The sequence below is a fragment of the Macaca mulatta genome, chromosome 13 (assembly GCF_049350105.2).
Source record: "Macaca mulatta isolate MMU2019108-1 chromosome 13, T2T-MMU8v2.0, whole genome shotgun sequence".
In the NCBI taxonomy this organism is placed as follows: Eukaryota; Metazoa; Chordata; class Mammalia; order Primates; family Cercopithecidae; genus Macaca; species Macaca mulatta.
Window position 1 is genome coordinate 106,412,020 of NC_133418.1, and position 72,089 is coordinate 106,484,108.

Sequence of the window (72,089 nt, forward strand, 5' to 3'; positions counted from 1 at the left end):
ATCACTCTGTGCTCTAAGAGGGCAGCAACTGAACTAAGACGGTGCTATCAAGCTACTTTCTCTTCAGAGAAATCAAAGGAACTGCGCTTGAGACAGGTAGTCCTTTTAGGATGCATATGGTTTTGCACCTACAAGGACTACTTGCCTCTTAAGCACAGTACTGGGGAAGGATGTGGTCAAGAGTCAGAAATTCCACTTGAGTCCCAGGGCTGCTACTTGCTAGAATTACTCAAAAGAACCTTGGGCAAGGGCAGCGTGAATGACAGCTTCCTCATCTATAAAATTAAACCCCACCTACCTCTTAGGGGTATTGTAGGAGGATATAAATGAGATAATGTGAGTGAAATATTGCACAAACCATGGTGACCCCAATAAAAGCAAGTGTTTACCATTATGAGCTCTAGCTACAGCACGTCAATCTCAGGGGATCTTTCTCAAAGCATGGGCAAAAAATGATGATTTAAAAGTAATGCTTTTTCATATAAACATCTTTAGTGATATATATTTGCACCAAACAGATATGTGACTCTGAAAAAAAAATAGGAGCTGGTATATTCAGTTTGTTTATTTTATACCACTCATAAAGAATAGCAGAGTTCCTCTCTCCATAAAAGCTCTTTCTAATCAATAATATGTTTAACTTCAACTTGAAAGAACGATTTAAATTAGCATGTGATTCTCAAGTTCCTTCTTCCAGGAGAAGCTCTACAGAGTAATTTCCTCAATATTGCTTTTGTCTGGGCCAAATCAAACTGTAATGCCAGAAAGACATTACTGCACAGCTGCATTAGATGACAGTGCCATCATAACAAAATGGTGAAAACCAGAGCCATTCTTATTAATAACAGCAGAACCTAATTTCATTGGTTTTAATTTACCATTTTCGTGTTTTACTATGATATTATCCAGATATAAATTGTTATGATGAGAAGCCATTCACTAGAGACCCCCCAAAAAAGTTATAACTCTGCTTTTTTTTAAAAAAAAAAAAAGACATTGCATATATCAGTGAAGGACACACTAATAAAGATTGGTCTGGAATATTTCTCTTTATGACGATTGACTTATCAGCAATAGTCACTGCAGCAGAGTTGGAAATTACATAATTGCCAGAAACTGTAGATATTTGACTTGGCAAGAACCCTAGGTTTATCTGATTTATTTTTGTAAGAATTGGGCCCCATGGATATTTAGAAATGTTTCATGAAAGAACAGTAGAATGTAAATGAAACAAGCAAAAATCCTCTTTTCAAAGGCTGCATTTAACTCCATCGTAACTGTTGTGATAACACAAATAAACCAAAGACAAACCTTTGGTGATGGTGTTGGGCGAAAGCACTACTCTAAATTAAAACATTATGAGCTACTAACATCTGGACATTTTCTCCCTCTTCATAGTCATTCTCATCCATTTTCTGTGTGTTGTTTACCAGGGGGCAATGCAGAATGTGACACTGAGCCTCAGTACATATGCACAGTAACAAGGCCCACAAAACACACAGGGCCATATTCATGGGCTGGCATCTCCTGACCTCTGTTTGCACTCTGGGAGGAGGCCGTCCATTGTTTACCAAGAGACAAGTGCTTTGCTAACCCCAAATTTTGTGCTCCTGCCTTTGTTTCTCCGGTGCCTGACATAATGATTGATACAAAGTTCTCAATGAGCATTCTGCTATTGAATTAAAGCAAATGAAAAAGGTAGGCAGACTATGAAAAAAATGAAATAACATAAAAGAAAGCAGTGAGGTACAGTAATAAGAGACAGAACACAAAGACCTTGTTTCGAGTCCTAGTTCCAACATCAACTTGCTGTTTGACTTTAGATAACTTTTTCTTTGTAGGTCTCAGTTTCCTCATCTCATTTTACATCAGTTCATTTTTTTTTTCTTTTTGAGACAGCATCTCACTCTGTCACCCAGGTGGAGTGCAATGGCACAATCTCGGCTCACTGCAACCTCCGCCTCCTGGGGTCAAGCAATTCTCCTGCCTCAGCCTCCCAAGTAGCTGGGATTACAGGTGCTGGCCACCATGCCCGGCTAATTTTTTTGTATTTTTAGTAGAGACAGGGTTTCATCATGTTGGCCAGGCTGGTCTTGAACTCCTGACCTCAGGTGATCTGCCTGCCTTGGCCTCCCAAAGTGCTGGGATTACAGGCACAAGTCACCCTGCCTGGCCAAGTTCATTTTTCTTGATAGTATCTGAAATACTATCTAGTCAATTAGCCTATATATTTTTTTAAAGTCTGTTGTTCCCCCAGAAATGTCACACTTCCTCCCCAATACAATAAACTACGTTTATATTCACCATTGCATTTATTTGATAAGTTCACTCATTTTGGTGATGTCCCTCTAGAGAATGTCATCTATTAGCTAACTTTTTGGCTCTGTTACCTCACAGCTCTGATGTCATCCAATTTCTGATGTCCACCATCACACAGCAAAATGAAATTTAAGTTTTAAAGTTAAACCAGCCAGAGTTTGGATTCTAGTTCCATAATATTCTCAGAAAGTTATTTAGCTTTTCTGAAATGTGCATCTGAAAATGAGATTACTATTTCCTTCATCACTGAGTTGTTGTAAGGCTTAAATAAGATAAATACATAACGTAGCCATCTAGCACCTAGCAGGTTCTCAATATATGCCATAGCTTATAATCTATCTGTTGCCATACAGATCTATTGCAGAAATGCATGTATATTCCCCTTTGTTCCTATCCCACAGCTTCCCAGCCTGAGATCAGGCTTTAAAATGAATGAGTTAAACAGACCCTGGAGAGACAGAGAAGGTCATTCATTTCATAAGTTAGTCACCCATCCTTCATTCCTTCAAAAACATTTATTAAGGCCTGTGATAAAGTACCAAACTAAAGAGTACAATCAAGGGGTTCATGATGTCACAGAAGAGGCAGACATATAAAATGACAACAAAAATGTGGTGGAATATGTTTGAAAACAGAGGAACACACATGATGTTATTGGAGGAGCATCCAAACCTGGTAACAGCTGCCATTATCTTGGCAGCTGTTTCAAAACTCTCTTGTCTGCATTAATGAAAGAGCTGGGGTAATACCCAGATCTCCCTCTTGAGGCTATCTTTTAAAGCAAGATAAAAATTTAATAAAACATTGACTTCCTTCATAGAAATATATGAGTGGCACTTTAATTGAATAATTATTTCAGACACCTGTGTATATAAAAGAACTACATAAAAAGTTCTTTTAATGAAAATATATAGAACTTGTAGGCTTTTCATTACCGTAAAAAATGTTCTTGAACACAAAGATTTCAGATAGCAACAAGATCTTTTTTTTTTTTTTTTTATTTATTATTATTATACTTTAAGTTCTAGGGTACATGTGCATAACGTGCAGGTTTGTTACATATGTATACTTGTGCCATGTTGCTGTGCTGCACCCATCAACTCGTCATTTACATCAGGTATAACTCCCAATGCAATCCCTCCCCCCTACCCCCTCCCCATGATAGGCCCCGGTGTGTGATGTTCACCTTCCTGAGTCCAAGTGATCTCATTGTTCAGTTCCCACCTATGAGTGAGAACATGCGGTGTTTGGTTTTCTGTTCTTGTGATAGTTTGCTAAGAATGATGGTTTCCAGCTGCATCCATGTCCCTACAAAGGACACAAACTCATCCTTTTTTATGGCTGCATAGTATTCCATGGTGTATATGTGCCACATTTTCTTAATCCAATCTGTCACTGATGGACATTTGGGTTGATTCCAAGTCTTTGCTATTGTGAATAGTGCTGCAATAAACATACGTGTGCATGTGTCTTTATAGCAGCATAATTTATAATCCTTTGGGTATATACCCAGTAATGGGATGGCTGGGTCATATGGTACATCTAGTTCTAGATCCTTGAGGAATCGCCATACTGTTTTCCATAATGGTTGAACTAGTTTACAATCCTACCAACAGTGTAAAAGCGTTCTTATTTCTCCACATCCTCTCCAGCACCTGTTGTTTCCTGACTTTTTAATGATCGCCATTCTAACTGGTGTGAGATGGTATCTCATTGTGGTTTTGATTTGCATTTCTCTGATGGCCAGTGATGATGAGCATTTTTTCATGTGTCTGTTGGCTGTATGAATGTCTTCTTTTGAGAAATGTGTGTTCATATCCTTTGCCCACTTTTTGATGGGGTGGTTTGTTTTTTTCTTGTAAATTTGTTTGAGTTCTTTGTAGGTTCTGGATATTAGCCCTTTGTCAGATGAGTAGATTGCAAAAATTTTCTCCCATTCTGTAGGTTGCCTGTTCACTCTGATGGTAGTTTCTTTTGCTGTGCAGAAGCTCTTTAGTTTAATTAGATCCCATTTGTCAATTTTGGCTTTTGCTGCTGTTGCTTTTGGTGTTTTAGACATGAAGTCTTTGCCCATGCCTATGTCCTGAATGGTACTACCTAGGTTTTCCTCTAGGATTTTTATGGTATTAGGTCTAACATTTAAGTCTCTAATCCATCTTGAATTAATTTTCGTATAAGGAGTAAGGAAAGGATCCAGTTTCAGCTTTCTACTTATGGCTAGCCAATTTTCCCAGCACCATTTATTAAATAGGGAATCCTTTCCCCATTTCTTGTTTCTCTCAGGTTTGTCAAAGATCAGATGGCTGTAGATGTGTGGTATTATTTCTGAGGACTCTGTTCTGTTCCATTGGTCTATATCTCTGTTTTGGTACCAGTACCATGCTGTTTTGGTTACTGTAGCCTTGTAGTATAGTTTGAAGTCAGGTAGCGTGATGCCTCCAGCTTTGTTCTTTTGACTTAGGATTGTCTTGGAGATGCGGGCTCTTTTTTGGTTCCATATGAACTTTAAAGCAGTTTTTTCCAATTCTGTGAAGAAACTCATTGGTAGCTTGATGGGGATGGCATTGAATCTATAAATTACCTTGGGCAGTATGGCCATTTTCACGATATTGATTCTTCCTATCCATGAGCATGGTATGTTCTTCCATTTGTTTGTGTCCTCTTTTATTTCACTGAGCAGTGGTTTGTAGTTCTCCTTGAAGAGGTCCTTTACATCCCTTGTAAGTTGGATTCCTAGGTATTTTATTCTCTTTGAAGCAATAGCAACAAGATCTTTACAATATATTCAAAGTAAATGTGAACACAGAAAAGTTGGGTTGGAATTGAAGGTACCAATATAAACCCACAGTTTTTAATACCATAGACAGGCAGGTAGATAAAGAGATATGGGAATAAACGTGTGTGTGTGTGTGCATGTGTGTGTGTGTGTGTGTGTGTGAAGGGGACTTCCATCCACTGACAGGGCCCAGAACAAAAAGAGCACTTAACGCCTACATATTGACTTCTAAATGCTATTGTTCACCAAAAAAATTACAGCTGTGAAGAAATGGCTAATTCAAGGATGTGACAGAAAAAGTACAAGATAAGTTTGGAGAATGTTGTTACTCTAGAAAGTAAGAAAGTGCTGAAAGAAACATGGGGACATTTCAAAAGCAAGGAAACCCACTTGACAGGGCTTCCAATGGCCAAATCTGAGACAATTTGAGCATCTGCATAAATCATGAACTATACCTATTGAATAAATAAGAATCCATGAGCCCATACTTACAGAAATGAGTAAATGTGAGAGAATAGGAAGTACTTTATTAAAATAGAATACCATCTAATTAACATAAAAGGAATAATGGAGCTAGGAAAACATCAATGGAAGCTAAAACCACTGATGAAAGTTTGGTCAGGATTCTATATTTACACATTTCATCACACTTGCATATTACTTACACAGGGACAATTAGTAACTGAGAAACCTGGAGGACACAAATTCAACCAAGTCACTGAATAATATTAGGACAACTTGACATTACCATTCAGAACGACACAACATCGCTTCAGTGGCATTCCTGCCCCAAATCTACAACCTGAATCCAATGATAAGGAATTGTCAGAAAACCCCAAAGGAGGGACATACTACATAATATTTTGCTTATAATTTTCAAAAAGTCAAGATCAGCTGGACATGGTGGCTCATACCTATAATCTCAGCACTTTGGGAGGCTGAGGTGGGCTGACTGCCTGAGCCCAGGAGTTCAAGAAAACATGGTGAAAATCCTCATCTTTACAAAAAGTACAAAAATTAGCTGTACATGGTGGCACATGCCTGTAGTCTCAGTTACTCGGGAGGCTGAGGTGGGAGGATCACCTGTGCCTGAAAGGTCAAGGCTGCAGTAAGCCATGATTGTGCCACTGCACTCCAGCATGGGCGACCAAGAGAGACTCTGTCTCAAAAAAAGAAAAAAAAAACAAGGTCAAAAACACAAAGAAAGGCTGAAGAAATATACCAGTGATAGAAGACTAAAGAGATGAAAACTAAAGGCAACATACGATCCTGGATTTGATCCTAAACAGGGAAAATAATAACTTTAAATTACCTTATGTTGAAGCAGTTGTGAAATGTGAATAGAGACCATAGATTAGATAATAATATTATATCAATGTTAAGTTTCAAGTTTGTGATAGCTACACTATGGTTATGTAAGAGAGCATCCTTGTTTAGTAAATGCACACTGAACTATTTATGAATAAAAGGGCACATTGAGTACAATTTGTTCACAAATTAGAAAAAAAAAGCATCTATGTAAGAGCAAGAAAGAAAAAAGAGACAGAGAAATTAAGTGGAATAAAATATAAACAATTGATGAATCTGAGTTTTAAAAATCTAAGAATTCCTTTTTATAATTTAATTTCAAATTATATTCAACCCTGTATTATTTATTTATTGAATGAACATAATCCTGTTCTCAGTTAATGGTCTAGTAGAGACAAACATATTTAAACAAATACATGAAACATCTTATCAATAGAGATTTTTACTCTCAGCGCAGTTGTGGCCTAAAATAAGAAGTGATTACCTCGGCTTGGGGAAGTCAGTGCACCTGGTGTAGAAGTTTGTATCAGAAGCGAGAAGGGCAGGAATTAGACAGTGAGCAGGAGGAGGGTGCAGAGTCAAGACACATTACAGAAGATGAATCAGTAGAACTCAGTGACCAAATGAACAGTTTCATGGTGGAGCCAGGAGAGGCTTTGCATGCCTCTCCAGTCCTGCTCAGGTAACAGAGCTCACTGGAATAAGAAACAGAGGACAAAGAAAAGATTTTGAAGGTAGACAGTAAGTCCAGTTTTGGACATGTGAAGTTGTAGGTATTCCTGGGTCATAAGGGCAGCACTCATACCTATATTTACTTAGAATATCCTCTGCCAAACTCTAAAGTTAGAGACTAATCAATTACTGATTGTGCTTTGGCTGAAAGTTGGAAAAATTCAAATAGGCATAGTCTCATTAGAGCCCAGGGTCCATGGAGATAGTATTGGGAGTCTCATTTTATTGTCCTAGAAAGTGCCTCCTCAAACCCTTGTCTACCCTACGGCACAGAAAGTCTTTCTAATTGGGAACACACGATTTTTTATTCATTCTTTTATTCATTCAGGAAACATTTTGTTCAAACACTGTATTAAACACTGGGGATGCAGAGATGAATAATGCATAGGCTCTGTCCTTGAAAGGCATTCACAGATTAGTGGAAAAGAAAAACATAAGAACAAGTAATTATAACTTGGCAGGCCTGGGGCTTAGGACAGAGAATGCACAGGTGCCACGGATGGGCCCACGGTAAGACACTGGACACGTGATGCGGCTGTGTGGCTGATTTTTACTGGTATTAAGGAAGTCAAGCCAAAAGATGCTAGAGAGAAACAGGATGTGACAGGGAGGAAAATGCAGCATCTGTGATTAATTTGGGATCTTTCCTGAACTATTGATTGGGAGGATGGTGGTCCTGGCCACAGGAACAGAAACACAGGGGCAAAAGCAAGCTTTTTAAAATGTTACTGGACAGGAAGAAGTGGGAAGCCAAAGGAACTAAGTGGAAAAGAAAATGAAGGTCATTGATGCCAAAGCCAAACGTTAAAAAACTGAAAAACATCACTAGAGTGAATTCTATCCATTTTCATCACCAAAAATACAGAATCCAAGCTGGTCCAGACTTGGGACTCTACTCTGAGCTGTGCTGCACTGAGGACACTGCTGACCTACATTTTGCAACAATATCGGGGGTTGGGGGACCTCTAGGAACAAGCTGCTCACTCCTCAAATATAACAGCAAACACATATTTTCTCACCACTGATGGGGCTTTTGCCAGGAAATCACACAGACCCAAAATAAAAAAACAGGCCAAAGGAAAACAAACAGACAAGACACACAGTCTGTCGTCCACGGGGCACTGCGGTTCAGGGCAGGGCCTTCCCTAGGTGGTCACAGGGTCCAGATAAAACCCTACCCAGAGTGCCTGAAATATGTTTATGCAGGTGAATCGGGAGGCAGGGAACCTGGGAAGACAATGGTTACTGACTGCCTGTCCTGTGCCAGGCATTGCGCTTGATCCTTTACATTCCTCATTTCCTTTCTCTCTATGAAGTCACTATTATTATCATTCCTATTTTACAAATGAGGAAATGGGCTGTGAGGCTAAGCAACTCTCAGAGACACATAGGAAGTGGCAGCACTAATATGAAAAGCCACATCTGCAGAGTATGAAGATGTTTCTTTTCTTGGCAACATGTTGCCTGTCTCAAGGAGGTGAACACGCCACCTGGGAGCTCCTGGTGCCTGAAAGCTCCTACAAGGACCACCCCCACACAAGAAATCCCTTGGTTTCAATGTAGGCAAGGTGTGATTAACCTGTCTTGAGCCTATTTGTTTGATTATTTTCCTTTCTTAAAAGTTACCTAATAAAGTCTCCTCATCCCCACAGTCCCTTTCGGATCATAGGTTCTCCTAGCAAACTGATCAACTCCTGAAGAACCTAGGCTAGAAGTTATTTTCCTGCATTGTTCTACTTAAGGCCTGACCCTGGACAGCAGAATCATGAGGACATCATACAGAACCGGTCAACACAAAGACAGCTTCTGTGAGATCCAAGACACGATCTCATAAATGCACCACGATTCCAGGTGCAGCAGCTTAAGTGCCTATGTAAGTCCTTCTTAGCACCTGTTCATCTGGCTGGCGTGAAGCAGGAAACTGGATTATTTTCCCTCCTTTGGATGAGGCATAGCACGTTGATTAATGATGTGAGGGAGAGTGAACCAAAGACAGGAGTTCTGTACACAAATGTCTTTCAGGAAAGCTATCACAGGCGTGGGGAAAGAAAGGTGAGCATTGTAAGGAGGGGGTGGCAGACAGCATTTGGTTGATTAGGGTTTGGTTAATGCTGGCGAGTGTCGAACATTCCAACTCATGGCTGTTACTAATGGGAGAAATGGGGTTATTTGTTAATTTTACTTATTAAAGTAAGTGTTGAAGGCAGGATGGAGGGAAAAGGTGAACATGTACCATTTTGGCTAAGCCTAATAAAACATGGAAAAAATTCCTCATGATTTTCTTAAAAAGAGCAAGACATCGATTTTGCACTGGCACCAAGCTCCCTTACCTTAAAGAGGAAGTGGTCATCAATTTCCACTTAGCCTGCCCAGTTTTCAAATCCTTTGGCCATCTTCCAAGTGACCTATTTCTTTGTTCATCATGCAGATTTTTGGTGGGATGTGTTATAAAGAACTTCCTGTGAACTTCTTTTGTGCTTTTCTTTGCATGACCACATTCATGTTTCACAAAAAAACTGCAAGATGTGCATAGGCATTTAATTCCTATTTTACAGATAAGATTGAACTCCAGAGCCCTAATCTATGCAAGTAAGTGGCACTTTTATTTTTCAAGACCTTATATTTTATAGAGCATCTTTACATTTGAGACTACCTTCCCCAGGATATTTTTAAAAATTCTTTTCTTAAAGTACAAGTGTTTTTCACTTTTTAAAAATTTTTTCCCAATCCATCAAAGGCATTCTATCTAGTGTCCATGGACAGAGTTCTCTGGTGCTCTGACTCCATAGTAACCCCTGAATCATGCGGATGGTCAAGATGGACTGATTCAAGAACTATGAACTTCAAAGAAAACTTTTTTCTTCGCTGATGACTTCTGAGAGACATGCTCGCCTCTCTGGATAACCTTCCCAGAACTTGTATTTTTCAACTTTGACCTACATGAGTGGAATGTTGATGTAACTGCCATCTGGGAAGCGGCTAGTAGATACACATTGACCTCTAGTCAATATTTTGGACAAGGAATTTTCACTTACCAGCGTTTGGCAAGAGTATTCTGCATATGCACCATGAGCAGGGCCAAGCTCATGAGAAGCTGCTCCTTTATCATGATCTGAGATCTGTAGAGACTTTTAGAGTGACAGGATTTGGCTCTGTCCCCATACAAATCTCATATTGAACTGTAGCTCCCATAATTCCCACGTCTTGTGGGAGGGATCTGGTGGGAGATAATTGAATCATGGGGGTGGTTTCCACATACTGTTCTCCTGGTAATGAATAAATCTCACAAGATGTGATGGTTTTATAAAGGGTTTCCCCTTTCACGTGGCTTTCTCTCTTGCCTGCCACCATGTAAGAAGTGTCTTTTGCCTTCTGCCATGATTGTGAGGCCTCCCTAGCCACATGGAACGGTGAGTCCATTAAGCCTCTTTTTCTTTGTAAATTACCCAATCTTGGGAATGTCTCATCAGCAGCGTGAAAATAGGCGAATACATAGAGATACAGTCTCATTGGATGAAGCTCATACTTAGAAACTATAATAACTTTATTTATCCAATTTTTTGACTATCCAATTAATTACATAGGATTCCAGACTGGCCTATTGTTAAGATATGTATAAAAGACCGGGCCACTGTAGAAGAGAAAGTGTGATTAAAGAACCATCACTTCGCAACTTCAGGCAAGTTGTTTCACTCTACACTGCTTGGTGATTAAAAAGTACTAAATAGTATAAAATGCAATGTGTCTAGCATGTGCTTAAAAATATTATTTCTTATTGTCCTTATTTTCTTAACATGAAGATTTCAAGCCACCCCATGGAAGCAGCATTCCAAGAAGATAGTCACCGCAAGCCTTGGGAGCCCTAGGCTCAAGCACTCCCATAATGTTATTTTCCCTGCATTATATTAGTTAAAGCATATCACAAGAGAGAGCCAGATTCAAAAGATGGGAAATAGAATACAGCTCCTGATGGGAACAGCTTCAAATTATTGTTCGTGACTCAACTCACCATAGACCCTAACCATGAACCAGTATTTTGGGCCAAGCACATTATATGTGCTACTCATTTATTTCTTCCTAAAAACCCTCCAACTAGGTATAATACCCATTTCATAGACATTAAAAAAAAAAGATTTATCGATGTTAAGTAACTTCCCTGATGTTAAGCAAGTGGTTAGTAACAGGGTTGGTTTTAAAATTCAAATTTATTTGACCCCAAAACTAATACTGTTACTTTAGTATATTTAGAGATCAACCATGAAATACACTTCCATTTCTACAGAAAGGAACTAAGAAGGATATACGACTTTATCCTTGTACTTAATTTTAGGACTATTCCAATGAAGACATCTTGAGTTTGTAAACTTTCTCTGAGGTGTCAATGTTCTCCTAGATCTGTTCCATGCCCACATCAACAATCACAGATCTCAGAAAGGTGCAGGAGAAAGTACACAACTCCTCCAAAAATATCCACACACGTACATCCTGGGGACTTAGTGACAGGCTCTAACACGTTCATACATGTTACATTTCCTAGTCGATACCTTTAAAAACAGAATATATCTTCAAATCAGGTGACCATACTAGCCCCAGATAGTCCATATGCACTGAAACAGATAATGGTGGACACCAATTTGCAAGTATGAGTTTTATTTATTTAATTCCCTATTTTGAGGATTCACTTAGGCAAAGTCAAATAAGTGTGGAGGACAAAATTCTAAGATGATCTCTCCAAAGACCTTCACCCTTGTGTAATTCCCTGCCCTGGGAATACAACGGGGCATCACTCCCATGATTATGTTATTATACATGGCAAGACAGACTTTGTAGATATAATTGAGCTTACTCATTAGATGATCTTGAGTTAATAAAAAAGAGATCATCCCAGTGAGCATAACCTAATTATCTGAGCCCTTTAAAAGGAGTTTTTTTCTGACTGATAGGATTCAGCACAAGGAAGGTTCTCCATTAATGAGATGGAGGCAGCCATAGAGCAAGGGCCTGCGAGTGGCCTCTAGGAGCTGAGGGTGATTCCCTGGTTGACATCCAGCAACTTGGACTTCCGTCCTACAACCAGAAGAAACTGAATTCTGCCAACAACCCATATGAGACTGGAAGTAGATTCTTCCCCAGAACCTCCAGGTAACAGCTCAACATGGCTGACACCTTGATTTTACCTTTAACAGATTCTAAGCAAAGAATCAAGGTGAACATCCCCAGACTTTTAACTTAACAGAACTGTGTGATAATAAATGCACATTATTTTAAGCCAGTAAGTTAGTGGTAATTTGTTACATGTCCATGCAAAATTAATACAGCAAGCTGATCTAAGTGACAGGTAGAGATCATAAGAAAATGTGACCCTTTCCCCTTCTCTACAGCCTTTCTGTGAGCCTCAGGAATCATGCACCTATGCTGACTAATCTTAGGCCTGATATTTCCAAAACTATCCACCCCATGACCTAGATTGAGTCCAGTGCTAATCATGTTAAATTTTCTAAGACAGTCTTGATTTGAAATATCACATTAGACCACATTCTTACTAAAATCTGAAAGTGTAGTTACTGCTGCAATGAGGTATCTAGTTATTGGTTATAGGATCACAGCAATGATTTTTTCAAATTTTTATATTCATAATTCACTAAAATATAATGATAACACCTATCTATTATTGCTAGACACCTTCTTATACTGTCAAAAATCCTCACAGTCTGTATGAGAAGTAGATGTAACTTTTCCAATTTTGATGGCAACAAAACTGAAGTTTGGATGGAGTAAATGATTCAAACATATAGACTAGCTAAGGTAAGATTTAAACCTAGGTCAGTCTTGCTCCAAAGTTCAGAATTCTACTGGATAGTGATGCATCAATCTGTAAAATGGGTTATGAAGAAAGTAAATTAATGATTACTCAGGGCTGGGCAGGGGATGAGAAGTTAGGGGTTATATCTGTTGAAAATATGCTACAATTCAGCTGTGTTTATAGTTGCATGACTACAAATATTTTAAGAACCATTGAATTGTACACTTTAAATAGGTGAATCGTATGGTGTGCTAATTATATCTCAATACATCAGGATTTTTTTAAGGCAGTAAGAAGTGTTTTGTTGGGGAAATCTAGATATATGAAGCTTGCAAAGGAGGCAAGGAATGGGAGAAAGACTCAGTCATGGAGAGTCTTGGATATCAGACTAATTTGTTTCCAAGGGGAAAAAAAAGGTTCTCCACAAAGGGTTTTAAATAAGGGAGTGAAAGAATCTATTGGTGTTTTAGAAAGATCTCTTTAGTGGCTATATAATGATGGATTTGAGGAGGACACAATAGTACAGTTGAGGAGGTTGGTGAGGAGACTCTTGCACAGCTCACTGGAAAAGATGAAGACCTGGCAAAAGCTAATGGAATGCAAGGGTGCCTGGTGTTTGAGAGACACTGCTGAGAACAAAGACAAGCAACTTGTAAGAACCTCAGATAAGGGAGAGAAAGGAATGTAAGACTGGGGTTTCTAGCTTGGGAGTTCAGCTTCTTGAGCAGGTGCTGCCTCCCCTTTGTGGAATCTGGGAAACTGAACCCAAGGCAATGTGGGGAGAGGGAGGAAGGAAGGTAGGTACCTTAGAAGTTCTACTGAGAGTCTAGGGCTCAGCCCTCCAGTCAAACACCAATGATACTGATACCTGGGTCTTACATTCAGAGATTCTAATTAAACTTGTCTGTGATTGTGACCTGGAAAGATCCCAGGCACTGGGATTTTTAAAAGCTCTCAGGTAATTTTAATGTGCAGCCAAGGATGTGAACCTACAACTTGGAGAGTTCCTTTCCAACTAAGGAAGTCAGAAAAGGACGCAGCTGTTGCTGGGAACTGCTTATGGTCCAGCCAATCAGACAGGGCCCTATTGAAAAAAAAAGGTGCTAAGGAGTTGATGGGTGCAGCACACCAACATGGCACAAGTATACATATGTAACAAACCTGCACGTTGTGCACATGTACCCTAGAACTTAAAGTATAATAAAAAAAAAATGAGGCTTTGTCTTGAGCATTGGAGTCTGACAGACCCATTCTAGAGACTGTTTCACTAATCTTTACTACAGGAAATGATATTTAAGATGGGAGAGGATTATTTGATGTTGTTCACATGGGGTCAGTGGACCAGCTAGAGCTTACCTGTGAGTATGAAGAATTCCTAATTACTCTGGCTTAGTGATTATGAAAGTGTGGTGCTCAGTCCAGCAGTATCAGCTTTATCTGGGAACGTGTTACACATTTAGGTTTTGGGCCCTATCCAGGTCTACTGAATCAGAAACTCTGGGGGAAAAAGCCCCAAAATTTGTGTGTATGTGTTTTTTAAGAAATTAATTAAACTTTAAAAAAATTTTTCAAATAATTATAGATTCATAGGCAGTTGCAAAAAAAAAAAATACAGAATGATTCCATTACCCTTTGCCCAATTTAGACATTCTACAAAACTATAGTACAATATCACAGCCCAGGTGTTGACACTGATACAACCAAATAAAAAATACAGACTTTCCATCACCACAGAGATCTCTCATTTTGCCCTTTTCTAGCTACACCCACTTAACTCCACCCACCTCTTCATGCTGGCAACCACTGACCTGTTCTCCATTCTATAATTGTTGTCACTTCAAGAATGTTATACAAATGAAATCATATAGTATATAACTCTTGGGGACTGGCTCTTATTTTTACTCAGCATAATTCTCTGTGGAGTCATTCAGGTTATTGTGTGTATCAATAGTTTGTTCCTCTGCATTGCTGAGTAGTTTTCCATGGTACGGTTGTGCCATAGTTTAACCATTCTCCTGTTGCAAAGTCACTTTAACAACCTCTCAAAGTAATTCTGATGCACTCTCAGGCTTGAGAACCCCTGATCTCTAGAAAAAAAAAGCTTTAAAGGACAGGAAATAAACACAGCACTTTTCTGGGTTTTCTTCCCACACACTAACTTCATGGTCCTCCTCAAAGGCATAGGTAAATGACTTTTTAAAATTTCCACATGGCCAGGAGCGGTGGCTCACGCCTGTACTCGCAGCACTTTGGGAGGCCGAGGTGGGTGGATCACCTGAGGTCAGGAGTTAGAGACCAGCCTGACCAACATGGTGAAACCCCATCTCTGTCAGATACAAAAATTAGCCGGGTGTGGTGGTATATGCCTGAAATCCCAGTTACTCGGGAGGCTGAGGCAGGAGAATTGCTTGAACCTGGGAAGTGGAGGTTGCAGTGAGCCGAGATCATGCCATTGCACTCCAGCCTGAGTGACAGAGCAAGACACTGTCTCAAAAAAAAAAAAATTCCACCACTACTGTTAACACAATATTCTGTATCCTGCTTATCGCTGTTAAGTAAATGCATTTCTTAAAAGATTCGTGTATTTATATTCAACAAATATTTATGGACGTACCTCCCAGTAACTATTCCAGGCAAGAAGAAAGCAGCAGTAGAAAAGATACATAGGTCACTTCTCACAAGTAGCTTTTGCTTCAGCAGGACCAGAAAAGACAATAAGCATATAAAGTCTTGTGAAACAAAGTCAGGTTGAAACAAATGTCATGATTGAAAATAAAGTGACATAAGGGTTAAAAGATGAAGGAACTGAGGTCCCATTGTTAGTGACAGTCAGAGAAGTCCTCTCTGAGGAGATTGCTTGAGAGCAGAGTTAACTAAAATAAGGAATTAAGGCACGTGAATATATGGGCTGCTGCAGCAGACGGAGCAGCAAATTTAAGTCTTGCAACAAGAACATGCTTAACCTATTATATGGTTTGGATATTTGTCCCCTCCAAATCTCATGTTAAAAGATGACTCCCAATGTTGGAGGTGAGGCCTAGTGTGAGGTGTTTGGGTCATGGAGGTGGATCCCTAATGGATGGCTTGGTGCCCTCCCATGGTAATGAGTTACCAGGATATCTGATTGTTCAAAATAATCTGGGACCTCCTCCCTTCTCTCTCTTGCTCCTGCTCTCATCATGTTACACACTTGCTCCTTCTTTGCCTTCTGTCATGATTGGAAGCTTCCTGAGGCCTCACCAGAAGCACACGCCAGCACTATGCTTCCTGTATAGTCTGCAGAAGTGTGAGTTGAATAAACCTCTGACTCAGGTCAGTTCATGCTTTTGCACAGGCTTCCAGACTGTGGAGGAAGGGACTCCAGCCCACAGCCCTAGATTTGGTATGTTAGGCTTCCCTAAGTGAAGTCCTGCTCATGAAACCTGTAACAGAAGCCTTTGCTCCTTCCCTCGAAGGAGTGCTCACAAGCCATAATGAGTTTATAATCCTGAATAGTAGAAATAAAACACCTTATTACAATGAGATGAAATTCACGTTAGCTGCTCTGGCCCCAAACATAGAATATTAAGAAAATAAAGATGCTCTTGGTACTTAAGGGTGTGATTTTAATAGAGAAGGTAAGGTTCTCTGAAGTTACTCTGAAATGTATAGCACTTAGAACTTTGATTGTCTACATAACTTATAAAAATTATTAAACAATAACATCATAACCATGCAAAAACAAAAGACCCCTGTACAAATTTTGGGTAGAATGGTGGGGGTTGGGAGTACAGTGGGGAGTAGAGGAGAGATGAAATAATTTAAACCCAGGCACTCTTACCTAGAGTCTGAATGTTTTACTCACTAAAAGATCCTTGGATAACTTAAATTAAAACCATCAACAACTTCCGATATTCAACCTTAGCTATCAACTTGTCCCATGAAAACAGGCCAGAAACCTGCCTCAGTCCCTTATGATTTCATCAGCTCAGGTTGGCATGGCACATGTCTCCTATCTAAAGCCTGGGTGAAGATAAAAGGAGAAAACTAAAATGAAGAACATGTTTAGATTCTGTAAACCAGAGTTAGGGGCTACTTTTTACAAATATCAATCCTACTGGTAGCTATATGTTCCCTGTTACTTGCCAAAATGAATCACGAACTCATTTGTGGACCCAATCATTTATCCATGTTCACTCTCCCAGACTTTGGGGGGCTTTCCTCAGATCTGGAAACTATTTTTGACAGCTGAGATTTTGTTCTAGACATGGAGTTTAAACCTGAGTTTGAGTTTAGCTTTAGTGTTTAAAGGGTTAAGGATGGGGCAGCCCAGGGTAAAGGGTTAAGGATGGGGCAGCAAAGGTAACATTCTACACTGAGTCTAGCCATGGGGAAAGGACTTTGTCAGTGTCTTCCTCGACAGGTTTTGCCATTGAAAGAAACATGAGACACTAAAGCTAAACTCAAACTCAAGTCTAAACTCCATGTCTAGAACAAAATCCCAGCTGTCAAAGAGAGTCTCTAGATCTGAGGGAAGCCCTCCAAAGTCTGTCTGGCAGAATGAACATGGATAAATGACTGGATCCACAAATGACTTTGCCATTCATTTTGGCAGTACCAGGAAACACACAGCCACAAATGAGATTAATATAATGAATGGGAGAGAAATGCTTAAAAAGATGTAAAAAGAAGGAAGTGGTAATATTGATATTGCTACATATTGAACATCTGAACAATGTTTAGACATCAATTTCCGAAAACAAAGACAATGGCTATGAGCAGATACACTCAAAATGAAGAAATATTTTTTTTTTTATTTTTTAAGAAAAGGTTAATCACATATTCACAGAGTCAGTTTGTTACTATGGAATCACATATGATGTCATAAATTTGACATTCTAAATGCAAAGCTAGACTGAGCAAGGGAAGTGACAGGAAATGGAGCTGGGGAGACAAAAATCTGGATAACAACAAAAGAATTTCAACAGTTAAAAAATGAGTCAAACATCTCTCAAACAGAAAAAGGTGAGTGAATCGAGTGTCTTAGAATCTTGCCATGGGGCTGAAGAAATGTGGACATCAGTCCATCATTTGCCTCTGCAAAGGCTCTGCAACAACCAAATAATTTCAGATAATGGCTTCATGTAGAGGAAAAGAGAAGGAAGAGAATAAAGGCAATGGAAAGAGCAGAGAAATGGGAAGAAGGAGAAATTTTTAAAAAACGAAGACAGAAAAGAAAAAGATTAAAACATGTAGTATACAAATCATTCCAATAAGTCAATATTCATTTAGCATATACTCATATGTTAGTAGTAAAAGGTAAAAACAGTGGCTGTCTTTGAAGAAGGCATGGCCTAGTAGGAGACAGAACAGACAAAGGACAGCTCATTGCTCTGTAAAAGTATATACAAAAGACACAAGCAACACAGGGCAATATTTCACTCTGGGAACTTCCCCCAGGTCACACGGAGCTGGGTTTTGAAGAACATAAGAGAGAAGAGGAGACCATAAGGAAATAAGGGTGGTGTATGCAGGCAAATACAAGTCACTTGGTATTAGTAGAACACAGTGATAAAGTGTAGAGTGAAGGGCATGCAAGTAGCAGGTACACAGGAATACATCATGAGGCTCCTGGTCGAACCAAGTGAAGAAAGTGTTTATCCAGGAATGAAGCATTACTAGATTTACATCTCATAAATATTACTCTAAATAAATACAGTGGACAGATCTAGAAGTGGAGAGGATTTAAGGCCATGAAACCTGCTCGAAAGGCTATATTCTAAAAACGTAGTCCCAGGATGGTCAGAGGCCTGGAACAACGCAATGATAATTGAGATAGAAAAAAGGAACTGGATTTAAAATATCATTTGGAATTAGAAGTAAGAGGATATTATGGTGACTGCTATGTATGTGTATAAGGAGGGTGAGGGTTGATGAAAAGATTATAAATTAGTTCAGGAGCCGTACAGCTATGCCATTCTCTCATGCAACTAACATTCTCATGCAACTGACATTGATGAGATTTTTCCTGCTGCAAAACATAGAGCTTAAATGGATGACTATAGAGTGCTCTAGCGGATCTTGGTCTAACCTAGAAGTTGTGCTCCTTAAACAGATAAATAACACTAATCTTGATCACATTGCGGCCACTTACTTATCATAAAACAGTTTAAATAATACTCCAATAAGTATCTCCTCCAAATGAAAATGAAAACATAAATATTTGAGTAGAGTTCCACAAAGTGAGTTATCTTCTTGTGCTCTGTTACTTGGTTTTCCCTATCTGTTGTTAATTTGTTGGTAAGAAATCCCTTTCCACTCTACATCTATGAGTAATTACATGATAGGAACAGAAGACATGACTTTCAATAAATTTGTATGAGATTAAGGTCCTTATATTTAGAAATCAAACTAATATTGGTGAGGCTAGATCCACAGAAAATTTGAGCTATAGTGATGATGAAAATGAGAAAAAATTGAATTCTAAATGGTAAGGAAAAATAAGTTTCATAAGTAGCAATCTTCAGAGTAACAGAGAAAAAAAAACTTATTCTACATAAACAACTTCACAATTCTCTAATATTTCGCATGTTATCAGTCTTTAAACAATAAATGCTTTATATCTCAAATCTATGAACCAACAAATTTCTATATTAAATTTTGTTTATATAATTCTTTTTAATAAAAGATGTGTTATCTTTTACTCATTCTTGTTAGAACGGGGAAACTAAGGTCTAGAGTTTATATCTTTTTATATAAGCAAATAAATAAATTCCATGTTTTCTTTATCCTTGTATTCTTAAAGTCAAGGTTCCTAACGCCCTGAGATTAAAAATTAATAAACATTCTTTGTTTCCATGTCAAGAATGAGCCCGGAATGAGGTCCTCAAAAGAGAGTCTAGAAGCAGAAAAAAGAAAGGAATCTGACAAACAAGGAGTTCGTCTGAGCAATCAGGTGAGCCGATCTCTGTAGCAGAGGTGAGGAAATTAAGGAGCAGAGAGCATAAAGGAAAATGTTAGGGGGCAGGGAGTTCTGGGAGAGAAGACCAAGCTGTTGAGAATTGTATTAAGCAATCCCTAATGTCCTCATGAGGAAGTTAAGGAACTAGGAGAGGTTGGGCCCTGCCTTCCCCTCCATCCATACCCGAGTGTTCACTTAGAATGTGTGGAACCACAGCAGGCTCCTCTGCTCAGCCTACACAGGGAGGAGACTGATCTTTGTTCAAATCAGGGAGGGGAGGGGGTCTGGCCATCGCATTGACCACTTTCTGCACAATCTTTCAGATGAGGCGTGCAGTCAATCCGAATCACTCGCTGAGATGTTGCCCCTTCCGGGGTCACTCGTCGTGTAGACGCTGCCTTTGTGCAGCTGAGGGAACAGCCCTTGGCCCCTGCCGCACAATACGTATTTATATTCACATGTGCCTGTTGTGGGAGCAGGGCCAGCAGATCACCATGATGAGGGTGAGCAGAGATCGCACTACTGATTCTGGAGGGGAACCACAGACAATCTGGGTGAGGGGAAGAATATGGCAAATAGAAACTCTTTTACTTTGCTGCTTCCTGGTCTCCTTCATTCTTGTTTCTCCTAAAAGGAAAGCTTGAGGGCTCCATTCCTTTTAAGCAGCTGCTTTAGAGTCCCCCTGCAACCTTAGTGGGGCACCAGCTGCCCTCACCTTTAGAGTCTGGTAAAAAACGGTGGATATATCATTTCAGCATCAGTTAACAGGCTTATCCTCAAGGGAAGAAGTGAGAAAAAGGGAGGAACAATGGTGAACCATACTAAGTTCCACATACGAGGAGTCACAGTGAAAAAATATGTTTGCATCTTGGTTTTGGATGCTCTTTCAAATGGACCCCCACATAGATGCTCCAAACAGAAGTGAGGACTTGACCAGAGTTAGAACAGTACACAAGAGTTCAGGTTAAGAGTCAATGAGGCCAGGGATCTTCTCACTGGGTGCTGCTATATTCAGCCTGACATGACTATTCTGCAGGCACCTGTATAGAAGGAGTGGGTGACAGGGTTTTACACCCTTGGGTTTCTTCTTTCCATCACAGGGATCACAAGAATCATCACTGCGCAAGACAGACTCTCGAGGGTACCTTGTGCGCAGTCAATGGTCTAGAACATCCCGCAGCCCATCCACCAAGGCTCCATCCATAGATGAGCCTAGAAGCAGGAACACCAGTGCTAAGGTAGAGGTAAAGATGAAAGGGAGGAGTAGATGATAGAATAATAACAATGGTTAACATTTATTGACGCTTTCTATGTGCAAGGCCCTGTTTATGTGCTTTACATGTGTTAGCTAATTTAGCCCTCAGGAGAACTCCCTTCCGCCCATAAATCCCATTTTACCGCTGAGAAAACTGAAGTATAGAGGGAACTTGTTTAAGGTTTCACATTAATAAGTTGTAGAGCTAGCATGAAAACCCAGGGGCTCTAGATCTAGAGGCTGCACACTTCCTCCTTCCTTCCTTAATTCGACAAATAGTTATTAACTGTGATTCTCAGAAGAGAGAAGGAAATGGTCACCACAAGAGAAAAAGAGTGTCAGATTGTGTGGGGCTTTGAGTCTTTAATTAGGCCTGACCACATAAGCAATTAAACAAAAAAAAGTTAGTTTTGAGATTAAGAGTTTGGAAGCAGAGCGAATGATCCAGACCCAGCCACTGGGAGAGCATGCATTCCTACCCAATTCATCATCTCTATCGCATTTGACTCAATCATCTAAAGAAAAACATCCTTTTTTGAGTCATGTGTGAAACAATCTGAAATCATACATGGATGCCTAATAACTTCTTGCTCACCTTAGTAAAGGAGATTTTTCTCTAGAATAGTCCTTTCCTGTTTAGGAAAATGATTCAATATAACTGTGGTCCCCTGGCACAAGGAGCTCTGAAGGCCCTGTGGAGATGCTCCAGTCTCCCGACAAGCGACTTTCCCAGCCATCACTCTAACATTCACATGGGGAGCGGGGAGAGACATGCCCCAAGGAGATATGTAGCGTGTTCTGGTGAGAATGTCTGGCCCACTTTGCTCATGGAGTTAACTGGAGGTCACACACTAAGGCACTGGCCAAGCAAGATCCATTCTGCACGCCCTCTGTCCTACCTGCAGGCCTCTGACTGAGTAGGTATATGCCAAGCAGGGGACAGAACTTTGCAAACCATGTGTCAGCTGCCTAAGGGGGAGGAGGAGGACTGGGTCCTATCTACTCCAAACAAATAAAAATGTGCGAAATGCTTATGGGGAAGCTAGGGGAGAGAGAATGAAAGCAGACAGTCTCTGTGTCTGTTTAACAGAAATATCAAACAGCTGAAGCCTAGAAATGTCCGGTTCCCTTAAGCCCTACTTAAGGAGCTGAGATGAACCAGCACCCATCCAAGGTCTAGGAATGGAACGGGCAGAAAGGACAGATCCTTGACGGGAGCTGGGCAGAGCTGGCCACAGGGACCCTGGGCAGGCCTCGACTTCAGACGCCCATTGTCTTGCTGCAGCTCCCCAGCAGCTCCACGAGCTCCCGGACTCCATCCACCTCCCCAAGCCTTCATGACTCCTCACCGCCGGCACTGTCCAAGCAGCCCTCGCTCCAGCCGCCCGCGTCGCCCCAGCCACCCCGGTCGCAGGACTCACGGCCTCCCACGCCCCCAGAGCCCGATCCTGGCTCCCGGCGCAACACCAAAATGCAAGACAATCCGGAGGCCTGGGCCCAAGGCATCGTGCGGGAAATCCGCCAGAGCCGGGACTCGCAGTCGCGGGAATATTCGCGCACATCCCCCACCGAATGGAAGTCCTCCAGCCAACGCAGGGGGATCTACCCCGCCTCCAACCAACTGGACCGCGACTGTCTGCCTGAGCAGCAGCAGCAGCAGCGGGAGGATGAGGACGACTACGAGGCTGCCTACTGGGCATCCATGAGGTCGTTCTATGAGAAGAACCCGAGCTCCTCGCGTCCCAGGCCGGTGAGCGAGCCTGCCACCCCTGGCACCCGGGGCACCCCTCCTTGCAGCGGGCAGCAGAGCCTCTTCCAGCCGCCCTCCTCTCCACTGCGCAGGGAGGTCCTCCCCAGTCTCCCGCTTCTCCTCCCCAAACTTCAGGGAGTCCCAGCCTCAGCTGTTTCCAGCATCCCACTTCTCCAAGCAGGGACCCGCGGTCCTATTCTCACCCTCCCGTGGAGGAGCCCCAACCCTGTCCCCTTCCTGGCTATGTGACTGTCCTCCCGTTGGCGTCCCTCTCTGCAGCCCAAACCCAAGAACGCCATCACCATTGCTCTCTCATCCTGCGCTCTCTTCAACATGGTGGACGGCAGGAAAATCTACGAGGAAGAGGGTCTGGAAAAGTACATGGAGTATCAGCTCACCAATGAGAATGTCATCCTGACCCCGGGTCCGGCGTTCCGCTTTGTCAAGGTACTCTGCAAGCTGTCTTTGGTCCGCCAGGACCCTCGATGGCGAGGGAAGGACCCAGGCCAACCCTTGGGAGGGCATTCAATTTCCCAGATCATTCCTAGCCCACGATTGTCATTCTTGTCTCCTTCTAGCTGACCCAGGTCAGTTTATGATTTCGCACAGGCTTCCAGACTGTGGAGGAACTCCAGCCCACAGCCCTAGATTTGGTATGTTAGCCTTCCCTAAGTGAAGTCCTAATCATGAGACCTGTAACAGAAGCCTCTCTCCCTCGAAGGAGTGCTAAGAAGCCATAATGAATTTATAATCCTGAGTAGGAGAAATAAAACGCCATATTACAGTGAAATGAAATTCACGTTAGCTCTTCTGGCCCCAAACATAGCATATTAAGAAAATAAAGATGCTGTTGGCACTTAGGGGTGTGATTTTAATAGAAAAGGTAAGGTTCTCTGAACTTACACTGAAATGTATAGCACTTACAACTTTGATCTGCTTATATAAATATTACACAATAACATTATAACCATACAAAAACAAATGACACCTCTACAAGTTGTTGGTAGAATGTACTTATGAGTCATAGTAAAAGCATGGGCAGGAGCCACAAACCTAAAGATACATGTTAATACACAAAGTACTATCTTTGACAGCATATATACTAAAATTGGAACAAAACAGAGACAATTTGCATGACCTCTGGGCAAGGATGACATGCAGATTCATGAAGCAGTCCATATTTTTCAAAATTAAAAAACAATCATTAGATGATCAATAAAAGCAGATTTTAAAAATCAATCAAACATAGACAAAGCATAAAAGGATTAGCCTGACCCTACTCTCTACCTGTCCCCCAGAGATAATTCTAGTGAACCTAAAGTTGAAACAATTCTCAACAAACATTACTGATGTATTCTGAACATTAACTGAGTTCCTATGAATGAGAGGTTGATAATACAGAAATGCATGGGATAAATCTTCCTTAAAGGAGCCAGAATCTCTCAGAGAAGATTCTTCAGAGCTTGAATTTGACTCTGATGAGATGCTTCCTCTGTGGCCTCCCCAAAACCACCTTGCCTGCCCCTCTTTACACACATTCATGTTTGTAATCTGCAGGCACTACAGTATGTCAATGCTAGACTCCGTGATCTATATCCTGATGAACAGGACTTATTTGATATTGTACTGATGACTAATAACCATGCCCAAGTGGGAGTGCGGCTTATAAACAGCGTCAATCACTATGGTAAGTAAAATAAATACCATGTGGAAGAACAGCTCTCTGCTCTGAAAGAGAGAAGCCATGTTATTTTGCTAACTGTGGCTTAACCAAACGCAGCGTCTTTGATACTGACACCCCCTTCTGCGCCAGGAATGTTTATTTGCCTATGTCAGAACAAGAGAGGCCATGTTCATTTTTAACTTCAGCACAGAGTTGGGCTCAAAGCTCTGGACTTAACTTGTCAAGTGTGAATTTCAAAGTCTTAATCCTAGGTCCTGCAATATATTTCTCTGTTTTATGTTTTTCACTTCTGAACTTGACTTCAAGGAGCCGTCAACCGAAAGGTTTTTACTGTGTGATCAAACTTCTTGCTCACCACAGATTCGTGTTAAAGGTTTAAAGGTTTTCACCTCTCCTTTCCACTCTTAAAATCTGATTGTCCCCGGCTGCTTTCTCTCCCCACACATAAAATAATTTACATGGAAAATTTGATTGATTCTAGTCTCTTCAGTGTTTCTATCAGTGTGTTGGGGACTTTAAGAGAAAGTTCCAACTTTTCCTATTATGGAACTACCTGAATTATTTCAGGCACAATTGGCCTATTTTCTAAATGGGTGTGTGAAGTTAAAATAACGTTTAAATTGGGCATATTTACAAATAATCGAGATATAAGTTATGAGTTTTACTTTATATTATTCTAACTATAAGGCTGGAATCATTGAAGTACATTTAAAAATATTTTTGCCTTTTAAAAGTGTAGTCTTCTTAGTGTTATGAAGTAAAAAGAGAGAACATAAAAATTTAACATAAATGAGTGCCATATAACAATCACCTAGTAAACAACAGCTAGTATTTAACATTGATTTAGTAGGTGATTAAGGTCTATCCATCCCTCACCACGCTGACCTATCAAGGCTGGAAGCGTAAGAAATCAGTTATTTACCTGTTAATTCTGCTGATGAACTGTGTACAACCTTCTCATGCAGCCTTGTTCATGGAATAAAAATCTTTTGACCCAGAAGAGTTAGTTACTTCCTTCTCTGGGTACTGAAAGCAATTCGTATCTCTGTCTGCCGGGGTCTTTATTATAACAAATGTTTTACATGCCAGGCTCCTCAGTGAACTGTGATCTCCTTAAGAAGAGGGACGACGCTTTAATCATTTCTGGAGTCTCGGTGTCACCAAATAATTTCTGGGTGATGAAATTCACATGATTTAGGGATTTGTAGAGCACACTTTTGTGCCACATATGCCCAACATTGACATAAGTGAAAAAATGAGAGCATTTTCTAATACCAAAGCAGATACTTCCACCAAGACAGTTAATGGACCTGACCGACTCTCCTGGTCCATACAAATGATAAACAACTAACTAGACAGTATTCTGCTTTATATCATGTGTACCTACCAGTTTATCATATATCTAAAAAAAATCCTTTGAATTGGTACATATTCTATCATTTGGATAATCCTATACTTTATATAACTACTGTCACATTGTTGAACGTTTTGCTTTTATAAATAACCCTAAACAGACCTTTTTATAGAAATCTTTATCAGAATTTCAGAATATTCCTTTTTAAAAAACTAAGGAATCTTAGGTCAAAAGGTACAAAGCTGTTAAAAGCTCTTAATACATATTGCGTATCATCAAATCACTTTCTAGACAGCTTGTACCAATGTATACTTTTACCCATAGTATATGAAGGTGCCTATTTTACAAACCACTTTCAGACAGCCAGTGTTATTTTGTAACAGTTACTGATTTACAAAAGCATTTGATGTTATATTAATGTTTAATGATGATAATTCACTGTTATATGACTAAATTGCATGTCATGAGGGTTTAGTGTAGAGATTACTTCATTACCTAGGTAATAAGCATATTACCCAATAGGTAATTTTTCAATCGTCATCTGCCTCCTACCTTCCACCCTCAAGTAGGCCCTGATGTCTATTGCTCCCTTCTTTGTGTCCATGTGTACTCAATGTTTAGCTCCCACTTATAAGTGAGAACATGTGGTATTTGGTTTTCTGTTGCTGCATTAATTCACCTAGGATAACAGCCTCCAGCTCCATCCATGTTGCTGCAAAAAAGATGATCTCATTCTCTGTTATGGTTGTGTTCCACGGTATATATGCACTACATTTTGTTTATCCAGTCCATCATCAATGGGCATTTAGGTTGATTACATGTCTTTGCTATTGTCAATGGTCCTGCAATGAACATTTGTGTGCATATATTCTGGTTTTTTGTTGTTGTTGTTTGTTTGTTTGTTTTTGAGACAGAATTTTGCTCTTGTTGCCCAGGCTGGAGTGCAATGGCACTATCTCGGCTCACCGCAACCTCTGCCTCCCGGGTTCAAGTGATTCTCCTGTCTCAGCCTCCCGAGTAGCTGGGATTACAGGCATGTGCCACCACGCCCAGCTAATTTTGTATTTTTTTAGTAGAGGTGGGGTTTCTCCATGTTGATCAGACCAGTCTCAAACTCCTGACCCCAGATGATCTGCCCACCTCAGCCTCCCAAACTGCTGGGAGTACAGGCGTGAGCCACCATGCCCTGCCATATATATATTCTTATGGTAGAACAATTTATATTCCTTTGGGCATATACCCAGCAATGGGATTGCTGGGCCAAATGGTAATTCTGTTTAAAATTCATTGAGAAATCTGCAACCTGCTTTCCATACCAGCTGAACTATTTTACACCACCAAAAGCAGCACGTAAGTGTTCCTTTTTAACCACAACCTCATCAGCAGGTCAGTTTTTGATTTTTAACAGTAGCCATTCTGATTGATATGAGATGATAATCTCATTGTAGTTTTGATTTGATTTTCTCTAATGATTAGTGAGGTTGAGCATTTTTTTCATATGCTTGTTGGCTGCATGTATGTCTTCTGAGAAGTGTCTATTCATGTCCTTTGCCCATTTTTTAATGAGGTTGTTTCTGCTTGTTAATCTGTTTAAATACCTCACAAATTCTGGATTTTAGACCCTTGTTAAATGCATAATTTGAAAATATTTTCTTCCATTTTATAGGCTGTCTGTTTACTCTGGTGATTGTTTCTTTTGCTATGCAGAAGCTCTTTAATTAGCTCCCATGTGTCAATTTTTTTCTTGTTGTTGCAATTGCTTTTGGTGTCTTCATCATGAAATCTTTGCCAGAGCCTGTCCAGATTGGTATTTCCTAGGTTTTCCTCGAGGACTTGGGACATGCCCCAAGGAGATATGTAGAGTGTTCTGGTGAGAATGTCTGGCCCACTTTGCTCACGGAGTTAACTGGAGGTCACACACTAAGGCACTGACCAAGCAAGATCCATTCTGCACGCCCTCTGTCCTACCTGCAGGCCTCTGACTGAGTAGGTATATGCCAAGCAGGGGACAGAACTTTGCAAACCATGTGTCAGCTGCCTAAGGGGGAGGAGGAGGACTGGGTCCTATCTACTCCAAACAAATAAAAATGTGCGAAATGCTTATGGGGAAGCTAGGGGAGAGAGAATGAAAGCAGACAGTCTCTGTGTCTGTTTAACAGAAATATCAAACAGCTGAAGCCTAGAAATGTCCAGTTCCCTTAAGCCCTACTTAAGGAGCTGAGATGAACTAGCACCCATCCAAGGTCTAGGAATGGAACGGGCAGAAAGGACAGATCCTTGACGGCAGCTGGGCAGAGCTGGCCACAGGGACCCTGGGCAGGCCTCGACTTCAGACGCCCATTGTCTTTAATCCATCTCGAGTTAATTTTTGTATCTGGTGAAAAGAAGGGGTCCCATTTCAATCTTTGGCATATAGCTAGCCAGTTATCCCAGCACCATTTATTGAATACAGAGTCCTTTCCCCATTGCATGTTTTTCTTGACTTTGTTGAAGATCAGATGGGTGTAGGTGTGTGGCTTTATTTCTGGGTTTTCTAACCCATTCCATTGGTCTATGTGTCTGTTTTTGTACTGGTACCATGCTGTTTTAGTTATTGTATCTTTGTAGTATAGTGTGAAGCTTGGTTATGTAATGCCTCCAGCTTTGTTCTTTTTGCTAAGGTTTGCTGTGGCTATTCAAGCCCTTTTTTGATTTCATGTGAATTTCCAAATAGTGTTTTCTAATTCTGTGAAAAATGTCATTGGTAGTTTGATAGGAATAGCATTGAATCTGTAAATTGCTTTGAGCAGTATGGCCATTTTAACAATATTGATTCTTCCTATTCATGATCATGGGATGTTTTTCCATTTGTTTGTGTTGTCTTTCATTTTTTTTCAGCAGTGTTTTGTAATCCTTTTAGAGATTTTTCACCTCCATGGATAGCTGTATTCCTAGGTATTTTAATTTTGTGTGTGGTGATTGCAAATGGGATTGCATTCTTTATTTGGCTTTTAGCTTGAACACTGTTGGTATATAGAAATGCTACTGATTTTGCACATTAATTTTGTATTCTGAAACTGCTGAAGTTATTATCAGAGGTAGGAACTTTGGGGCAGAAACTATGGCATTTTCTAGGTGAAAAATCATATCATCTTCCAAGAGAGATAATCTGAGTTCCTCTCTTTCTATTTGAATGTCTTTTTTCATTCTCTTGCCTGACTGCTCTGGCTAGGACTTCAGGACTATGTTGAATACAAATGGTGAGAGTGGGCATCCTTGTCTTATTCCAGTTCTTCTAGCTTTTGCCCATTCAGTATGATATTGGCTCTGGGTTTGTCATAGATGGCTTTTATTATTTTGAAGTATGTTCCTTCAAGGTTGAGGCTTTTATGGGGGAGGGGGGTAACATGAAAGGATGTTAAATTTTATTGACAGCCATTTTTGCATCTATTGAGATTATCATATAGTTTTTAATTTAGTTCTATTTATTGGATGAATCACATTTATTGATTGGTGTATGTTGAACCAACTATGCATCCTAGGAATAAAGCCTACTTGATCATGGTAGATTAGCTTTTTGATGTGCTGCTGGATTTGGTTTGGTAGTATTTTGTTGAGGATTTTGCATCTGTGTTCTTCAGGGATATTGGCCTGAAGTTTTCTTTTTTCTGTGTCTCTGCCAGGTTTTGGTATCAGAGTTATGTTGACCTCATAAAATAAATTAGGGAGGAGTCTCTCCTCCATAATTTTTTACAATAGTTTCAGTAGGATTCATACCAGTTCCTATATGTCTGGTAAAATTTGGCTGAGTATCCATCTGGTCCAGGGCTGTTTATGGTTGATAGGCTGTTTATTACTGATTCAATTTAGAAACTTGTTATTGGTCAGTTAGGGTTTCAGTTTCTTCCTAGTTCAATCTTTGGAGGTTGTATTTTTCCAGGAATTTATCTATTTCTTCTAGGTTTTCCAGTTTCTATGCATAGAGGTGTTTGTAACAATCTGAGGGGTTTTTGTTTTTACTATTTCTGTGAGGTTGGTAGTAATGTCACTTGTGTCATTTCTGATTGTGTATATTTGGATTTTTCTCTCTTTTTTTCTTTGTTAGTCTAGCTAGCAGTCTATCAATCTTATTGATTCTTTCAAATAACAAACTTTTGGTTTTGTTGATCTTTCGTATATTTTTTCACATCTCAATTTCATTCAGTTCAGCTTTGATTATGGTTCTTTTCTTCAGTTAGCTCTAGGGTTAGCTTTTTTCTTTCTTTTTTTTTCTAGTTCCTCTAGGTGTGATGTTATGTTGTTAATTTGCGATCTTTCTATCTTTTGATAAAGGTGTTTCATGCTATAAACTCCCCTCTTAACAGTGCTTTAGATATGTCCCAGAGATTCTGGTATGTTGTATCTTTATTATCATCAGCTTAAAATAATTTCTTGATTTCTGCCTTCATTTCATTGTTTACCCAAAAGTCATTCAGGAGCAGGTTGGTTGTTTATTTTCCATGTAATTGTATGGTTTTGAGATAAAGCTTTTTTTTTTTTTTTTTTTTTTTGAGACAGAGTCTCACTCTGTTGCCAGGCTAGAGTCCTGTAGCACAATCTCAAGAGCCACATCTTAATAGACCTTTACAGTAAGTGAGCAGGCTGTAGTTCAAGAAAAAGTACCCTGTTCTAGCCTAGACAAGAGTCAAACACTTGGGCTCAAGTCTGCTCTATGCATCTAAATCAGTGTGTTAGATTAAGTCTTTATGTCTAACTTTCCTTTCCTGTAATGAAGATAATAATACCTTCAGTATGTTTGTGAGAATAAAATGGCATGATCTATGTGAATATACTATGCATATAAACTATAATGTACCAAACACAACCACTATTACATAAAATAGTTTAGGAATTTTAAATATTGGTGCTATAAGACGATTTTAAAAGTTCATTTCTTTTTTTTTTTTTTGAGACAGAGTCTCACTCTATCGCCCAGGCTGGAGTGCAGTGGCCAGATCTCGGCTCACTGCAAGCTCCGCCTCCCAGGTTTACCCCATTCTCCTGCCTCAGCCTCCCAAGTAGCTGGGACTACAGGCGCCTGCCACCTCGCCCGGCTAGTTTTTTGTATTTTTTAGTAGAGACGGGGTTTCACGGTGTTAGCCAGGATGGTCTCGATCTCCTGACCTCGTGATCCACCCGTCTCGGCCTCCCAAAGTGCTGGGATAAAAGTTTATTTCTAAGGTAACTTTCCTTTAGGTTCACAAATAAAGCCAGTTGAATTTACAAATAAGTTCAGTTATCTGTAAGGTAACTTTTACTTGGATTTACAGCATTTTGTCTTTAATCTCTGTCATAACAAAGTCTTTCTTGTCTGATAATAGGCTTACTGATTGACCGCTTCTGTCTGACCGGTGGAAAAAACCCAATTGGCTATTTGAAGGCATATCTTACCAACTTGTATATTGCTGCAGATTCTGAAAAAGTGCAAGAGGCAATACAAGAAGGTATTAGTCTGATTTTATTCCTCTAGTTAATAAAGAGGTTTACACTAATGGTTACTTACATTAAGTTTTGCATATGATTATGAGGCTTATGGTCTTGTTGGATATTCTTCTGAAGTTTTTCCACATGGGGCAACACTTAAGTCTGTCCTTTAGAGCTTTGACTTTCCTGGAAATGGACATCCTCAGTAATTGTCCTACAATCCATTTTACATGTTCCCATTCCTATAGAAACAGAGGCAGTGCATAGACAACTGTTCTGAGATCTCTGGTTGTGAAGAGGAGTTGAGCCATCAGGTAATAGCTAGAGAGAAAACATAAGGTCTGGAAGAATTTGTTTTTTTAATGGTAGAAACTATAACGCATGGACCTAAGAAGAGTATTAATCAGTCTCCATAATCTATCAGGTATTGCCTCTGCCACAATGTTTGATGGAGCCAAAGACATGGCTTACTGTGACACCCAGCTCCGTGTAGCCTTTGATGGGGATGCTGTCCTCTTCTCTGATGAGTCTGAACATTTTACCAAGGAGCATGGGCTGGACAAATTCTTCCAGTATGATACATTATGTGAAAGTAAGCCTCTTGCTCAGGTAGGTTCAATGAGTGCTAATTAATTTTTATGTACTTATTTATGTACTTATTTATTTTCTATTCTATATAAATATCAATATTGGTCTATTCTGATGAATGTTTAAGTTATTTTAGGCAGGCCACTCCTTCTTACTGTCTTATCTTTGGAGCTTTCTTTCTTTCTTCCATGAATTGCTCACTTTGATGCATTCACTGCTGATAACTTTATTTTTAATTTTAACCTTATTTTATCTATACTTTTGGAAATGCTTGTATGATCTTCCCATAATAAGAAGTATGCGAGTAACAGGAAATACTACTTATCAATAAGCCACTACTACATAATAAATTCTCAAAATAGTAGGGTCATTTCCAATAGATTAGAGTAAGCATTTGTTGAATCTCTGTCCTTGACTTCAAACTCAAGAAAGGCATTGCTTAATTGAGAAAATATGCACAACTAAGAACTTGAACTGAATCAAATAATGATCCTCAAACAAGTGCAAATTATGAATATGTAATCAAACTGAAACTAAATATTTAGATTTTTTTGGATTAGTGCTGTTGAGTACCTTTCAATCCATCCATGAACCGAAGTGTTAAAATCAAGGTCGAAAATGAACAGAACCTATAACTTTTGAACAAAAGGAAATCTGAGATCAAAATGTCATTTAATCTGAATCTAAACTTATAGGTCTTTTATTTTATTCTATCAATTTTCCCAAGAAATTTAATTGTCCTTTTTCTCAGTTCTTCCTGAACTTAAGTTAAACTTAAATATTGTTATTTTTATATAAATTTATAAAAGTATGAATAGACTAACTGAAAGTTGAAAAGTTTTTCTACTTTGTCACCTCTCATTAAAGCAAGCAATATTTAAACTATGAGTGTGTGTGTTCAACTTCATACTCTCTTTCTAAATAGCTCCTTTGGAAACCTTAACCTAGTGTTATAAAGTTCAGTATTAACAAAGCTTACTATTGAGAAGAAAATTCTTTGTTATATTTTATATCAGTCTACTCTGCTGAAATTCAGAGCCGTTCACCATTATTGAAATGTGGAAATCCTCCATAAAAAGAACACTTAAACAAAAACACTTCAAAGAAAGCATTGCTTCCAGACAAATGTTAAAGTAGTATTTTCTCATCTGAAGTAAATAATCTAAATTTCTTTTAAATTTTACATTTTTCAGTTCTTTTCTCATGTTGTACTTTGTTATTTTCTTCAGTTTTATTGAGTTACACTTAATTTTTAAAAGTTGCACATATTTAATGTATACATTTTGATGAATTTGGACATATACATACACACATGATACTATCACTACAAATAAGGTAATAAACATATCCACCGCTCCCAAAAACTTACTTTTCTCCTTGTCTTTTAAACATTTTTTTGTTTTGTGGTAAGAACACTTAGCATAAGATCTATCCACTAAACAAGTTTTTAAGTGTACAATACCATATTGTTAACTATAGGCACTACATTGTACAGCAGATCTCTAGAATTTATTCATCTTAGCAGGTCTTCCAGGTCTCATCCATTTTGTTACAAATGGTAGTATTTCCTTCTTTTTAAAGGCTGATTAATATTATGTTGTGTCTTATCCCACATTTTCTCTATCCATTCCCCTGATGACATTTGGGTTATTTCCAAATCTTGGCCATTGTGAATAATGTTGTAGTAAACATTGCAGTTTACATAGCTCTTTGAGATCCTGCTTTCATTTCTTTTGGATATATACTCAACAGTGGGATTACTGAATCATTTGGCAGTTGTTCTGGTTTTAGTTTTTTCTGAAAAATTTCCATTCTGTTTTCCACAGCGGCTACACAATTTTACATTTCTGCCCACAGTGTATAAGGGTTCCACATTCTCTACATACTCCCCCACCATTTGGTATCTTTGTTTTGTTTTGTCTTCTATAATAGCCATCTTGACTAGTAAAATTTGATATTTGATCGTGGTTTTTATTTGGATTTCTCTGATGATTAATGTGTTGAGTACCTTTTCATATACCCATTGACATTTGTATGTGTTCTTTAGAGAAATGTCTATTCAAGTCCTTTGCCCATTTTTAACCAGCTTAATTTGTTTTTATTTTGCTGTTGAGTTGTAAGAATTCTTTGTATATTTTGGAAATTAACCCTTATCAGATGTATAGTTTGCAAATATTTTCTCCCATTCCATAGGTTGCCTTTTCACTCTGTTTCCTTTGCTTTGCAGAAACTTCCTAGTTTTATGTATTCTCACTTATTTTTGCTCCTTAAATGGCCTTTTTCTCCCATTAAACAATTAAAATTGTGAATCCCAACTCTACTTATTGCAGGAATACCCAACAAATTTCATGCTTTCCTTTATTATGCAGTACTTCTGCCAGTTTAAAAACCATGCCATTTTTTACATAAAAAAAGGTGATTTTCCATAAAGGCCAGAAGGCTTTGCTGGGTGTTCCATTGATGAGAAAGAATCTGTGAGGTACAACTCCTACTGAAGACATTCAAGTATGTTGCTAGTAGGGTGGTGGTTTGGTCATGACAATATCTTAATTTTGTCAAATGGAAGAGGTCTGAAAGTCACCAGCAAATGGGACAGCTGGAGAGGATTAATTGAACAAGTCTGAATGTAGTTTATGAGCCTCCAATCTCCAATGTAGTACAGTGACAAGTAACTGATATCTCCTGATTTGATCCCTATCTCTTGTCTCACCGTTCTGGGATAATGGTCTCTAAGTGTGTGTGTGTATGTGTGTGTGTGTATCAGAATTTTTGAGGTATATTTATATAGAGTAAAATTTATAATTTTAAGTGGATAGTTTTAAGAGTTTTAACAAATATATATAATTGTGAAATAACCACTAACATAAAAATACATACTCAACCGTTTCATTAAATCACTAAATTCCCTCATGTCCCTTTGTAGTCATCCTAGTACCCTATCTCCAGACCCCATCAACCACTACTCATCTGATTTCTATTTCTATAGTTTTGCCTTTTCCAGGTGTCACATAAATGGAATCATATGGGACGCAATCTGACTTGTTTTATTTATTATAGCATAATGCATGTCATTGCATGTATCAGTACTTGGCTCCTTTTTATTGCTGAGTAGTATTCTATTCTGTGGATGTACCATGTTTTCTTTATTCTTTTACCTGTTGAAGGAGTAGGTCATTTCTAGTCTTTGACATTTATAAATGAAGCTACTTTTAAACATTTGAATACAAATTTCTGTGTAAATATAAGATTTCATTTCATTTTTAAATACCTAGAAGTGGAATTGCTAGGTCATGTGATAAGTAGTATACTGTATCATTATTTGATGAGATACAGTCAAATTATTTTCCCAAATGACCATAACATTTTGCATTCCTAAAAGCAATGCATGATTTTGTTGCTTTGCATTGTTGCTGGCATTTGGTAGTATTGAGTATTTTTCTTTTCTTTCTTTATTTAAGCAATTTTCGTGTTTATAAAAAAAAAAAAAAAACTCATTGTAGTTTTAGCTTGCATTTCTTTAATGACCAACGTTACTGAGCATCTTATCAGGTGCTTTTTTCCATCATGTATCTTCTTTGGTGAAGTACCTGTTCAAATCTTTTCCTCATTTTATTGGGTTTTTGGTTTGTTATCGACTTCTGAGAGTTCCTCATATGTTCTGGATACTCATCCTTTATCAGGCATGTGTTTTACAAATATTTTCTCTCAGCCTGTGCTTGTTTTTCATTCTTCTAACATCTTTCAGTGCTTTTCAGTGAGCAGAAACTTATAATTTTGATGAAGTCAGATTTATCAGTTTTTTCTCTTAGAAATTGCACTTTTAATATCATATATAAGAAATCTTTGCCTAATCCAAGGCCACAATGATTATCTCCTGACTTTTTATATATAAATTTTATGGTTTTAGGCTTTTAATTTAGGATTACGGTCTCTTGTGAGTCAATATGGTATTTGTGCAAAGTACAAGTTGTGGTTCATTTTTCCTGCTTATTCTAATTTCCTGGATATCTTAATTGTTCAAGCATTATTTGTTGAAAATGGTGACTTTCTGTCTTGTTCCTTTAATATAGATATTCATCCTTTTATCAATATTACATTGTCTTGATTATTGTAGTTTTATAGTAGTTTTTTTTGTTTGTTTGTTTTTTGACGGAGTCTTCGCTCTGTCGCCCAGTCTGGAGTGCAATGGCGTGATCTCAGCTCACTGCAACCTTTGCCTCCCGGGTTCAAGACATTCTCCTGCCTCAGCCTCCTGAGTAGCTGGGACTACTACAGGCGCCTACCACCACACCCAGTTAATTTTTCGTATTTTTAGTAGAGACTAAAATACCATATTGGCCAGGCTGGTCTCGAACTCCTGACCTTGTGATACACCCACCTCAGCTGCCCAAACTGCTGGGATTACAGGCCTGAGCCACTGCGCCTGGCTACAATAGTTCTTAGGACCAGGTGGTGTGAGTACTTCAACTTTGTTAAAATTAAAAAAAAACAACAACAACAACAACAAAATATATATATATATATAGAGAGAGAGAGAGAGAGAGAGAGTACAGTCTGATTCCCTTGCACTTTCATATAGATTTAAGAAGTGTATCTATTTCTGGGGGAAAAATTTTGTGAGAATTTTTATTTTTATTTTTGTTTTATTTATAGCTAGAGCTTGGGATAATAGATATCTTAATAATATTGAGTCTTTCTTTCCATGGACATGGTATTTCTCCTCTCCTCATTTATTTAGAACATTTAATTTTTTTTTTTTAGTCTTTTGTAGGTTTCAGCACACAGATATTGCATTTTTTTTATTTATACCTATGCATTTTGTAATATTTTGGTACTATCATAAATGGTACTTTTAAAATCCTTACTATCCAATTATTTATTGCTAATACATAGAATCACAATTGGTTTTTGTATTCTGCAACCTTGTTCAATTTCCTTGTTAGTTCTCACAACAATTTTGTAGATTGAGATTTTCTAAGTCAACAATAATGTTGACTGTGACTAAAGACAGTTTTATTTCTGTGTTTCCATGCTGTATATCTGTTATTTATCATTCTTGACTTTTTACCTTGCTAGTACATCCAGTACAATGTTCAGAACAGTGATGAGGGTGGACACCCTTGCCACATACCCAGATCTTAGGGGGACATCAGTCTTTCACTCTTAACTGTTATCCATAGGTCTTTTCTAGATGCCTTTTTTTCAGGTTGAGGGAGTTACCTTCTCTTTCTAGTTTTTTGAGAGTTTTTATAATAAATGAAGGTTGAATTTTGACTATGCCTGATTTGCATCTATTGAGAAAAATCATGTGGTTTCTCTCCTTTAGTCTGTTGAGGTGTAAATTACATTAATGGATTTGTAAAAGCTGAGGCAGCTTTGCGTTGTTGGTATTAATTCAAGTTGGTCATGTGGTATTATCCTTTTCATATATCGCTGAATCCAATTTGTTAATATTTTGTATTATTTATTCATTTATGTCTTCATGTTCATCCTCTACAGTTTTATTCTCTTGTAACACCTTAATCTGACTTTAGTAACAGGGTAGTACTACCTTCATAAAATGTGATACAAACTATTTAAAATGTTTGGTAGAATTTTTCAAAGAAGCCATCTGGGCCTGAACTTTTTTCTTTGTTGGAAGGCTTTTAACTACTGATTCAATTATTTTGGTAGCTATAGAACTTCCATTTATCTTTTTCTTCCTTTTCTCATTCTTTTCTTCTCTCTGTTTATGAGCTTATGTTTTTCAAGGAATTTGTTCATTTAAATGACTGAATTTATGGACATAAACTTTTACAGTGTTTTACTAATATGTTTTTAATATTTGTAGGATCCTTAGTGATGTGTCCCCACTTTTATTTCTGATACTAGTAATTTGTGTCTTTTCTTTTTTGTTGTTGTTTTCCTTGGTCAGTTTGGCCAGAGGTTAATCAATTTTCCTGAGCCAGCTGTTCCTAAGTTTTTAAATGTGGAAGCTGAGATTGTTCATTTGAAACCTCTCTTCTAATATAAGCACTTAATGCTATAAATGTTCCTCTAAACACTGCTGTAGTTGCATCCCACAAATTTTGATAGATGATGGTTTTTTTTTTTATTTAATTCAAAATATATTTTTAAAATTTCTCTGTGATTTCCTCTTTGACCCACAGGTCACTTAGAAGTAGGTTATTTAATTATCATATATTTGGAGTTTATTCAGATATCTTTCTATCGTTGAAACAAAGCTTAACTCTTTTGTGTTGTAATTAGAAAATATATTTTGTATCTCAATTATTTAAATTTATTGCGGTATGTTTTATGCCCAGAATATGGTCTATCTTGATGAATATGTCATGTGTATTTGAAAAGAATATTCTGTTGTCATGAAATATTCTATAAATGTCAATTAGATTATGTAAATTAATTCAGGTAATATTGCTTGGGTTTTTTATATTGTCAGTAATTTTCTGTCTATTTGTTTTACCTACTATTGAGAAGGCAGTGTTGAAATCTCCAAATATATTTGAGAACTTATCTATTTATCCTTTCAATTTTATCAGTTTTACATCAGTGTATTTTGCATCTTTGATTTTAGGTGTCCACATATTTAGGATTATTATATTGTCTTAATCTTAATTAATACCTTTAATCTAATTAATACCTTAATTAGATTAAAATACTAATCTTAATTAATACCTTAATTATATTATGTATATTATATAATACATAATATAATTTATATATAATACATAATATTAATAAGGTATTAATTAAGATTAGTATTTTAAGATATGTATATATTTAAGATATGATTATATTAAGATATGTATATTATATAATACATAATTATGTAATATTCATCTGATACTCATATAATCATTCCAGCTTTTTGGGGGGGTTAATGTTTGTATGATATGATCTTTCTATACTTTTATCTATGCCTTTATATTTAAATTTTGTTTATATTTAACTTATTTTTCTTATAGATATTACAGTTGGTACTGCTATTTATACAATCTGGCAATCCCTGTGTTTTAATTGCTATTTTTAGGATGTTTAAATTTAACATGATCATAGCTTTGGTTGGATTAAAATCTACTATCTTCCTATGCTTTCTCTGTGTTCCAACCATTCTTAGTTTCCTTTTCCTTTTCTTTTTTCCCCTATTTACTTAAGAATTTACTGTGTGTTTTTACATGCTATTTTATCTCCACTATTGGCTTATGACTGATTTAAAATTTCTATTAGTTACTCTAGTGTTTACAATATGCAACTTTAAGTAATCACCATGTATCGTCAAACAATGTTATACTCTATAACATCATATGTGCGGTAAGAACCTTGCAACAATGAACTGCCAAACTCTCCCTCTCCTGTTTTGTGCTACAGTTGTCGTATATTTTTATTTTATCTATGCTATAAACTCTCTATACTTTGCTACTGTGAACGCTGAAAATGTGAAACAGGTCTCAGTAAATTTAGAAAGTTTATTTTGCCAAGGTTGAGGATACACACGCATGACACAGCCTCAGGAGGATCTGATGACATGTGCCCAATATGGTTAGAGCACAGTTTGGTTTTATCCATTTTAGGGAGACATGAGATACTTATTAATCAACATATGTAATATGAACATTGGTTTGGTCTGGAAAGGGAGGACTCCAGGCAGGTTTGAGTTTCTGATTAGCCCCTCCAAAGAAGGCAATCCTATATGTAGTTATCTCAGTGAGCATAGCAGTGACTTTGAATAGAATGGAAGGCAGATCGTCTCTAAGCTGTTCCAGGCTTAACTTTTCCGTTTAGCTTAGTGACTTGGGGACTGCAACACTTATTTTTCTTTTCCACTACTATTTCTGTTTTTGGTAATTAAATACCTTCTACTAAATAAGGATGAGGCAAAATATGTATTTCATATTCGAATTCCTTTTAATCATTTTCAGAGAGCTTCCTTTCTTTGTGTAGATCAGGTTTTTCTCTGTTATCATATTCCTTCTGCCAGGAGATCTTTTGTTTTATTTTGTTTTCTTTAACATTTCATGTAGTACAAATCTACTGGTACTGAATCTGTTTTTCTTTGCCTAAAAAGTCTTAACCTTATTTATTTTTTAAAACCATATTTTATTTTTACTGAATGTAATATTCTGGGCTTACTATGTTTTTCTTCCAGCACCTTAAAGATGCTTTTCCATTGTCTTCTCATTTGTATAGATTCTGACGACAAATGTTATGAATTTTGTATCTTTAGTCTTTAGTATGTAATGTGTCTATTTTTCTCTGACTGCCTTCATAATTGTCTATATTTCCTTTGGCTTGAATATGAGAGAGGAGTGTAAGAGTGTGTGTGTGTGTGTGTGTGTGTGTGTGTCCCACAGCATTTCAATACTCTGGATTTTTTTCCCCACTCTTTCTTTTTCTCTTTCTCTCTTTTCAGTTTGGGCAATTTCTATCGACTTGTCTTCAAGTTCACTCATTCTTTCTTTAGCTGTGTTGAGTCTACTGATACATCCATTAGGCACTCTTTTTTTTTTTTTTTTTTTTTTTTTGAGACGGAGTCTGGCTCTGTCACCCAGGCTGGAGTGCAGTGGCGCGATCTCGGCTCACTGCAAGCTCCGCCTCCCGGGTTTACGCCATTCTCCTGCCTCAGCCTCCCGAGTAGCTGGGACTACAGGCGCCCGCCACCTCGCCCGGCTAGTTTTTTGTATTTTTTAGTAGAGACGGGGTTTCACGGTGTTAGCCAGGATGGTCTCTATCTCCTGACCTCGTGATCCGCCCGTCTCGGCCTCCCAAAGTGCTGGGATTACAGGCTTGAGCCACCGCGCCCGGCCAGGCACTCTTTATATAGTTCCATTCAACTCTCTTATCATTTCAATCTCTTTGCCAAAATTGCCAAAATTGCTAGTCTACTCATGTATGGTATCCACCTTTAAAGCAGACATTTAAATATATTAATCACAGTTATTTTCAATTCCCTCTGTTATATTTGTGATATCTGGGTCATAAGTCTAGTTCTTTTAATTTCTCCTGAAAGTAGATTGTTCATTTTGTTTTGTTCTGTTTTACTGTAGGACTAGCAATTATTGTGATAGATTGAATCAATCAAATCAGGTGTTAAACTTGTTTTAGATTTTGTGGTTGCTATGGTTATCTTCATGGCACCACAAGATCCAAGCTTGTCTGGTATCAACTTTGCCAGAGGGTTTTTCTCCAGATTTCTAGTCGACTTTCAGCAGTAGGCCTTCCCTGTGTGTCTGCTGCAGAGGAGGTCTCCTCGTTCTTACCCCTTCCCAGCTATGTCTTCTATCTTCCTAGGGCTTAGGGATGAACATTCTCCTGGATCTTGCCATGCCCCAGTGATAGCCAATATCTAATGGTACCGATCCTTGATAGTCTCTTATCCTCCCAAAGTTAGAATGTTTTCTTCTGTAACAGTGGATCTTTACTCATGCCGTGGAGGATAACAGTGTTCGAAGCCCTTCTAGCAGTCTAAGCTCTTTGTTTCTGAGGGTATAAGCAACTGGGGGAGTTTTAGTCTTTGCCCCCAGTGGCAGCTGCTCCCCTCCTCCACACCTGTACCATCAAGGATGGCTTTATTCTATCACCCTACTGCCTGCAGTCTTTGTCATCAGCATCTAGTGAAGTCCATGGAGAAAAGCCTAAAAGAGAGTGTGTACTTCTCGTGCCTGTGGATCCCAGGGCTTCTATGCTGTCTCATTGGTGCACCCTAGTTCTTTCTCAATGTCTTTTTTAAATTACTTGAATTGCTTGTACTTGCTTGTATGGAATCTGGTATAACTTTTTTCAACTCTCTACCAAAAGTACACAGTTCTTGCACTCCACATCTTCTTGAAGATGCCTGTTTTTCCCTAGTTTTCATGCTAGTTGGTTACCCTACAATCTCAGCTCTTTGATGGGCTCAAGAAAAGTTACTTTTTAGATTGGAGTTTTCTCGTTATAAGGGTTGGAGTAACAGTCTTTCCCTAGTATTTGCTTTTTCTAAGTTTCCCTAGTAATTTTATATTTTTATTGATAAATTATATGCTGTACTACTGTGCAAATATATAAATTACAAAACATACCCCAAAATAGAAGTAAAAGAGAATGAGATGGATACTTGATTTGAATATGGTGATATAAACTCAGCATTCTCTGTTTCTTCCATTTGGAAATCATCCAAAAACAGCAAGGGAAACTGTGCCCCTCTGTGTTTTAAAGACTAACTGCAATGATGGTGGCTCCTGCCAACAGTCACTATGAGTTTGCTGCTCTTGTCAAAAAAACAGTCCCAGTTTTTTCACCTATATGTTTGGCCTCTTACCATGAGAAAGTATATTTACTTGTTTTTTCCTAAGATATACAGCCTTAAAGAAAATTTAAGTAAATGGTTACACAATAAGTCGTGTTTACAGAAAACAGTTTGTTTCCATGACAGCAAAGAAGGGAGCCTTTGAATCATGAAAACAAGTCAGTCTCCAAATATTCCCATTGACCTTCCCCTAGAAACCCACCAATTGTCCCAAGAAAAACCAGTCTACTTCAGTACAAGTAATAATAAAAAGAGAACTGACATTGAATACATTCAAAGATACTATGAGAAAAAGGCAGATTAAAAAAGAACAAAATCTAATAACAGATAAAGAGCTCTTACAAGAAAAAGTTGACATAATACAGATAATTATGACTAAACATTTGCCATGACTTTTAAAGACTTAAAGCAAGATCATAAAGTAAAAATGCAATAATCAAGGAAGAGATGATAAAATGTGAAAGTTATAGAATGCTGTAAATCTTTCCTCCCTTCTAATAGAGATATTACCCATCTGGTACAGATTAAAAACACAATTACATATAGAAAAATGACAGAAATAGATAACAGGTAAAGAAGACCCAGCATATGCCTAAGTAGAATCCCTGAAGAAGAACTTTAAAATCATGTTGGGAGGGGAATTGATGTTAAATATAAAGATGCAAATTAACGTAAAAATATAAATTAAAAACTGATAAATTATCAAAAGATATTTATATATTAAATGATTAAAATATTAAATATTAAAAGCCCATATTGTGTGATAGAGGTATAGAATCAAAATGACCATCACTGAGAGGCCTAGTGAAATTATTGGGCTTCAAAATGAAGAAATAATTATTTGGGCTGCCTACTCATATAAGTGGTGGAAGAGGTGGGATGGGAAACAAGAGGCCCTCAAACTTCTCAAGAGCAGCATTCAAAAGCAAAAGACAGTGGAGCACTACTTATAAGATCTTGTGGAGAATCTTATATATAAATCATGTATTCTATATCCAGCCAAAAGTTTATTCAAGGACAGAGGAAACAGATATACAGTTGAGAATATACCATATTCTCAGGGATTATTACCATAAGATGTTTTTGAGAAAATTAGTACTACAGGACAAATTTTGGCCAACACGTGGAGGACTAGAAGCACAAAGGCACAAACATTCATATAATATAGTTAACCATAGAATTCGAACTAAAACAACTGTACAAAAGAACAAATTTGTATGATGTACAAATTATATAACTAACAAAAAATGGAAAAATATGGGGAAAGAAGGTCTACAGAAGAAGTATGCTGGAATTTTCAGTTACAATAGCCAATCAAAGGATGAAATGTAAACTTGATAAATAGAAATAAAACAAAATGTAATAATGCAAAAGTAAATAAACACCAAGGAAAAGTAAAAAAATGACCAAAATTAGATGGTGGAGAAGAAATAGAGGACTACAGACACATTGAAGAAACACCCTGCTTTCATTATTTCTCATTATGAAGAATAATAGATCTGGGATTCTTTTTAAAAATGAGGACTGAGGGTACTATAAAAGGTTATAGTTGTAAAGGTAATTTATAGAAGGAAATAATATAAACCTTCTTAAATGTCAGAAGAACCACCCATATACAACTACAAAGAAGAAAGACACAGATTATTGAACAATCCTTTAAAATCTTTAAAACATGGAAAATGCAATAAAAACCACAAGACAGAAACAATCTCAAGTATATTTGTAATATAAATAAATGTAAATGAACAAAAACAACTATTGTTTTAAAAAATAAGATTTTCAGGTTGTATCACGTAGCAAAATCCAATTCTAGGTTCTACGCAAGAGATACTAAAACTAAGTGTTTGGAAAGGTTAAAAATGAAAGACACAGTTAGATTCAAGTCAAACAGCATTAAGCTAGGCCGGGCGCGGTGGCTCAAGCCTGTAATCCCAGCACTTTGGGAGGCCGAGACGGGCGGATCACGAGGTCAGGAGATCGAGACCATCCTGGCTAACACAGTGAAACCCCGTCTCCACTAAAAATACAAAAAAAATTAGCCGGGCGTGGTGGCGGCGCCTGTAGTCCCAGCTACTCGGGAGGCTGAGGCAGGAGAATGGCGGGAACCCGGGAGGCGGAGCTTGCAGTGAGCTGAGATCCGGCCACTGCACTCCAGCCTGGGCGACAGAGGGAGACTCCGCCTCAAAAAAAAAAAAAAAAAAAAGACAAAAGCATATACTTTATAAAGTTAAAATGCACATTCACAAAAAGCAAATTAAAAGAGTAGTGCTTTGGTAACTAATTAGAGTTTATTTAGAGTGACCCGCTATTCCAGCTTACCATGGATAGTTTATGTCTGTTGTCCTGGCTTAATTATTTATTGAACATTCTTTCATATTTAAAGTATATAGGTTTACATGTTAAATCATATGGTCATTTTAGGCACATTCCAGGGATGCAAGGATGGTTCCATATCAGACAACATATTCACATAAATTCCTATCGAATTTTAGCCTTTTGCCATCAGCTTCATAACACTGCATGTCATGCTGTATTATATCCTTTGTATTGTATCTTATGGGTCTCTGCTTTTTAGCATTCACTTTCTTTGGCTCACTGTATCACAGCTGTGATATATGTTCCTTTTACAGGGTCCCCTGAAAGGCTTTCTGGAAGATTTAGGCAGACTGCAAAAGAAGTTCTATGCCAAAAATGAACGGTTACTTTGTCCTATCAGGACCTACCTGGTTACAGCTAGGAGTGCAGCCAGTTCAGGCGCCCGTGTGCTGAAGACCCTTCGACGGTGGGGTCTAGAGATAGACGAAGCTCTTTTCCTTGCTGGAGCCCCCAAAAGTCCCATCTTGGTGAAGATCCGGCCCCATATCTTCTTTGATGACCACATGTTCCACATTGAAGGGGCACAGAAGTTAGGTTCCATGGCAGCTTATGGCTTTAATAAAAAATTCAGTAGTTAGGGGCAGGGAGGAGAAATAAAGTGGTAATAGTCTGGTATTACAGAAGCCACTTCTTTTGACTCTCTAGGATTATTAGATAGGTATTTCAGAAAATTGGACCTTAAAACTTAGCTTCTTTGGAAAGATTTCCTCTTGATTTTTTGGAAAACCTTTTGAACCCTCAAGTTACCATCAAACTACTTCTCTTTGAACTACCAATACTGTTGAATGTCATTGCACCTATCTCTGTGTAAGCCACAATGATGACTCTTTAAGATAAGTTTAGAACTTGAATATTTGCATGCTTAAAGGACTGTTTTAGAAGCTTACTTAGTTTCATGAAGCACTGCTCATTTTTGGATGTTTGTAGATAACAATGAATTGTTACCCATCAGCATTGTAGAATAGTGTCTTCAAAGGTAGAAGGAGTATGGTTAAGTACACTCTTGAAAACTGGACCTTTGTATTCTGTGACTGCTATGGCCAGCCCTTTAAACAAAGCAAAATGAGAATTTCACTCTACCTGCATAACAATTTTGATACTGCTCATTTAGAAATAAATCATCTGGTTGTTCCTCCAGGGTACTTTCTAAGATAAGCCTTAAACAGAAACTCTTAAGAAAGGTTCTCTGAAAATTACTTGGTGGGTTAAATGCCTCTGGTCCACAGAGTTTCATATTTGAAGTCTCTGGCTTTGGGCCTGGCAGGCTGGCACATCCATATTTGTATGGAAAAAAAAAAAAAAAAAGACCCTACGCTACCACTTCAAAATGTGACATGAAGTGTAGAATCCTGGTCCTTCATTGTCATTCTCATGTGATTTTTGTTTTGTTTTCAACAAAAATTGGTTGGTCATTAAATATATGTTAGGCACAGTGACCTGGTTATTTTCACATGTTACTTCATTTTCTTATCAAATTAAATGTTTGTTACATAGTATCATTATTACCTTCCTTTTTATCAATGAGGAGCCTAAGATTCAAAAAGGTTAATTAGATAGCTTGTTTAAGGATATGGAGCTAATGAGTGTTAAGACTAATTAGATTCAAATTCAAATCTTACTTCAAAAGTTATAATGAGGTCTCTTTCCTCCCTTCCAAATAGAGTTATTAATTTCATTGCCTTTGGACCCATCTGGTACAGATTAATCATTTCATTAAGTTCCATGCATAAACTACACAGCAGTTACACCGCAGGTCTAAGGATTCCTCCCTCCTCTTTTCCTCCTACCCTTTGCTGCTCTCTCTACCTCCACCTTCATCTCTACTCCACCTGGACATATGTATTCTACCCCGACTCTAGATGAGAGAAGACCACAGCTGAAACACATCTTCTGATGCTCCCTAATTTTATGTAAACCAGTCCAAAATATATCAGTTGTGACACATGACACTTACTGAGTACCTACCATTTTGTAGGTGTCCTCCCATGCAAAGACCACAAGAGGTATGCAGGCAAAACCCTATCCTCTAGGAAACTGAAAACCTTAACTATCTGGTCAAGGAAGTCAAATGTGCAAACTCAAACAGTCAACACTAGAAGGCTGTTTGTCTTCAGTGCCAGTGAGGGTCACACATGAAGGGAGCAGAGATCTTCATAGGCTGGAAGTGGTCATAATAGACTTGAGGTAGCCTGTAATTTTGATGGATGGGCAAGATGTGGATGGGAAGAAAGGACAATAAAGTGGAAACAGATATGCTGGGGGATCACTGAGTTTGAGTAGCAGCTTCAAATTGGGGATAGGGTGGTGTAGGACCACCTCTCATGATTCCTGTTCCTGGTGCCTTGTGTAATCCACAGTAAGAGTGCTCTTTCCCACCTCTGAGCTCCATTCTCATTAATCATAAGAAACCTCCTGGAATCCATCCCTTTTTCTTTGTATTCTGACTATTGCATGTTACATCCTTCCCAAATGTAAGGGAGTGGAAGATGGATTATCACAATTATTGGGGAGTTTGTCTCAAACTATACAAGCTGTGGCTCTTTTTCCTTGTGTGCAGAACCTGCAATGGGTGGAGGGTGGGAAGTGGGAGATCACAGTTCCAGAAAGTAAGCACCCTGAGAGCAGAAATGGTGTCCCATTTCTCTGTGGCTCTAACAGAGAACAGGCCAGGCACATATTGGATGGAGAGGCAGATGAACGAATGAGTCTTTAAAAGTAGCTTCGTCTACAGCTATGAAATTTGTAACTTGAAGATAGGTCCCTGTGACACTAACCCTGATATTAATGAGGCATTTTACAGTGAGCCAAGCACTTTGCCTTCCATCGTTGTGTGTAATAGTCCTATGGAGAGGGCAGGGAGGCATTTGTAAATGGCCTGTTCAGAAGCCTATATTTACAATAAGTCCAACCTTTTCCCACTGTACCTCTGCCAGTGTCAAGATCATTTGAAGATGATTTTCTTTTTTTTAGTAGGGACCAGTGACATAATGCCTTGTTCAGTGGTTCTCAAAGTGTGGTTCCCAGATCTGCAGCAGCAGCACCTGGGAACTTGTTAGAAGTGCAAATTATCAGGCCCCATCCTGTACCTATTGAATTACAAACCCTAATACTGGGGCCCTGGTTTTTTGTTTTCGTTTTGTTTCATTCCCCTGCCCCGAACCCCCACCGCAAGTCCTCCAGGTGATTCTAATGTGCATTTAAGTTTGAGAACTACTCGCTCATTCTATTTCCAACTGATTCATGTTGCTTAATTCTTTGTCTCATCTATGAAAAACAGTCCTACCTCAGACTTCAGCTTGTCAGGGCCCATTCCCCAGACTGGTGAGTTGAACTGAATTTACAAGTCCCAGGAGCCCTCAAAGGAAAACACACGAAATGCCCTGAGGAGTGGCATTTGTAACAGGGCCTCTACAGAGATCTGTAACTCAAAGTACTCATCAGGCATTCCCACGGGGAAGTGCGCCCCAACTCTGGGATTTCAATACGTATGAACCCCAGCAGCCTGAACACTGTGCTGGGTGCCCAGCCTCCATCATTAAGCTGGGAGCAGGTTTCACGGACGTCGCAGGACCCGGGGCGCTGAACTCTCCCAACCAATCAGGCGCCCCCAGAGGGAAACTACAAGTCCCAGGATGCCCCACGCACACCGTCAGGGGCCGACCCGCCGCGCCCCAGAGTTCTCCGCGTACAGGTGTCTCCTGGGTTCCGGTAAGGCGGCGGCTTCGGAACTCCCGTGGAGGGACCGGTGGGCCCTCGGGCCCGACGATGGCAGTGGCCACTGCGGCGGCAATACTGGCCGCTCTGGGCGGGGCTCTGTGGCTGGCGGCCCGGCGGTTCGCGGGGTCCGGGGTCCAGCGGCAGCGCGGAGGCGGGGACCCCGGCCTCATGCACGGGAAGACTGTGCTGATCACCGGGGCAAACAGCGGCCTGGGCCGCGCTACGGCCGCGGAGCTGGTGCGCCTGGGGGCGCGCGTGATCATGGGCTGCCGGGACCGCGCGCGCGCGGAGGAGGCGGCGGGTCAGCTCCGTCGCGAGCTCCGCCAGGCTGCGGAGTGCGGCCCAGAGCCCGGCGTCGGCGGGGCGGGCGAGCTCATAGTCCGGGAGCTGGACCTCGCCTCGCTGCGCTCGGTGCGCGCCTTCTGCCAGGAAATGCTCCAGGTGTGGGCCTCGGGGGGCCGGGCTGGTGGGGAGGGCCTGGGCTGGTGGGGAGAGCCTGGGTGGGCACGGGGTGGGAGGGGACTGCGGGCTGGGGCGGAGCCTCGAGGTACAGCCCTGGGGTTCAAGGTGTCACCTTGGGAACCGCTGAGGGTGAGAGGAGTCCAAAAAGCCACGTAGAGGTGGCCGGGAAGCTGCAAGGTTGAGAAGGAAAGATTAACTGGGAGGGCTGCCTTCTGTCCTCTAAGGATGTCGAGAAAGAAATGGGCCCAAGAGAAAAATAAACCAGTTTCTGAACATTTCATTTCGTTATATGAGGACCGTCCTGGAGTAGATCCATGGCCTCTGAATTGTTTCTCCTGTGTCAGAAGTGAATTTGCACCGAGCTGTGTCTTCAGAACCCCAGAGCACTGGGGGAAGTTGCTAGCCAAGGACCTCAGATCAGTCCTTTAAAAAAAAAGTTCTCCCTCCCGCGGCCTCTGCTCCTTTTCTGCTGGGGTAGGGCGCTAGCTCGCTGCCACCAGTAAACTCAGCACCATCCTTAACGGGACTGTGGCCTGATTTCCAAGTAGAATAGAGCTTGGAACCCAGTGGTCATGCTCCATACAGGGACAGGAGTAAAAATAATACCCAGCATTTATTGAAGATCTGTGTGCCAGGAGTTGTGCCAAGCATTTCAGATTTTCCTTTTTGTTTTAAATGAAAATGAAGTGTCCTTGCCTATAACTTGTCATTGAAGCTACACGGTAACCCTGTGGAGTAGGCATTATTATCCCCAGTTTACAACGCAAGGAAACTGAGGCATAGGAAGGCTAAGCAACTTGCTTGTAGTCTGTCTGCAGAACACTTGCTTTTAACCCCTGTTCTTTCCTCCTGCTGCCTGGCAGTGAGGTGTGAGGATTTCTTTGTGCAAATGGTAAGTATTTCCACATAAGTGGATGTTTTCTGCTGAGACTGAGGTAGAAGGGTTTCTTGCAGGGATAACTGGCACTCAGAGGGCATTTGTTCAGAAGAGTGAAATTTAAAATTAGCTGGGACAAGAAAGGTGCCTATATGACATGGAGTCTCTTGAGTCTATAGAACAGGTTCCCAAATTTTCTCAGTAATTTTTTCATGATGCCGTTAGCCCAGAAATATTTCCCAGTTCATTTGTTACGTAGTTAAGTCCAAACAACTGTAAAACCAAAAGTATCAGATATAGGTCTTAATAAATTTAGAAAGTTTATTTTGCCAAGGTTAAGGATGCATCCGTGGCAGAACCTCAGGAGGTCCTGAGGACATGTGCCCAAGGTGGTCGGGGCACAGCTTGGTTTTATACATTTTAGGGAGACATGAGACATCAATCAAATGTGTAAGATATACATTGGTTCTCCTGGAAAAGTGAGACAACTCGAAGTGGGGGCTTCCAGGTCATAGGTGGATGGGAGACAAAAGGTTGCCTTCTTTTGGGTCTTTGATTAGCCTTTCACTGAATGTACAATTTACATGTGCAGGAGGGATAGAGGAATAATCACTTTTGTCTTAGACTGGCTCAGTGAGTCTGCATTTTCACATAAACAATAGGGCAGAGGCAGCAATCAGATAAGCATTTGTCTCAGGTGAGCAGAAGGATGACTTTAGTGTTCTGTCTTTTGTTTGGCACTTGTGAAGATGAGCTATCAATTTATTAATATATTGCCAGGGTGAAATTCAACAGAACTGTTTTAGGGTAAAGATCTTAAGGCCCATGTGGGCAAATCGTGAGGGTGGTATGTAGCTTCTTTTTCTTTGTAGCTGTCTTATTTAGGAATAAAATGGGAGGCAGGTTTGTCTGAGGCAGTTCCCAGCTTGACTTTAACCTTTGACTTAGTGATTTTGGGTTCTGAGATTTATTTTCCTTTGACACAACCTGATAAGTAGTTATGTCCTAACAACTTAGTAGCTATTTGAGAAGATAGCATATAATTGAAAGAAAAAATAATATCTTTATTTTATTCTTAAACAGCCATAACTACTAATGGGAAATGTATCCCTGTTGGTCATTACACCAGTGTCTGAAACCTTGGAATCAGATTGGACACTGCCACCCTCATTTCCTGTTCTAGGTAGATTTTTAGCATTGTTCTTGTTTTTATTACAGCAACTGCTAACAGCTGCTTAAAAGTCAGCTCCACAAAGAAATAATGTCATTGAAAGGAATATAGCACAATGTAATGTTCAAGCTGTGAACCACCTGGAGCTAGTAGTTTTTGAGGTATTGAGCAAGTATCACTGTGTTTCCCTCGAAAATTTAAAATATTCCACAACACCCTGAGAGTTTGCTAAACGCTGTAGGCCACAGTTTGGGAGCTGTTGCAGAACTAGAGAGTTGGTTTTTTGTTTACTGCTAGTATTTAATTATTGTGTAACACAGGTTAAGAAATAATACTCATCAGTGAGATTTTGGAAGCATTAAAAGTGGGTCTTTCTGTTCCTCTTTAAAATATAGTTTGGACTGGGTGTGCTTCTTTGGCAGTTGAGGCAGAACTAATTAAAAAATGAGGACACAAAGAGATAACTAAGTTGTCCTTGCTTCTAAGTATTTCAGTTCCTGCCTGGCTCTGAAGTTAAGTGACTATAATTAGAAGGGGAAAAAAAATGGAAATTTAGATTTCCCACAGGTTGGTATTCTTGGTATTTATTTCATTTATCTCCTAGAATTTAAAAAATAGTAAATGATAAAATTTTAAAATGACACAAGCCCAGCAAAGAATGCTGGCTAACAAATGATTAATTCAGGAAACTCTTCCAAAGGATTTGTGGAAAAGAATACTCCTTTCTTTCCCCCATGAGTGAACTCTTGCCTTCTTTTTGAAGTTGACTATTGGAAAACCCAAAGTTGCTCAGACAGGGCAGAATGAGAAATAGTTAATCCTCTGACAGGTGGGCTTTGATAACAGTTGTGAAATGTAACACATTTTTCTTTTCACTTATAGTTGGCAGAAGGGCCAGTGAAATTTGAAAGTTGACCTCAAATTAATCATGGGTCATCACAGTGTCTTTACACTTGGAACATGTTGTGCATTTTTTTGTCCATCAAAAGAAACATAGAACAACCGAGAAAAGGCTAGAGAAGACGATCTTACATGATTTAAGGAATAAAAAGACATCCCTATGAGAACAGTCTAAATTTTAGGACTTTAATTTGGAAAGATACAAAAGCATATGTTCAAAGTATAAAATGTTGATGATACAGATCTCCTAAATTAGAGTCCCCTTTACGCTGGATATTTTTATATTACCTATTTAATTTTTTTCTTAATCTTTGATTATTCATTATGAATCTTGATTTATTCATGATGTTCTCTCCAGTGTTGTTTGCATTTCTGACCTTTTCTATTGCTTGTTTCAGTTTTAAGAAAATGACTTGAAGTTGTTCCACCCCCATGGTGCCATTTCCCCTGAGAGAACTACAGAATAAAGCAACCATAAGTTTCCTTTGGTGTTGATAACTAGTAGCTCTGGGAATAAACGATGCTTATCTGTTTTCTACTGCATATGGTCTGTCTAGCTTTCATTGCCTCTCTAGCTGTTTCGAAAATCCCAATTAGAAAACCATGCCAGCTTACTAATTAAGAAAATAGGCCTTGGTGCCAAAGACTTAATCTTCAGATCTGATCTTATTTTGCTACTTAGGAGCTCTGATACTGGTTAAGTCACCTAGCCTGTGAGCTTCATTTGCTTATAGAGTTGTTGGAATTAGATGTGGTGACATGTGACAATCACAAAGCCAGGCTCCTATCAAGCTTGTGCATCTGGTTTTTTTTTTTTCTATTTTTCTCTCAATTATTGGAAGCTCATAGAAGCTGTTAGTAGAATTTTAGTAGTTTGCAAGTATTTTTAAACATTTTATCATAGGTACACATTATAATTTTGATATGATCTCAGTATTAACCTGATAACTCCCAAATTGATATTTTCCTAGTTCAACTGAAATTAAAGGGAGAAATATGGGATTATAGGAGCACCTTGACCTCAAATTGACTGTATTTCTGTTTTGAGAAAGATCTTGGTACTGATCACGTAGTCAACTTTCTAGTGCAATGTTAAAGTTTATATATTTGTAAATGTTATAAAAGCATAAAACCAGAAACTAAGTCTTACAGTTAGTTTCTACATCTTTTATTGGAAGATGACTGTGGATAAATGTCTTTCTGTATATCATTTTAATAAATGAGAAAAAAGAGCTGTTGAATGAAAGATCATGAATATCAGTATTTATCTGAGGAACATCCTGCAGAGGAATCCCTTTCCCCATTAATTAAAACACAAAATTGCCAGTGTTTCAAGTAGTTATCTGATTGATAGATCAACAACAAATTAAATGCTTTTAGTCTCAAGTTCCCATTTTTATTAAAATGTAATTATCATGAACAGAAAAAGCAATACAAGGCATGTGTTCTTAATTCTGCCATTCTCTTTTCGACATTTAAAGGAAGAGCCTAGGCTGGATGTCTTGATCAATAATGCAGGGATCTTCCAGTGCCCTTACATGAAGACTGAAGATGGGTTTGAGATGCAGTTCGGAGTGAACCATCTGGGGCACTTTCTACTCACCAATCTTCTCCTTGGACTCCTCAAAAGTTCAGCTCCCAGCAGGATTGTGGTAGTTTCTTCCAAACTTTATAAATATGGAGACATCAACTTTGATGACTTGAACAGTGAACAAAGCTATAATAAAAGCTTTTGTTATAGCCGGAGCAAACTGGCTAACATTCTTTTTACCAGGGAACTAGCCCGCCGCTTAGAAGGCACAAATGTCACCGTCAATGTGTTGCATCCTGGTATTGTACGGACAAATCTGGGGAGGCACATACACATTCCACTGTTGGTCAGACCACTGTTCAATTTGGTGTCATGGGCTTTTTTCAAAACTCCAGTAGAAGGTGCCCAGACTTCCATTTATTTGGCCTCTTCACCTGAAGTAGAAGGAGTGTCAGGAAGATACTTTGGGGATTGTAAAGAGGAAGAATTATTGCCCAAAGCTTTGGATGAATCTGTTGCAAGAAAACTCTGGGATATCAGTGAAGTGATGGTTGGCCTGCTAAAATAGGAACAAGGAGTAAAAGAGCTGTTTATAAAACTGCATATCAGTTATATCTGTGATCAGGAATGGTGTGGCTTAAGAACTTGTTACTTGAAGAAAAAGAATTTTGATGTTGCAGTAGCACTGCTAAGAGGTACATGTGGATATTTTGGAGTTACTGAAAAATTATTTTTGGGATAAGAGAATTTCAGCAAAGATGTTTTAAATATATATAGTAAGTATAATGAATAATAAGCACAATGAAAAATACAATTATATTGTAAAATTATAACTGGGCAAGCATGGATGACATATTAATATTTGTCAGAATTAAGTCACTCAAAGTGCTATCAAGAGGTTTTTCAAGTATTTTTGAGTTTCATGGCCAAAGTGTTAACTATTTTTACTACGATGTTTGGTGTTTGTGTGGAAATAATCTGCCTGGTGTGTGCACACAAGTCTTACTTGGAATAAATTTACTGATACAAATTCTTAGCTGTGTATTTCTTTGGAGGCTTCACTGAATACAGTCCTTTATCATATCACCATTAGCCTCTGCTGATCTTGGTCTGCCCAGTCTCTTCTTGCCACATATCTTGTATACTGCTCTGAGAGATAATATTTCTAAAACCCAAATCTATCACATTCCTGCTTGAAAAACAGTGGGTTTTGAGCCTTAAAAAAAAAAAAAATCTGCAGAATTCTTTCTTCAAAAGAAGTGTTTCACTGAAATGTAGAAGCTGGAGGGGTAAAGCAGGTTATTGCAGTGCTGCCAAGGTGGAGTCCCCAAAGGCTCTTCCTAAAGGGATTTCTTAGAATATAGTGGTTTATAAACCACTTTTATTTCAACTGAAGATTAAACTGTTGAAGATAGAGTTGAGGTTCCATGAGACGGCACCACGCTTACCCTATACTCTCACACTCAGCACTGTGCAGTAGAACTTTGCAGTGAGGGGAGGAATACTCTGCATTGTCTGATGTGGTGGACTCTAGAAACATGGGGTTATTAAGTACTTCAAATTCAACTAAGAACTGAATTTCTAATTATATGTAATGTTAATTTAAATAGGCATATGTCTAACAACTGGTATCTTGGACAGTACATCTCTGGTCATCCCATCAGATAACCCAGTCCTGATTTTAGAACAGTCACCTAGTCACTTGCTTTGGGCCTTTCTTTATAGTGTTCTTTCAGTCTGGAATACCCTCTCCTTTCTCCTTGGAAATACAGCTTAGCCTTTAGGTCCCTTTCAAATGTGTTCCTTTCTCCAACCCTTATAGGCAGAGACAATTCTCTCTTTTTTCCCCCCTTGATCTTGGTACTTTTACTAGGAGTTTAGGAGTTCATTCACAGGTTCAGTTAGATAATCAGAATAGAAATTCTCTAAGGAAAAGAGATTTATTATTAGCTTTCCTCCCTCAAGAATCAAGTATAGTGCCACCACATAGTAAAAAATCAGGAAATAATGGCATGCATAATTGAGCCCAAATAGTAATATTGTAGGCATCTGTGTTACAACATCAAAAGTATCTACTTAATTTCAGTTATTTGTTTCACTATCTCATATTGGAAAAAGGAATTATACTAAAGTATAGACAGTTACACTGAATTTAATGACTAGTCCAGGGATAATTCTTGATTGGTTATTATTTTTAAGACCATTTATAATATCAGCTTATGAGTATCAGCTATTTTCAAGAATGGCAGGATCTTGGCATATCATGCAGAAGATCTGTTTTCTGTTAGAGCATTGCCTTGTGAATTGGAGAAACAGCGTATCATCACAGGTGTGTCTCTGCAGGTGTAGTGGATATAGCTGCGTCATGTTCTTTGAAATATTGTATTTTTAAAAAGTAATCCTACAAAGAGACCTGCTGAACTTAGAAATATGGGCAGGAAATATACCAGAATGCAACTTGGAAAAATGGAAGCTAATAAATCTGTCCTACACCTCGACTTCATTAAAAGGAAGCCCCTTTTTTTCATTTAATACCATCTTTGTCTGGCTGCATTTTGATACTTGATGCTTTTCAGGGGATTTGGACCTTTTGTAAGAGTTGAGCCTTTCAGAGTTCTTGTTTGTGGCACCATAATAAAAAAATATATTTACTTACCATAATGGAAAACTAGAAACTTATCTGGAAACACCAACTATTAAGGTAAAATGAGCTGCCATTTGGAAGATGTCCTTCCCATCACTGTTTGATGGAATTGAGGACTAAGAGCTCCAAAATGATGAGTTAGATTTTGAAGAAGTCCTTAACTTCCCCTCCTTCATTCTCCCTTTTGCTGACTCACTTTAAACCATTTTACTGGGCAAAGAAATAAGTAAAAGGCAGTCCTGTTATTTTGATACTTGTTCTCATCCTCAGCAATGTATTAGAGGGGAGACTGTATTGTGCCAGATAATGGAAGAATTGAGTTGAAAGCCCATTTTCCATGCTGGTTCTCGGCTTCTTTTTTTTTTTTTTTTTTTTTTTTTTTTGAAAAATTGACTCCTGTTTCAAGCAGCTTATTCTGAGAAGGGTTAAGGTTGCTGGCCTTCTGTTTCAACTTTCGCTCAGAGTAACTATTTTATATAGTGGGGTTCTCAGTAGCATTTAATTGGACAAGGGGTTTCACAGCGTAAACACACCACCACATTGAGTTTGACTAACAACTCTACTGTGTAATGCTTCCTGTAACCTTGGCAAGTTACTTAACCTTCCTGAGCTTTTTTTTTTTTTTTTTTTTTGGCTCTATATTGAAATATAAGTGTCTGCTTTAAAGGATTGCTCAGTGAATGAAAGCATCAGAGTAGGTAAAGCATTTAGCAAAGTGCCTGGCACATATGGGCACACATCCATTTCTCCTTCCACAATGCACATAATCATTACTATCTATTAGCAGTAATAGTAATTAGCGATGCTAATGATTAAGCAAGTACATATGATGGAAACAAAACTCTAAAGCAAGGCTCAGCAGACTTCATCTAAAAGGCCAGATTTCTTTTTCTAATCTTTTAAAAATGTAAAAACCATTTGTAGCCAGCACATACCATACTATTGTACTGAAATGACTGGTACAGTCTTCCAGCCCCAATGTACTCACCTACTTGTTTACCTTTAAAACACCTTGTTTGGGAGTAGTCGTCGTATATGCTGTGATTCCTATTACTCTATAAGGCTGCTGTTGTTTTTCTATATTATTTCTAATTGTGGACAACTATTTGCTTGCAGACCAGGAAGCCTAGAGAGTATATTTTAAAGGTCTGTCTCCAGCTATAGATTCTGGTGTGAGGAAGAGCAGTTATCTGCCTTCAACTCCCTCCCCTGACAAACTTGCTGGGCCTGGCCATAGATCTGAGGGACTCTGTATTTGAATATTTAATTGATTCCAAATGTCCTGTGGAACACTAAAGAGAGAACATGTTACTAATCACCCTTCAGGAGCTTGGCCCCCACAGACAGCTTCAGATGTTCCACAAACCTTCTCTGGGCAATGGGGAGTTAAATTAGTTACAGGTTAACATGAAGAAAGGTAGTTTACTCCTAGAGGAAACTAAGACGGAATGCTTAGTTTTATGCAGACGGTAAGGAAGAGCTTTTGCTAAGCCAGATGTGTAATCAAAGTGCAGTGGAAGCACTTTTAAGCAACTGCCATCTAAGAGATTTGCAATAATAACTGATTCTCTATTATCTTTTTCTAAAAAAAAAAAAAAAAAAAAAAAAAAAAAAATGCGAATGCACATAGCATGTGAAACTCCAGGCTGATAGACTTTCTTCTAGCACACAACAGCCCTTCTGCTTCCTCTTGTTCTATTATATACTTAAGAGTAAGTTGTGTACCATTTGTTATTCACTTAGCAAATATTTATTGAGTACCTATTATGTAACCAGGCATTATTCTAGTTCCACGTGTGCAGAAGGCAACAAAGAAAACCCAACCCAATTTGTGCATGCATGTGTCAGCTGTGCTGGTTAATAATCACATTACAAATTATTAATCATACTGCAAGTCAATGAAATGTGAGTACAAAGGGAATTTATATGAAAAGTAGAAAAGTAGTTTTGTGAAAAGTAAATGAAAGCAAGTCATTAAAAATTTACTGTTGACTAAAGTTTCCAAACAACTATCAAATACTAAAAATAAATACAAAAATATAAAAGGAGTCTGTAGTTAGTGCTTTGCAAGTAACTTTAAACTGTGAGTCCATTTTAAGGACAAAAAAGCTAGAAATCCGATATTACTATTTAAGTGAGTACAGGATTACTTCAGAGATACTTCTGATTTTGTTCCAGATCACCACAATAAAGCAATTATTACAATAAAGTGAGTTATACAAGCTTTTGTGTTTTTCCGTGCTTGTAAAAGTTATACTATACTGTTGTCTGTTAGGTGTATAAGAGCCTTATGTCTAAAAACAATGTACATACCTTAATTTAAAAATACTTGTTTTTGCTAAAAAACCTCTAACAATTATCTGAGCCTTCAGTGAGTCATTCTCTCTCTTCTGGTGGAGGGTCTCACCCCGATGGCTGCTGACTTCAGGGTGGTGGTTGCTGAAGGCTGGGTTGGCTGGAACAATGTCTGAAAATACGACAACAATGCAAGTTGCCAAACTGATAAACTCTTCCTTCCACGAAATATGTATCTGTAGCATGTGGTGGTATTTACCCGCAGTAGGACTTCTTTCAAAATTGAAGTCAATCCTATCAAACCCTGTTGCTGCCTTCTCAACTACGTTTATGTAATATTCCAAATCCTTTGCTGTCATTTCAGAAATGTTCACAGCCTCTTCACCAGGAGTAGATTCCATCTCCAGAAACCACTTTCTTTGCTCATCTCTAAGAAACAATTCCTCATCTCTTCAAGTTTTATCATGAGATTGCAGCAGTTCACTCACCCTTTAGGCTCCACTTCCAATTCTCTTGTGATTTTTACCTCATCTGTGTTTACTTCCTCCAAAGAAGGTTTGAACCCTCAAAGTCATCCATGAGGGAAGGCTGGACTCAGATTTTTTCTAACTTCTGTTGATATTTTGACCTACTCATATGAATTATGAATGTTCTTAATGGCATCTAGAACGGTTAATACTTTCCCAGAAGATTTTTCAATTTATTTTGCCCAGATCCATCAGAGGAATAACTGTGGCAGCTTTAGCCTTAGGAAATGTTGTTTTTCTTAAATAATAAGACTTTAAAGTCAAAATTACTCCTTGATCCATGGGCTGCAGACTAGATGTATCAGCAGACATGAAAACATTAATCATTTTATACATCTTCATCAGAGTTCTTGGGTGGCTATGTGCATTGTCAGTAAGCAGTAATATTTTGAAAGGCATCTTTTCTAAGCAGTAGGTCTTAACAGTGGACTTAAAATTTCAGTAAACCATGCTGTAAACAGATGTGCTGTCATCCAGACCTTGTTGTTCCCCTTATAGCACATAGGCAGAGTAGATTAAACATAACTCTTACAGGCCTTAGAATTTTTAGTATGGTAAATGTGCATTGACTTCAACTTAAAGTCATCAGCTGCATTAGCCCTAAACAAGAGAGTCAGACTGTCCTTTGAAGCTTTGTTTCCATGCATTGACTTCTCTCTAGCTCTAAAAGCCTCAGACCGCATCTTCTTCCAATGGAAAGCTATTTTGTCTGCATTAAAAACCTGTTGCTTAGTGTATTAGTCCATTTTCACGCTGCTGATGAAGACATACTCAAGGCTGGGCAATTTATAAAGAAAAAGAAGTTTCATGGACTCACAGTTTCACGTGGCTGGGGAGGCCTCACAATCATGACAGAAGGTGAAAGGGACGTCTTACATGGCTGCAGGGAAGAGAGAAAATGAGAGACCAGCAAAAGGGGTTTCCCCTTGTAAACCCACCAGATTTCATGAGACTTATTCACTACCACGAGAACAGCACAGGAAAGACCCATCCGCATGATTCAATTACATCCCATGGGTCCCTCCCAGAACACGTGGGAATTATGGAAGCTACAATTCAAGATGAGATTTGAGTGGGGCACAGCCAAACCATATCACTTAGTGTGGCCGCCTTCATCAATGTTCGTAGCTAGCTCTTCTGGATAACTTGCTGTAGCTTCTGCATTAGCACTTGCTGCTTCACCTTGCACTTTAATGTTGCAGAGATGGCTTCTTTCCCTAAACCTCATGAACCAACCTCTGTTAGCTTCAAACTTTTCTTCTGCAGCTTTCTCACCTCTCTCAACCCAGATAGAGTTGAATTAGGGCCTTGCTCTGAATCAGGTTTTGGTTTTAGGGAATATTGTGGCTGATTTGATCTTAGAAGATCAGTTTAGGCAGCCCACTAAAACTTTCTCCATATCAGCAACGTTAGGCTGTTTCACTTGCTTATAATTCATGTGTTTCCTGGAATCGCATGTTTAATTTCTTTCAAGAACTTTTCCTTTGCGTTCACAACTTGGTCAACTGTTTGGCACAAGAGGCCTCACTTTTGGCCTTTCTTGGCTTTCGACATGTCTTCCTCACTAAGCTTAATAGTTCCTAGTTTTTTATTTAAATTGAAAGATGTGAGACTCTTTCTTTCACTTGAACGCCTATTGTTGTGTCTCAGGGAATAGGAAGACCCAACGAGAGGGAAAGAGATGTGGGAATGACTGGAGCAGTCGAACACACACAACATTTATCAATTACATTTGCCATCTTATATGGGCGGGGCTCCTAGTGCCCCAAAACGATTACTATGATAACGTCAAAGACCACTGATTACAAATCACCATTACGGATAATATAATAAAGTTTGAAATACATATTTTTTTTCGAGACAGAGGCTTGCTCTGTCGCCCAGGCTGGAGTGCAGTGGCGTGATCTCTGCTTACTGCAAGCTCCGCCTCCTGGGTTCACGCCATTCTCCCGCCTCTGCCTCCCGAGTAGCTGGGACTACAGGCGCCTGCCACCATGCCCAGCTAATTTTTTATATTTTTAGTAGAGACGGGGTTTCACCGTATTAGCCAGAATGGTCCTGATCTCCTGACCTCGTGATTCTGCCCGCCTCAGCCTCCCAAAGTGCTGGGATTACAGGCGTGAGCCACTGCCCCCAGCCATAAAGTTTGAAATATTGCTGAGCATTACCAAAATATGACATAGAGACATGAAGTGAGCACAAACCATTGAAAAAAATGTCACCAGTGGACTTGCTTCCTGCAGGGTTGCTACAAACCTTCAGTTTGTTTAAAAAAAAAAAAAAGCAGTATCTGCAAAGCACAGTCAAGTGAAGCATAATAAAACAAGGTATTCTTGAACAATGTAAGAAAATGAAATCCAAGTGATTCCATGTTCAAAAAGAAAAACAACAAAGATACCAGCTGAACCCCTAGCCTTATATTAGAAGATAGACAAAGAAATGAACATGCTTTAAGTTCAAACATTTTGTGGTACGTATCATTCATCTTTTTTATTTTCTGCTTTAATCAACTTTTTAAATGTAACCAATCAATTCAAAGTAAGAATGCTTCTATTGTACAGCAGGGGTATCACTTCATATCGGAAGAGTTTTTGTTTGGTGGGATTGACAATAAGTGTGTTCTATGTGGTGAAGCGTATTTTTCCAAGGAGTTCTAATCGAAATTTGGGAATAGTTTTATTTTTTAAAATGCACCAGTATATTGAATTGATAACTTGATATATTTGGTCCTAAAGTGTTTTTGTAGCCAGTTCTTAAAATTTAGTTTCATCATCAGTTTTGTTTCCCTCTCTCTCATTTAAAAAGCTCCTATTAATTGTGATAAATAAGTTTCTGAATGTTTAATAAAGTTATTTTTCAGTATGTCATTTTATATTTGGAAGTTGCCATGTTACATATGAACTATTCCAGCCTAGTTTGTCCTGAGTTGGGGGTTTTAGAGTCTATTAAAAACAAAGAAGTTTCTACCTTCCTTTATAATGTTGAACTTAAGCACTTGTACCTTCCTCTTTTTTCTTTTTGGTATAACCCACAGATATAGATAGTTCTCCAGCTTTTGACAGAATGGAATTTGTTCTAAATCTTCCTAATAGCCGCCCCCCCCCCGCCACCCCGCCTTTTGCTACTATGAGAATAGTAAGGTGAATAAATAGTAGAATTTTAAGTTGTAAACAGATTCAAAACATTTTATCTGTGCAGACATACATATATGTTGGCATTTTAGTTATATCTTGAAGTTATCCACACGGTTTGAGGAAATATTGAGCACAGAAAAATATATAATCATTATTAGTTTGTGAAAAAAGCAAAGCGAGTTTCTGCCACCAACCCATGAAAGCACAGGAAATGGCTTCGTGTAGTAGGTGTTTGAGTCTAGGCATTCTGTTGACAGAAGTGGGTTCTACCCAGGGGTTTTGTGTTAATGTAATCAAACACTTCAGAGCTGCAGCCTAGCAAGATCAAGTCCACCCACCTCAGAGTTTATCTTTAGCTCATCTGGAAGAGTTTATTTTAAACATTGAACATTGTTTGCTGCTGTTGAAATGAAAGTGAGAGAGTTACAAGCTTTCTTCCACTGCCATCTGGCAGGTTTACTGATGGATCGGGTTCTTTAATCCATGTAACCCTGTGTGTGGGAGCTATTGTCTTTGTGTTGATCATGCAGCTGGCTTGGCTGAACTTTAAAAAGCTTACATAAAGCTATCAAAAGCCATCCTATAGATAAATGAAGTTGAGGATGTTGCAAAAGTCACTGAGGCCTTTTTGGAGAAGGCTTGGATATGTATTTTTCATTCTTCACTGAACACACAGTTTGCATCTTCTCTTTATGAACTGGAAAAGAGGAAGATAACTGTACCGGACATTTTGAAACAAATAACTGAAGCTACCAAAAAGTGATTATTCTTAAATAAGAAAAGTATTGTAGCATAGTAGAAAGGAAAGAAACAGCAGATTGGGGGATCCATATTTCATTAAAGTAAATGTGGGATGTAAAAAGTCATATGAGTGTGCTCTTTTTTCAGTGGAGGTTTGTCTGGCTTTTTCTTAAGCCTATATATGGCATAGGGATGTTCAATGATGAACTTATTACATACTTAATCATTAGTTATAGCATCCTCAGGTATAGTACGACACAGAATCTCATGCAGTAGGCTACTAAGTATAATAATTTACAACCAACTCCAGGGTACAATTTCAACCATATTCTCAAATGCATACATACATCTGCCTTAAGAGATTGCATGCAAAGAGTAGACTATGCGCAAGATAGGGTATCTTGCATAAATTTTTATTTTATATTTGTAGGAACATAGGAACATAAGACAAATGGAACATGAAATATCTTGGATATGGTGAACTGGTATTCAGTTTTCTTTCCTACCTACATCTAGAGTGCCCTTTTTTATCTCGCATGAGTTGGACAATTTAAAAACAAAAACAAAAACTACGTTGCCTATGTCATGAATGAAAACCAGTTTCCAGCAAACATATACCCATGAAATTAGATGTTGAGGGGACAATTGAGCAGGCCTTTTTACCTACCGTTTTTAGCTATTTTCTTCTAGCAAGAAAGGCCATAGAAACAGAGTCATATTTTTGTTTAGTTTTGTTTTCTTTGTTTTTATAACAAGAGGCAACTGGGGCAGACTCTACAATGATTCCATGTCCACTCACCTCCTGATGGGTGTTAAGAGGAGGTTGCAGTGGTGGTGGTATCCTGATCCCAGTTCCCTGATGTTTTGATCCTAGTATGACACACAGGAATCCATGTGTTTTAACTTGTATTTCCATTGGCAGCCTTTAGGTCTTACACCTTTCTGAAGTTGCAGATTTGGGCAGAAGTACTACCTTCCCCTCGCAGGTCAGTTCTTGTGTATTCTTGGAGTCATTTCTATTTCTAGAACCTAAGCAATTCTTCCAGCCCTTCCCATTATTTTATATATACTTACTTTACTGTTTTCTGTTCCTCTCTCCTTAAAATATCTGGGATGGATTCTGTTTTATATAATGAATGTAGTCTAGCAGGATTACTGACCAGAAAGGAAAAACATAAGTTGGTAATTAAAATCACTTTGCAAATGACCAAGCCACGGCATATATAGAAGGCACAAAGAAATTGAATATTACCACTTGAAGGACTGGGGGTGGGTTGGGGGAAGAGAGGCAATCAGTATGACATTTCTTTAATCACAATTTTACAATGTTTCAGCCTTAGCTTAGTAGCCTCAGATATTTGAATTTGTCAAAATATCTGTCAATAATGAGAAACCAACAAAAGAACAGAAAAATTTTCTTTGGGTAGCAAAATGTATCCCAATAAAGAAAATCCATTTGGGAAGGCAACTTGTACTCAGAATCTTAATTAGCTCTTCTAGAATCAGAGCACAGGAAGTGACTTCTGAGACGGAATGTTTAGTGGCATTAGCAGTAGTATCTGCATTAGGCCCATCCTTAAGCAGGAGATTTATGCTCTGGATGTGTCTCTTTAAGTGGGCCTTGTAATTATGCATTCTGTTTTGCCGACTTTACTGCATCTGAGTGACTTTTTTTTTTTTAAATAAGTGTTTATCATTTAAATGTTTCTAGCCTGACTGAGGAAACATTTTGTCTCTGCTGTATGACAGAGAAGTAGAAGGGGCCGAGTGAACCAGTCGCATTCAAAGACACAGCTAAGGTATAGAAAGATATTATTCACAGTTTTAGACACTGACAGTTGAGAAAAATCTATATCAGGATACAGATATTCCTATATGAGAAATATGATACTTCATTTCCTAATATGAGATTTCTGGTGAACAGATTAATTTATCACAGCTGTGTTCCATTTAGGAAAAATGTAATAAATACGAGGCTTCCTTCAGCAACCAGCATGATTAGGACTGTAGAATGACTCGTGATGGATCATCCTGCATAAGTGTTTTGGGTAGTGTGAATGGATTAGAAAGACATTCATGACCGAATCCTTGGTTACCTTAGGAATATTTATTTATATGTCTATGCTGCAAATCAAGTCAGAGAAGTAGAGATAGGAAGGGATTCAAAGGTTAGTTGTGAGTGGTCAAGCACTAAACTGTGAGTACACTGAAAGCAGGAATCTATTTGAACCGTTTCTGCATCCTGCTAACATCTGGTGTGGGGCTATTATATATCAATCACTCACAAAATATTAGGTTGACAAATTAATTAGTTAATTAATGACCTGAAAGCTCAAGTGTCTACCACATTACTGATAGTCAAGGTAGATGGAGCTGATTTGGCTGTCCTGGTAGATGGTCTCTTATTATACCCTAGGAAATGAGTTCCATCTTTATTGAAGAAAAGAGAGCTCTTCTGGCTTGTGAAGACAATGCTGGATTCTTCTTTAACACTCGTATTTAACAGTCAAAATCGTAGGCACGAAAATGCCATTAAGAAAATGCGGCATTATTTTTGACAGTGATAGTCAATGGTAATTGGGAATTAGTATAAGGAAAACTAGAATGTCTACAAAGAAAGCATACAGACAATCATCATCATCATCATCATCATCATCATCATCATCATCATCCTGCCACAAATTCCCCTAGAAACTTCTGTATAGTTCAGTCAAATTATTGACTACCATCTTCTAGTTCTTTCTGCAGATGCCTGTGTATTTTAGTAAGCAGCCTGTCTTCAGTTGACAGATGTGACTTGCTAAATCCAACACAATTAATTTTGCCATATTTAGTATTAATTTACTCCAGCTCTTAATTAAGTTTCAAATAAGTTTACATGTAGGAAAAAAACTAAAGAAGACTTATTTTCTTTTTAAAATAACGCCACATTCTTGCAAATCCCTAAGACCATGGCTCATCAGTTAATAGAATAAAATAGGACATGTGATTAAACTCATTAGGGAAAATTATTTCTAGAATAAAAACTACTATTTGAGATAGTTTACATATATTATCTCTAATTCTTGTAACAGCATTGTAAGCTATTCTTATTCCAATTTTATAGATAAGGAAACAAGGCTTTAGAAAACTGAAGTGACTCATCTGAAGCCATGATTTGGACCCAAATCTTTAGGGTTTAGAACCTTTGACTTTTTTTACTCTACCAGCAGATCCTTCTTTTAGTGAACTAAAACGATGTACTTAGAAAAAGTTAAAATTTCCTCTGAAATAAAAAAAATCATAGATATTTAGCTCTCAAATATAGTTATTATTCAAAATCTTTCTCTTTTATATATTCATTTTCTAGAGTAGATGTTATTTCAAATAAGATTATTTGTGCCTGATAGGTCAAGAATGCGTTAAAAAAATTTTCACAGACTACTATATTTAGTTTCTCTGTCAACACAAGTTAATTGAAAAGGTTTCTGCATAATATCCCCAAGTGTAAATTATTTATCAGGGTGGTTAAATAACCCAGTGCCACTCTAGAGTGTTGGTTTCCTGCCAGAGGGATATATATCATCTTTCAGGGGTTTGGAGAAATTGCACAAACAATGAACATGTCTGAGTTAAATCACAATACGATGATCAAAAGAACCATATTATAGTACTATATAGTAAATGCAACTATTTCTTTTGAAATGCAACTGTTTTAACTCTTCAACATCTGCTGAGAAGAGATTAGACATAACTCTGAAAACCCACTAAAGACTCCAAATATTTAGTATAGCTTTCCCACTATACAACCGATAACATACTTGACATAGCAATATTATTTCATAAAAAGTGCCTGAATAAAATTAGAGTTCACGGAGAAAACACCGTATTTTCCTTTTCAAAAATATTATTTAAAGGAATGTCAGCTTCTAGACATGATGGGCTAAATTACTTTGACCAATTTTTATTCCAGAACTACTAGAAATTCTGCATGAAATTTAAATAGATAGATAGATATCCATATGTCTACTTTTTTTTTTCTTAAAAACATCATAATGCTACAAGCTGGTGAAAAATTTTTAGGTCAAAATCAAGCCAGCATGAAAGTGAGAACCCTAAAAGTTAAGAGAGAATGCAAAATCAGTTTTACCCAGAGAGCATTTGTCTTCCTAGAAGAAACAACAATGAATGTGCACGTTTGTTTTGACTGCCTAGCACCTCAAGGACAACAGAAGTGAAAGTCTGTAAAAAATCTGGGGTTTGATAGATACCTACACAGATTCACATGAAGCTGGATTCTGAAGAACTACATGTTCATCTTAAGGTATGCATGAATTAACACTATTATACTCTTAATTCTCCCATGGAACAGGAGCGTTGCCTTAACACTGAACAGAGAGGGTATGTATAAAGGGAAAAAAAGGAAAATCTTTCCCAGGAAGGTTACAAGTTAAGCACTGGCTTCCATACAGAAGTACAAATGATTTTACCAGGGCAATCCAAGAAAGTTCAAACCATCGATTTGGTCTAAACTTGTTAGGGACTGATAGTATACTAAATGACTGGCAGGAAAAAAACCCATATCTTCTTTGAGGAAGATAACTTCATACAAAGGCTTGGGCAGCCCCTGTAAATAATTTTTTTAAGGGCAGTGAGTAGCACCGAGGATACAGGTACAGATACCATGAGTGAGAATCAGCAGCACTGATCCAAATATTTCAGATATGGGAATTATCAGACATAGAAAGAAAATAAAGAGAGAATAGGAACAGAGGCAATATTTGAAGAGATAATGAAAATTTTCTAGAATTGATGAAAAACAACAATTCACAGCTCCAAGAAGCCTAATTTTAAATAGAAACATTGAAAAGGCATATATTAAAAACTTATGTGTACACACGGGTGGACATAAGATCCACAGATGTTCAGAGAATCTTTATTAATAATTGCCAAAATTTGGAAGCAACCTGCCCTTCAATAAGTGAGCAATAATAAACTGTGATACATTCAATCAATAAAACAGTATTCCTTCTCACATGAAAAATGTGCTATCAAGCTATAAAAATACAAGAAGGAACCTTAAATGAGTGTTATTAAGTGATAGAAGCCAAACTCAAAAAGCTTCATACTATGTGATTTGAACTACATGACATTCTGGAAAGGCAAAACTGTGGAGACAGTTAAAAGATTAATGGTTGCCAGAGGTTGAGGGGAGGGAAGAATGCATAGGTAAAGTACAGAGGATGTTTAGGTCATCTAAACTATTCTTTGTGGTATGACAATGGTAGATGCATATCAAAACCCATAGAAAGTACTATTCCAAAAGTGAATCCTATTTAGAAAACAAAAAGTATTCATACCAAGATACATAATAAAGAAACTATAGACAACAGAAGGCAAAGAGAAGATCTTAAAAACCACAGAGAAAAAGAGAAAGATCATCATTAAAAGAGAGGCAGTTGATGAACAACTACCTTTTCACCAGCAATTATGTAAGCCAGGACAGAGGAATTAATTTAATGAATAAAAATAACTGCCAACTTAGAACTCTATACTCCATCAAACTATATATCAAGAATGGATATGAAACAAAAATGTTAACAAACGTACCCAAACTGACAGAACTGGCCACAGCTGAACCATAACAAAAGACATTCTAAATGATTCACTTCAGTTTTAAGGAAAATGATTCCAGATGGAGGTTCTGAGACTTGTGAAATAAGCAAAACAAAAAAAAATTAAGTAAAAATAAAACTGAAAATTATATTAGAAAATAATAATATAAAATAATAAAGTAAAATGATGACTTATATCTAACAATATTTAGGTATAAATCAGGAAGGAGTAAATTGAGTTAAAGTATTCTAAATGTTTTCCATCGTCTAGAAATAATATAAAAGTAAAGATTGATATTAAAATGTAAGTCGAGGTTACATGATACAATTGAGAGTAGCCACTGAAATAATATTAAGATGGTATAATCTCCAAACTAAGAAAGCAGAAAATAACCAGAGAGATAAAAGTAATCTTTCTGAAAAAAAAGATAGTGTGAGTCACAGTATGAGAGATTTAACCAAAACTGTACAGTTACAATAAATGTAACTGATTAAATACTTCTGTAAAAAGAAGAGATTTTAGACTTTTTTAAAAAGTCTAATTTCATGCTGTTTCAAGAGATACATCTTAAATGTAAGTATGAAGATCGATTGAAAATAAAAGAAAGAAAAAAGATGCTTCAGGAAAACAGTAACCAATTGAATAACCAGTTATTCAGTTAAGTTATTTAACTTATTCAACTATATTAAGACAAACTAGAACTTAAGACAAAAGCCATTAGCATAGAAAAACAAGATCACTTATAAGAAAAGTTTTAATTCACCAGAGAAATATAACAGTTTTTTAAAAATTGCAAGAATTTAACTGCATGAAAATTTAAAATTGTGGAGTCTCAAACGTACACAACAAAAAGCAAAACTGTGTATCTTCAAGGGAAATAGGTATATCTACTGTCATAGTGGATTTTTAAAATGCATCTCTCTCAGTAATTGAGAAAGCGGACCAAATATCAGTGAGCCTACAAATGTTTTGAACAACAATTTTATTAATAAAGTTGATGCAATGTATAGATACGGAACACCGCACTCAACAACTCCAGGATACATCAAGTTTCAAGCACATGCAGAATTTCAAAATGTGACTTTCTATTGGAGTATAAAGCAAGGTTCAACATATATTATGGATTTGAGATTACATGGAATGTATTCTCTAATCACAATTCAGCTAAAATAAACATCAGTAAATGATCATTTGAAACTCTCATAAGTTTGAAAGGAGGGAAATATACTTCTAAATTATCCATGGATCATGTAAGAAACCAAAATGGAAGTTGTTATTGTTTTTGTTTGTTTTTGAGACTGAGTTTCACTCTTGTTGCCCAGGCTGGAGTGTGGTGGTGCGATCTCGGTTCCCTGCAACCTCCGCCTCCTAGATTCAAGCGATTCTCCTGCCTCAGGAGAGGCATGCGCCACCACACCCAGTCAATTTTTGTATTTTTAGTAGAGACAAGGTTTCTGCATGTTGGTCAGGCTGGTCTCAAACTCCCAACCTCAGGTGGAAGTTTTAAAATATTTTGAAAAAAAAAAAAAGATAATGAAATTATAGTCTTGAATAAATATATAAAAATAGAGCATAAGTGGAAATCAGTCATTTATGTGGTTATCTCCAGAAGTTAAAGAAAGTACAGCAAAAACTAAAGGAAGGTTTAAAAAAAATTAAAAGCCAATGAAATGGTTCCTCTATTGCTAACCCTTCTGACACCAAATGTGTGGGGTACCAGTTTTTCAATTCTCTGCAATTACCAGCTGGGTGTCCAATTATTCAATTATATTCTGACATGATCTACGAATAATTAATGTCAGACTCCAAGAGTTAAAGGCGCAGTCCCACAAGACCACTCTCCCCTACAACTTAAGGCATTGATTGCAAGTAGTGGGTCCACAGGTTACCTACATTTTGTCCAACTTGGCCACAAATCAGACGTTCTCAACAACCTATCCTCAGGTTCAATAATTTGCTCACAGAAAGTGGATCATCATTCCAGCACATGGATGCCTTCAGCAACCCAGAAGCTCTTTGAACCCCATTGTTAGGGGGTTTTATGGAGGCCCCATTATATAGGCATGATTGATTAAATCGTTGTCCGTTGGTGATTAAACTTAATCTCCAGTTCCTCTACCCTCCCCAGAGGCTGGGGGGTGGAACTATAAATTCCAACCCTCTGATCCTGTGATGTAACCTTTCATTATGAAGAGTTAATCCAATCAAATATTCATCGGCTTAAGAAAAGTTGCAAGAAGTAGGTTGGTTAACATGCCCTGTTCCTTAGAGAGCTCTCTGGGGTGCTGAGCCTCTTCCATCACATCTACCAGCAAGCTCTCTTTCCACTTTCCATTGACCAGGTCAGAAACAGTCATACCTACTGACTTATGGATGGTGCCCCATCTCAGACTGAGAAAACTGGCAGATGCTTTGCAAGTGGCTTACTTCGTGAGGAGCATGTTGTTATTTTCCCCTGGCATCTGCATCCTCTCATCAGCCTGCCTTATTTGATATTATAAGATCTCTCAGACATGCTGTTCGCGTCTGCCTATTTTAGCATTGTCTACTAATACAGAGGAAAGTAGTGTATGTTGAGCAGTTTTTCATGTATCAGGTGTAAACCTGGACAGTTATCTGTGATATAGATCAGTAACCATTTTAATGAGAAAGTTGTTATGCAAAAGTCAAGTTATTTGCCCACTACCATGCTGTTTGTAACTGAAGCAGCGTAAGTACAAACCCATGTCTGCATGCCACCCCAGAAATTCTCATTTAATCGACCTTGGGTGGGTCCCAGGCATTGACTTATTTTTACGGGAATAACAAATGTTTTGAATAAGCAGCCAGGATTGAAAATGACTACATTAAGAAGATATCCTGAATAACACAGAGAAAAAATGAGCTTGATCTACGCCAGCTCTCAGGAAATGCATGATGTCTTTGAACAGGACTTACCCTTTGCCTGCATGCTTTTCTTGCTTTCTTCTCTCACTCTGGCATCACCCTATGATATCCTATTCCTAATATTTCTTTAGATTTGGAAGATGCCTTAACCAAAACATTTTAGATATATTAGTAATGGTTTTCAACTGTTCTACTATCTATATGTTACATTGACACCCCTGAAACTTATGTGTATGTTGAATTTAGACTTTCATGATCATTAATTAAAAAAAAACTGTTTGAATTATCCCCAGGACATTTTTGGAGGCCAAAAGTTCTGTTTGACATGTATGTTCTTCAGTGTTTGTGGACTTACATGAATATTGACTGAATTTTATACTTTTTAAAAAAACGGTTAAAATTTTTAAAAAGAAAGTGATAAATCAATCTAAGTTTCATAATTCTTACATGTTTGAGACTAAATTGCCAAGTAGTTGATACTCATTTTGTTGTTCCAGTTGAATGATTGAATAATGAATGAATGAAATGAAATGTGTGTACTGAAAGCAAACAATTGATGACCTTGATGAACCTCAATATTCGTTGGGCTTACACTCATTGTCGTTCTGTTCAATTATAAAATCCAATTTAAAACAATTATTAAAGAATAGAAATAAAATGCTAAAAATATTTCTAGGAATAAAGATTTTTATACAGAAATTGTAAGGTGTAATTAGAAATTTTGCGATTTATATTTATCTGGGACCAGCTCTTTCTTACAATATATCTATATGCTTGTTCAACTTAAATATATTTGACTTTTATATACATCTAAGAAATATATCATGTCTAGGAATAGGTGTCTGACTTTGTACTTTGATCTTTATAACACTATGAGGTAGGTATTATTAGCCCCTTCTACAGATGAGAAAACTGAGGCTTAGAGGGGGAAAGTGGCAGCTGTTAATGAGTAGGGCAGGTGGCCAGTCTTAGGCTTCTACTCATTTACTTGTCATCCTGC

General features: G+C 38.2%; 2 protein-coding genes and 1 non-coding gene across 3 annotated transcripts; all 3 read left to right on the plus strand.

The window, feature by feature from the left end:
* The first annotated feature begins 17,912 nt into the window (after positions 1 to 17,912).
* On the plus strand, positions 17,913 to 46,105 carry NT5C1B (5'-nucleotidase, cytosolic IB). Its single transcript, XM_077958776.1, has 10 exons — positions 17,913 to 17,942; positions 19,783 to 19,872; positions 20,202 to 20,432; positions 20,979 to 21,116; positions 22,419 to 22,883; positions 23,163 to 23,330; positions 24,441 to 24,570; positions 31,261 to 31,383; positions 31,788 to 31,972; positions 44,864 to 46,105. Exons 1-10 carry the CDS (start codon positions 17,913 to 17,915, stop codon positions 45,185 to 45,187), a joined length of 1,884 nt encoding a protein of 627 aa, XP_077814902.1. The 3' UTR covers positions 45,188 to 46,105.
* Positions 23,962 to 24,068, plus strand: LOC114671975 (U6 spliceosomal RNA). The gene has a single exon (XR_003722182.2). It is a non-coding gene; the product is annotated as a U6 spliceosomal RNA (small nuclear RNA).
* A 2,187-nt stretch (positions 46,106 to 48,292) lies between the features above and the next one.
* Positions 48,293 to 54,297, plus strand: RDH14 (retinol dehydrogenase 14). The gene is made up of 2 exons (XM_001093556.5): positions 48,293 to 48,767; positions 53,218 to 54,297. Exons 1-2 carry the CDS (start codon positions 48,375 to 48,377, stop codon positions 53,833 to 53,835), a joined length of 1,011 nt encoding a protein of 336 aa, XP_001093556.1. The 5' UTR covers positions 48,293 to 48,374; the 3' UTR covers positions 53,836 to 54,297.
* Positions 54,298 to 72,089: the final 17,792 nt, after the last annotated feature.

Coding starts and splice junctions, on each gene's coding strand:
- NT5C1B (XM_077958776.1), top strand. CDS start 17,913: ATGAGTCAAACATCTCTCAAACAGAAAAAG. Junction 24,571..31,260: donor AAACAGCGTCAATCACTATG/GTAAGTAAAATA, acceptor GTCTGATAATAG/GCTTACTGATTGACCGCTTC. Junction 31,384..31,787: donor GCAAGAGGCAATACAAGAAG/GTATTAGTCTGA, acceptor ATAATCTATCAG/GTATTGCCTCTGCCACAATG.
- RDH14 (XM_001093556.5), top strand. CDS start 48,375: ATGGCAGTGGCCACTGCGGCGGCAATACTGGCCGCTCTGGGCGGGGCT. Junction 48,768..53,217: donor TCTGCCAGGAAATGCTCCAG/GTGTGGGCCTCG, acceptor CGACATTTAAAG/GAAGAGCCTAGGCTGGATGT.